The sequence below is a fragment of the Notechis scutatus genome, chromosome 1 (assembly GCF_049901735.1).
Source record: "Notechis scutatus isolate UNSWTSFEM ecotype Mainland chromosome 1, rNotScu1.2, whole genome shotgun sequence".
Taxonomy (NCBI): Eukaryota; Metazoa; Chordata; class Lepidosauria; order Squamata; family Elapidae; genus Notechis; species Notechis scutatus.
Window position 1 is genome coordinate 61,050,052 of NC_142009.1, and position 72,089 is coordinate 61,122,140.

Below are 72,089 nucleotides of genomic sequence, written 5' to 3' on the forward strand. Positions count from 1 at the left end.
TTAAAAAAATTGGGCTTAGCAAAATGTGTGAACAAAACCAGCATTGCACCAGTTCACCTTGAGTCCTATTCTTCTCCTAAAAGAATGCTTATGGAGATTTAAAGAGGAAAATAAATCGCTCAGTAATTCTCAATAGAATCACTCACATTTGTTCTAAAAGCCCTCAACACTGTTATAGAACTAGCTATTTTCAGTTTTGGCTTCTGGAGCATACCTAGAAGGTATTTCCTGTTCAGAAAATTAAGTTCTGGCAAACTGACAGATCACTCTCAAAATAGCTACACTGTTTTAAGATAGTTAGTTTTGCAGAAAGCTTTCTTGCCTAGTGGAAAACATCCTAGATAGCTAATTCTCCTCCAGTAAATGAATTTTCACAACCAGCTGTGGTTCTTGTACCAGCCTTTTTGTAAATTAACAGACATTTTTAAAATTGCTAATAAGTTTGCATCCCCAATTTTACATTGTGGTTTAGTATGTTATAACAACTAAATCATTTTCAAAATAAGTCATAATTTGGAACAATATGCAGACCACAAGAACAAGTTATGATCATAGGAAGACAAGCCTTGGCCAAAAAACCCATTCTGGCTAATTTCATTGTAGAAAAGCATATAACATTGGAACCGCACTAGTACTTAGTTTTTAAGAGGAGAGGAGTTATGGCCTGCTCCCTTTTAAAATTCTTTATTTCCTGTTTTCATTAAATGTATTAAGCAATGGTTAATTGAAACTTTTTTTCCCTAAATTTAATTCATTTGCTTAAATTAAATCAACACATTGAGCTTTAAACCATGGGTGTCCAATCTTTTGACTTGCCTGGGACACATTAAGTGAAGAGGAAATGTTTTGGGCCACATATAAAATATATGATTTTTATAATATAAAATCATATATTAAAAATTCACAATCTTGTAAAGCCACATTATTAGCTGTCTAGGGATGCATGTGGCCCATTGGCCACAAGTTGAATATGCCTGCTCTAAACAAACCATTTTGGCTGAATCTGCATAACCTATTCAACCACAAATCAGCCAAGCATCTTTTAGCCTAGCATGTTATAAAAGCTCAGATATCAGTGGCAATTAGTACACAAATTCATCTGCATACATTTTAGGATCCTCTATTTAAGCCACAAGACTCTGAATAACTTTTGGAAGAGAAAATTATTGCAAGAAATGGTAAGTTTGGTGTCACTTAATGTTGACTAGACTTTAGTAGTCCAGCCATGCTCCACCAGCTTAAGGCTGTGTTAACACAAAACTTTGTGTGTGTGTGCGTGTACAGGCGGTGACCTGTTGATTGCCGAGACAAACTTCTGCAGTTTCTTAGCATGGTTTTCAAAAGTGGTTTGCTGTTGCTTCTTCCCCAGAGCGTTTGACTGGCCTAAGGGGCTACCAAACTAGCTTTGTGCCCAAGGTGGGACTAGAATTCTCAATCTCTTCGTTTCTGGGATAGGGCTGTAACGATTATTCCAAACTGACTGGCATCCACACTTCAATCCAAGGTAAACCTACTATAAACCTACTCCGCTTCCTCCGGACACAGCTGTTGTTGTTCTTATGGGACTGAGCCCTGCCAAAGCCTTGGCTCGGAAGTTCAAAGCCAAATGGCACATTCAACACAGGTAGTTTACTTCAGTTTTACTTACTAAAACGTCCCGGGCCCAAGAACGAGCATTCTCTCCGCGTAAGGCAAGGGTCCTCAACTTGGCAAGTTTAAGACTTGTGGACTTCAACTCCCAGAACTCCTGAGCTAACATGACTGGAGGAGGAATTATGGGAGTTGAAGTCCACAAATCTTAAAGCTGTCAAGTTTGAAGACCCCTGGCGTAAGGTTTCTACACGCCCGAGAGTCAAAGTTAAGCTTAGAGTTAGCCGCTCAAACTGACCCGTTCCCTCCGTTGGAGAAAGCACCGGGGATGCTTCTGCTTTGGCCCCGCCCAGGGAGAGGAATCCGGGCGGAGAAGCGCCGCTGCTGCACGGAGCCTTCGGAAGGAGGTGGCGGGCACAACAACTCCTCGCGGCTGCGCTTCTCCCCGGCGTTTCTGCACCGCCACCGTCTCTTCCACCGCCTCTGACTACATCGACGGCTAGAGTATGGAGCCACCGGAGGCTGCCCCGGCGGAGTGCCGCTGCGGGCTTCCCTGCACGACGCTGCTGCTGTTCCTCTACCTGAGCTACCTGCTGCTGGGCAGCGCCGCGTTCTGGGCGCTGGAGTCGCCCCGGGAACGCAACATGACGGACCAGCTCCTGAAGGAGAAGTGGGAGCTGCTGTTGAACTTTACTTGCCTGGAACGGGAGGCTCTGGAGCGGCTCTCGGAGGTACCGGCGAAACCGAGGTGGCTGGGGCGGGCTGGAAGGGAAAGGAAATGAGGAGTCCGGCCAGTTTAACTTCAAAGGCGCTCCACGTGTAGCCCTGGAGGCAGCCTTTCCTTCACGTGTTATAGAATAGAATAGAATAGAATAGAATAGAATAGAATAGAATAGAATAGAACATTGGCCAAGTGTGATTGGACACACAAGGAATTTGTCTTGGTGTAAATACTCTAAGTATACATAAAAGAAAAGATATATTTGTCAAGAATCGAGAATGTTAAGGTACGACAATTAATGATAGTCATAGGGTACAATCAACAATCAAATCATACTAGGAAACAGTCAATATAAATCTTAAGGATACAAGCTACAAAGTTACAGTCCTACAGTCACAAGTGGGAGGGGATGGGTGATAAGGAGTGATGACAAAATTAACAGTAATAGTAGTGCAGACTTTGTAATAGTTGAACAGGGTTGAGGGAATTATTTGTTTAGCAGAGTGATGGCTTTCGGGAAAAACTGTTCTTGTGTCTAGTTGTTCTGGTTTACCTGTTCTGGCCTTGAAATCGGGCTGGGGATCAGCTCTGGTGGGAAGGGAAGGATCTTAGGAGAAGTGGTTTGTCTAATGTAGAAATGAGGAATTTTCTGACAGAGAGAGCGATCAACTGATGGAACAGCTTGCCTTCAGAAGTTGTGGGAGCTTTATCACTGGAAGCTTTCAAGAAGAGACTGGACTGCCATCTGTCAGAAGTGGTGTAGGGTCTCCTGCTTGGGGGGCGCATTGGGCTAGATGACCTACATTGGACTAGATGACCCTTTCAACTCTGTTATTCTGTTAATGTGATCCTAGAAATGTTCTTTCTTTCCTGTAGATTAGAAACAGGTGTCCAGATCTAGAGCCCAAATGTAGAGTACAGTAGGAGATGAGAGATCCTTTTCAGATCATGATAGATCTTTTTCTGAGAAACTGTCAAATGTTGCCAGCGCACTGACCTACAAAGCATCCAACCAAATTTCAGCCAGGTGCATTGTGCAAACCCAGCCTGTATGTGATTATAATGGAATATGTTAATGTGAACCCAGGCAATTCAGGTATGGGAGCAAACCATAGTTTAGTTAGTAAGCACATCCCCAAAGTGCTACCTTTATACGTATCAGCTTTTCACTGAAGCAATTAAGTGCTTGAAGGAAGTAAGCAGAATTAGATATTTCTTTCACTTCTTTAAAAGTGGAGTTTGTACTTTGACCTACCGTATTTGCCGGCGTATAAGACGACTTTTTTGCCCTGAAAAACATGCCTCCAATTGGGGGGGTCGTCTTATATGCCGGGTCGTCTTATACGCCGGCAAATAGTAATTGGGAAGCACTGCGGCTGCCCGCGGCTGAGGCACTTTTGCGCACCGTGGAAGCGAATCCCGTGAAGCCGAAAGGAGCAGCCAGCCTTCTCCCAGCTCCCAAGGAAGCGAGGCTCGCACCGCCCGAGCTCCGCTGAGGTATCCGGCTGGGGCTGTCAGGAGTTGTTACCGCTGGCGTGGCTCGCGCGGCTCCAGTCCGCGTTGCCTCGGGAAGGGAAAGGCAAAACCAGGAGCCGCTGCTGCCATTGCAAAGCGCCGCCGCGGCTCTTCCTTTTGCCTTTCCCTTCCCGAGGCAGCGGACTGGAGCGCGCGGAGCCGCGCCAGCGGTAACAACTCCTGACAGCCCCAGCTGGATACCTCAGCGGAGCCCGGCGGTGCAGCCTCGTTCCTTGGAAGCTGGGAGAAGGCTGGCTGCTCCTTCGGCTTCACGGGATTCGTTCCACGGTGCACAAAAGTGCCTCAAAAAAAAAAAAGTGCAAAAGTGGAAGGCGTGCGGAAGAGGGGGCAGTATATAACAAACTATATTTTGAGTGGAAATGTTGGGGGGTCGTCTTATACGCCGGGTCGTCTTATACGCCGGCATATACGGTAATACTTGGAATAGAAAAGTTTTGCAGGACTGTTTCCTTTATTTAACAGTTCTTTAATTGTAAGGCTTAATCTGTTTTACAAGTTGGGTATGAGACAGATGGAAATACCACCAAATTCAGTGGAGTTTAAACTGGGGTAACTATGCACAGGATTGAAGTTACACCCCATAAATGTTGCAATGAGATTTTATGAGTGGTTTGTTTGTTTGTTTTTGGATTTCTATGTTTCACTATGATTTAACAAGAGTTAAAAATAATATAGTAAAAAAGGAAATTTATGACGTAGATGAGGTTTCTTGACAAGGAGGTAGAAGAAAATGTAAGACACTCTCCAGAAAGAAAAAGAAAGAAAGAAAAAGAGAAAGAAAGAAACAAGAAAAGAGAAATTAACTCATTGCAAATAGTTTTATTTATTCATTTGTTTTTATTTATCAAATTTCAAGAGCATCCAATTCCTTGACAATTCTTTGCAGCTTATAAATAAGAAGATAATACATTTTTAAGAAGAACACAGCTGACCAGAGGAACAGGATGTCAACTCTAAACCAATTATAATTAAAGGGGGCTCCCTGGAAGAATAATTAAATCTTTAAAAATTTCCTAAACAACAAAAGGGCATACAAATCTCTATACAGCCAACTCCAAGCTAAGGCCAAGTAGGCACTGGCTAAGGACACTAAATTTTAAATTTTTTACCAAAACTGGAAAAAAAAAACTGAATAACAATGAAAGTGAAAAATAGTAGTGGAGTACTTCCTAAGTCAACATGCTCACTCCAGGGGTAAATACAGGTAATCCTTGACATAGGACACAATTCAGGCCAACATTTCTGTTGTCAAGTGCCATTAATAAATAAGTGAATTTTGCCCCATTTTACGACCTTGCCACTGTTAAGTGAATCACTGCAGGTATTGAGTTGTTAACCCAGGTGTTAAATGAATCTGGCCTTGTCAGAAGATTGAAAAAGGCAATCACATGACTTAGGGACACTGCAGCCATCATAAATATGAATCGGTTGCCAAGTATCTGAATTTTGATCACATGGCCATGGGGATGCTGCAGCAGTCATAAGTGTGAAAAACAGTCATAGGTCCCTTTTTTAGGTGCCATAATTTGAATGGTCCCTAAAAAATTTTAGGTAAGTTGAGGACTGCTTGTATAATTTTGCAATGTAAATAGATGAGAGTGTTCAAGCAAAGAAAAAAGAATTGTCTGTGGCTGAAAATCATAAGTGTAAAGCTCAAAAATTAGAAGAATAAAACAAGAGGTGGCCATTTTGAAATTTCTAACAAATCAGAATATGAGTCAAATCATAGGGATGCCAGAATATGACTTTGGCTCGAGGCCAAAATACCTAGACCTACTCCTGAAGGAGAAAGGGCAGTTATTGCAAAAGATTAGGAGTTCTTCCTGGGTCCTGCAAGATGACCTAGTTTAATCAATGGGACCTTGATTGTGCTTTGCTTGGTTGATGATACCAGATGAGTGGACACTACTGAAGATAAGTGGTCCTTCAGAAATCTAAGCCCCTAGGCCATGAAGGACTTTAAAGGTGATTATCGGCATTTTGAATTGCATCCAACCAATACAAAGCAGCAGAGTCTCAGGCACATAACAGTGTTTCTGCCACAGTTCTCTCACTACTGCCTGGTTTGCCACATTCTGGACCAGCTGCAGGGCAGATGACTAGGCATGAGTAACTGTCTCTGAAGGGCCTCCCAGTCCAGGAAGGGTGCAATTGGCTCATTAGATGCCCTTGTGCAATGAGTGACCTCTGCTCTTCAAGTAAGAAACTCCAATAGGACCTTAGCTTGTACAAAGCTATCAAACAAGAGTCTGTGATGGAGTATTCCTAGATCTGAGGAGCCCAAATAGATTTAACCATTTGAATTTATCAGGACTGAATCCAAGAATGTCCTCTTAAGAAAGGAGCATACTACATCCTCCTTCAAGACTGAGGAAACAACTGCATCAAAACCCATTGCATGGACCCAACCATAGGTTGGATCTAGCAAACAGGTATCCAAGCTTATAGATTGGAGAACTGTGGCCTACACATATTTTGGATGACAATTATCCCCTTCCCATGACTGTCTGTACTGCTTGAAGACATCATATTTGCCTTCACTGCCCTTACTGTTACTTCTACTACTATTAACTAACTGGAGTAATGGGCCACTCTCTGTGATTATATAATTAACTAAGCCAGAAGCTCATCTTTAACCTGGCTAATTGAATTGTGTGCGAACACTAACATTTGAGTTTTAAAGCTGAGAAATCTTCCCTGGAAAAGATTATATAGGATTGAGTGATTTTTCTTTCTTTTTTTTAACCATGGAATTATTGGTGAAAGATATAAACCTGAACTTAATAGGGAATAACTTTAAATTGTAGAGGCCAGCATCAGGCTGAAGGTACATTGGTCAATTTTACATTGGATTACTTCATAGCACTGCATAAAAGTTTAGTTTAGCTATTTGATTTGAAGCCATTTTTCCTGAATCATTGAATTGCAGTGTGAAATTGAATGCCTCTGGATTTATTTGATGTCTTTTTTCCCAAATTGATCTGGAAAATGAATCAATATGATTTTCTGAATCATCAAATCAGAAAGGCATAGATCCATATATCTCTTCTCCAGCATTTTTAATCCTTTTTATTGTTGTTGTATAGGCCATAGTGTCTGGGCCTTCAACAAATCATAATAGAACCTGTTACACAATGTACTACTATCAATGGCTACGCCAATACCTAACTCTCACTTTTTCTCAATGGCTCCAGTTCTGTTTGTGTAATGTGGAAACAGCCATTAGAGGGTTTGTCTGTCTGATGTTAATTCCAGTTTATCTGTGTGTAGGCTGCTGAAGAGGGTGGGTTCTGATATTTTTATTTCCTTCTTACTTTTTTATGGTCTCTTTTGAATAGTGTATAAAGGCCATGAATAGACATAGACATAAACTGTTAGATCTGGGAGAGTGGGCGCAAGAATGGAGACGAGGCATCGAATAGTGACTCCAACTCTTTATTAGTGACTTCAGAACAGAGCGAAATACTCAGGCAGCAGCAGCTCCTTTTATAGAGCTGGCTGCTGTCAAAACATCCAATGATTTGAGTTTGCCGTGCTTGGGCCGTCCAATCACGGCGACCCGTTAACTAGCCAATCGGATTAGTCTAAAACGACCAATCACGATCGGCTATTCACGGACCAATCAAAAGTGCAGGATTATGAGCCTGCCGTGGAAGGAAAACAATTAGAGTTTCAGGCTTACGAGCCTGCTAGTTCGGAACACCCCTCCCCTCTAGGTTCCATCTCAAGGGTGGGGTGATGTATTCTTGCTGGTAGGCAGGCCATCGCACCTGTCTACCTGACTTGCATTGCTCCACCAGTCTTTGTCCGGACTCTGGTTCCGGTGGGCTGTTTGCTGTGTCCAGCTGTAAAGGCGACCTGACTTCTACGCTGGGTGACTCGGGGGTGCCACCAATACTCCCTTCAAGGCTGTCATCTGGATCCTCTGGGCTGGCTGATCCCGCCTTGCTGTTTCTCGGAGAGATGACCATCTGCCACGGCTCCTCTTCAATTGGTGAATATTCTGGGTTTTGTTGTACTGACTGCGGGGTTTCGTGTACTGAACCAGGTGTTAGTTCATTTTCAATCCCCTCGATTTCCCTTCCCCCCCTGGTTTGGAGTTCAGGGTGTGTGAAGGGGGTAGGTGTCATCCTTGAGCGTAGTTGGTCGATGTGGCGTTTCCACAGCCTCCCATCTGTGGTTTCTAATCGGTAGGAATGGGGGCCCGTAAGTTGTGTTATTTTAGCAGGGACCCACAATGGGTCACCGGTAAAGTTTTTTGCAAATACCGGGTCGCCTATCTTAAATGTGCGACATTTGCTGCTGGAACCCAGGGGCTTTTCTGGCGTGTAGGCAGGGTGCAGACGGTCGAGATGTGATCTAAGTCTCCTGCCCATCAGGAGTTCGGCTGGGCTTTTGTTTGTGGTGCTGTTTGGAGTAATATGTTGGAGGAGAAGCATCCTTCAGGTTATTGGTTTCCAGGAACATTTGAAACCTGTCCATGTACGAGTCCCAGTCTTCGTTGGCTGGATCAAATGGAGCGGGTGGTATGGCGCCGCTGGTCATCTTGCCGCTATCGGTGCGCCCTCAGCCACATGCTCTGTTAGTGTTCCGCGAGTGCTCAGTCAGCTCTATCGTCTCCGCATCCCATCCTCGTCGCCAGTGTTAGATCTGGGAGAGTGGGCGCAAGAACGGAGACGAGGCATCGAATAGTGACTCCAACTCTTTATTAGTGACTTCAGAACAGAGCGAAATACTCAGGCAGCAGCAGCTCCTTTTATAGAGCTGGCTGCTGTCAAAACATCCAATGATTTGAGTTTGCCGCGCTTGGGGTGTCCAATCGCGGCGACCCATTAACTAGCCAATCGGATTAGTCTAAAACGACCAATCACGATCGGCTATTCACGGACCAATCAAAAGTGCAGGATTACGATTGCATATGTTGGCTGGGCTCCCTAAGTCTTGTATGCACAGCTTCTATTCTCTATTTCATATTCGGCTGAATGTAACTAAAGTTCCATTTTACATATTAGGCAGAGTCAGAGAATAGATGGGGGCTGGGCCAGTTAGAGATGATATTCCGAACTACTCAAAAGTTTTTGCTACTGGTTCTCCAAACTACTCAAAATTTCTGCTACCGGTTCTCCAAACTACTCAAAATTTCTGCTACCGTTTCTCCAGAATTGGTCAGAACCTGCTGAATACAACCTCTGAGCTGGGTGCCTTCACTCTCTCTCAGCCTAACCCATCTCACAGGCCTGTTATGGGGGAAATACGAGAAGAAAGAAGTATTGTGTGTATTTGCCATCTTGAATTGTTTATAAAAATAATGAGGGATATAAATATAAAACATAAAAACAGGACTAAAATACTAACTTGGTAAAAGATAGTCACATACAGGAATGAAACCATTCTAACTGAAGAAATTTTGTGAGTTTTTTTTTTTTTTATATTAGCCAGATATTCCACTACAACATTCATAATTATCACTACAGAGCCTGGAAAGAGATAGAAGCATTCAATTGCAATATATGTAAGGAAAAATGCCATGTAAGGAATAAATGAAAGTGTTCATTTCAGGTTTCCATGTACCTGATTGTTTTAGATATCTTCACATATGTTTATGTTTGAAAGGTGGTGATAAATTGGTAGGTAGTTTAGAGACCATCTATTCTATCCTCTGCTTGCAGCAACTCCTGCCATTGTGAAATGATCTGTATCAAACGAGAACTCACTATCCCATTCGATTCCCAAGTATAACTCCTGGATAGAAACTAATGAGGAATTGAAACTAATCAAGGACAGACGCAACCCAGAACTCAGGAGAAATTTCCTGACAATCGGGTTTCCTGCCTGAGCAGTGGGATGGACTAAAAGATCTCCAAGATCCCTTCCAACTCTGTTATTCCTCTTTCAAGTTTTTTGCAACTTAGTTTTCTCAAATTAGTCTCTTTGTTCGTCTGATCCATTATCTACTGTGCCTTGATATAGAATTATATCAGAAATTCTTATTTGTGTTGTTCCTAAATATTGTTAGTATGATTGTAAAACTACTGAAACTCTTTCGTATCATTCATGTAGTTAGTCTAATGTCTGTGGAATAAGGGTCATATTCTTGGTGGCCATTTTATGTGACTATTTAGATAGAAAGGACTGGAATTCTACAAGCCAGGAATGGAAATTGGGGACAATTGAATGGTCCATATTATCAATAACTATCAGAAATTCTAACAAAATCACAACTGGTCTTACAGATTGTACTGTAGAATATCCACTTGCTCCTTAGCGGTTTATTTATTTTTATTTTTATTTATTTGATTTGCCAATTGTTTACAAGATAAGTATAAGTGTATACATAGTTGTGAATACATGAAATGGGTACATATAGGAAAAATAAAAGAAGAATAAGAGAAACAATAGGACAGGGACGGTAGGCACGTTGGTGCGCTTATGCACGCCCCCTACAGACCTCTTAGGAAAGGGGTGAGGTCAATAGTAGACAGTCTAAGGTTAAAGTTTTTGGGGTTTGGGGAAGAAACTACAGAGTCGGGTAGAGTATTCCAGACATTGACCACTCTACTGCTGAAGTCGTATTTCCTGCAATCAAGTTTGGTGCGGTTAACATTGAGTTTGTATCTATTGTGTGCTCTTGTGTTGTTATGGTTGAAGCTGAAGTATTCACTGACAGGTAGGACATTGCAATGTATGATTTTATATACCATGCTTAAGTCAGACCGAAGGCGGCGTAATTCAAGGTTTTCTAGTTCTAGAATTTCAAGTCTGGTGGCATAAGGTATTCTACAACGAGTAGAGGAGTGGAGAACTCTTCTTGTGAAATATTTCTGGACTTTCTCAATTGTGCTAATATCAGATACGTAATGAGGGTTCCAGACTGATGAACTGTATTCGAGTATTGGTCTAGCAAATGTTTTGTATGCTCTGGTTAGTAGTGTGATATTACCAGAGAAAAAGCTACGTAGAATTAGGTTAACAACTCTTAATGCCTTTTTGGCTATGTAGTTGCAGTGGGCTCTAGCACTTAGATCATTAGAGGTGAGTATTCCAAGGTCCTTTACAGAGCTTGGGTCATCAACAAGATCTTGACTATTCAGCTTGTATTTTATTTTCTGATTGTTTTTGCCAATATGTTATATAATATAATATATAATATATAATACGGTTGCATATCTCTAAAGTCACAGTACGAGTTAACATGTTTGCATTATGCCAGCTCTGTCCCAGCCACCAGGGAGTCCAACAGGAAAATAATTTAGTGGCTAAATTAATTCTAACCTTAATTGAACTGTTTTTTTATTACTATATTTATATTTCAATGTAACTTAAGAGAAACTAAGTGTACTGTTTTCTTACTTTACCTCATTTTTATCCCGATAACAACCCTTGAAGTTAGATGTAGGTGACAGGTCTTTGTCTTTTTGTGTTACCAAAGGATATGTGAATCAAGAAGAAGTCTTATTTTTAAATGTCCTAACACATCTTTGTAAAATAACCTTTATCACGCATGCTTTTATCTTTACAGAGAACATAAATGTTGCATTTAAAACTTAGGTGGCATGAGGGCTGCATTTCTTTGGAAGAAAATATCTGGTTTCTGCCAGCCCTTTCATTAATTAAGATAATAGAAGATATCATTTTCTGAAGATTTTTTGAAGGAGAAGACCATTCTGGTCAGGGACTTCATTTCTTCATCTGCTAATTAAGGGGTTTTTCCTTATCTGCACATTGTAATTGCTTTTTAACTCTGATTTCAGTGGTTCATTCTTTGTTTTTATCTTTTATTTTCTGTAAATGCTGCCTTGAAAACTGTTTCTCTGAGGGATGGGCAATACGGAATGCTTTAAAATAAAGTCTATTCTCTTAAGGGTTAGTTGTCCTTCAAAGTTATACTTTCTTATATTCATTGTTACAAAATTATATAGCAGGGATTCTGCTAAATCTTTAAAGGAGAATTGGGGCAAGATATTAAATTCCTGTCAAGCCAGCTAAACATAGAAGATGAACTAATTTACAAAGGAAACTACATGTCTTGATTCAGAATGAAGTTTGTGTTCAGTGGAACTTATTCGAGGAAAGTGTGAATAAAAATGCAACTTTGGACTATCTTGTGGACAGAAATCCGCATCCATGACTTCTCTTTTTTTAATCTTTTTCACAGAATATCATCTATGCCTACAAGAGTGGACTTTATCTTAAAGAAAATACAAGTCTGGGCAGATGGGACTTTGTCGGCTCCTTCTTTTTCTCTGTTTCTACAGTAACAACTATCGGTAGGAGTCTTGGAATACTAATTTGGAGAAAATAATGTGAAATAATTATAGCACAAAACTAAGCCTTTTTATCCCATTCTGTAGCAAAGAAAGGTACAACTGAAGAAGAAAAGTTGGGATGTATCTTAGATTATTCTTGTAGTCTTTCTGCTGCTGCTTTGTTTTGCATTTGATGAAAAATTTTATAAAAAGCAGATGTGACTCTAAAGATATCTTTGCTTTAAGCTGCACACTTTAGCCATGTTCATAGCATCAGTAGAGTGAGCCACATAGTACCAGCAGGGGGCAGTAAAGATTTCACTCAAAGCAAATGCCAGTTATAGATGACTTTCACAGGACTACACCCCCAGTAATTAGGATCATGCACTGAATCATACCAAAAGCTGTTTGAATCCAGATCTTTTTTGTAATAAATTTTAAAGAAAGTAACATGCTAAAGGATCTTGGCCTTGAGAGTTTATGATCCAAATCCACAGCATGCCAGCAACCGGCTACGCAAACAAGCGAAATCCCATCCACAGGATACAGACATAATGCAAAACCACATCCCCTCCAATCCATGGAATTTTTTTTTTCCCATGGAACTGGTCCCTGGTGCCCAAAAGATTGGGGGAGCCACTGGCCTAGATAGAGCAAAATATGCTGCTCACACTGAGATCCTTGATTGTGGTTGTTTGATCTTTGTTCATAGCCTTGGACTTCTTTAGAAGCAGTGGTGGGATTCAAATTTTTTTACTACCAGTTCTGTGGGTGTGGCTTGGTGGGCGTGGCAGGGGAAGGATACTGTAAAATCTCCATTCCCTCCCCATCCCACTAACCTGCTTTCCAGCTCCATTCTCCTGTGCAGGGCAACAAAAGAAGACCCAGCCAATCAGCTGGGACTTAAGAGGCAGAGAATAGATGGGAGCGGGGCCAGTCAGAGGTAGTATTTGCCAGTTTTCTGAACTACTCAAAATTTCTGCTACCGGTTCTCCAGAACTGGTCAGAACCTGCTGAATACCACATCTCTGTTTAGAACACATGGGATGAAGTGTTCATTTCATAAATTAAAAAGCCAACTCTGTTTATAACCAAAGTGCTTTTGTCTCTGGGTTTTCAAATATTATCTTGGACACTCTGTCTCCTTTGAATACATGAATAACCTGAACGTAGGCTACAGAGGACAAACCATTCACCAAAGGCATGGCTTAGGGTGGTAATCTATTCCTATCTTTGTGTCATATTACTCTGTCCTTTTTTCAGTTTGGATGCAAATACAGGCACACACATACAGTTTCTCTGATTGTGAACAGCATAAGTAGTGTATTTCAGGCTACAGGTATCTGATGGGCTATATATTTTTGTATCACTCCACTGCTTGCTCTTTTTATGCTGTTGGGTCTCTTTCCCATTTGGAATCCAGGCATGTAGATACAATAAAGAGCAAAAGAGTGAAGAAGAATCACCCTGCAGATCTTATGCCTCTTCCCTTCCTATATTGTAAAAGGAAAAACAGGTTGTATCCAGGCTTGCCTGCGTTCTCATGGTAATGTCTGTGTCAACCTACAAAGATCTATTTTAAGGTGTGTGAACTGAGCCTCAAAGGCATATTGTGCAGCAGGTTTTAAATTGGAAAAAAAAAAAATCAGCAAAATGCATAGCATTTTAACTCTTGGCTGTATACTTAATGAGTCACAAGATGGCAGTGTTATCTTACTCTGCAGTTGTATTCCGCTTAAATGGGCACTTGATGATTAATCATCATTTAAGCAGCACATTTGTCTCAAATAAGACTAAATTAGAGACTTGAGGCCTATCATGGGCCATATTCCATGCTTCCCCAAATTAATGCTTTTTTCCATGCACAATTGCTTGGGGATATATGCAGAAAACATTTTTTTCCGACAACCTGTGGAATATATAAACTAAAAGCTGTAATATTACAGCTTTTCCAGTGTTTTAAAAATCTATCAACTCCCAATTAAGCACAGAAATCCTTAAAAAGGTTAGCAGCAATCATTTTTCAAGCATTTGAAGGGAAATTTTAAATAAAGACATTTGGAAAACGAGAACATTTAAATGTAGCCAGTTCACTTCTGAGAGAAGAGGTGTGGCATCTGGAGCCCTTCTGAAAAATTTAGCATCTAATTAAATGCTTTTACTATAAGAGAAAGGAGAAATTATTATATGCATGGAGATTCAACTGGTTAAATTAATGGATTTAATTAACAAATTGCATTTAGCTTTGATTGTGTACCTGACGATTCCATTGTCCTGGTCCCATCCACTTATTGGAGTCACACATCATAATTAAAGCTCTGTACAATGCTTGGTCCTACATAAGAATATAGATTTTATAGATTCCTAACTTGAGGGATGAAGCAATGCCTGATTCCTCGTACTAGTACTGCCTAGCCCCTTCCCTGAAGCACAGTCCAAACCAAAATAGAGGAGAAAGAGATGAGAAAGCTGCTAAGACTTTTCCATATTCCTACTTCCATGGAACAGTCCCAAAGAGGGACTGTTTTCAAGAGGCAACTTGGACTGTGGTTTTTTTTTTTTTAAGACGTTTCGTTTCGCTTCTCATCCAAGAAGCTTCTTCAGCTGAAATGCAAAATGTCTTCAACCCCCTCCAAAGCCCAGTTTCCTCTTGAAAAAACACTAGAATTCAACACAACACAAACACAAGCAACAGAACATAATGACACCAGAGTCTTGGATTTTAAAAGAGCTGATTTCAATAAACTCAGAGAGAACTTGGGAAAGATTCCATGGATGAAAATCCTAAAGGGGAAAACAACTCAAGAATCTTGGGAAACTCTAAAAAGTATGATCATAGAAGCCCAGACTAGCACAATACCACTGAGAAAGAAAAACAAGAAATCCAAGAAGAAACCAGCATGGCTGCACAAAGATCTCTCTGGCAAATTGAAAGAAAAAAAAGGACAAGTACAAAAAATGGAAAGAAGGACACACAACTAAGGCAGAATATCAGCAGATAGCCAGAATCTGCAAAGACGAAGTCAGGATAGCAAAGGCTCAGAAAGAACAAAGACTTGCAACAAAAGTCAAAGATAATAAAAAAAAGTTTCTTCCAAAATATAAATAACAAGAAAAAAATCAAGGAAACAATCTGTCCACTAAAGAGAGAAGATGGCAAGGACGTAACAGGCAACAGAGAGAAAGCAGAACTGCTTAACTTATTCTTTGCATCTGTCTTCACGCAAAAAGAAACTATAGCTCAACCCACCAAAAACAAAACTGTAAAAGACAGACCAGAAATAAAAGTTAAAATAAGCAAAAAAAAAAAAAAATAGTAAGAGAACACCTGTCCAATCTTGATGAAAACAAATCATCAGGGCCTGATGGATTACATCCCAGAGTTTTAAAGGAGCTGGCAGATGTCATCTCAGAACCACTGCACCATATCTTTCAAAAATCCTGGAACACCGGGGAACTACCAGAGGACTGGAAAAGAGCTGATGTGGTTCCCATCTTCAAAAAAGGGGAAAAAAAACAGACCCAGGAAAGTATAGACCAACCAGCCTAACATCAATACCCGGGAAGATACTGGAAAAGATAATAAAAAACAGATCTGCCAACATCTAGAAACAAGTGAAGTGATAACTAGCAGTCAGCACGGGTTTGTTAAGAACAGATCATGCCAAACCAATCTTATTTCATTGTTCAACACAGTGACTAAATTAGTAGACAAGCCAAATACTGTGGACATAATATATTTAGATTTCAGCAAGGCATTCGACAAAGTAGACCACAACCTACTTCTTAGTAAGCTAGAAAAAAGTGGAATAGATAGCACCACCACTAGATGGATTCGCAACTGGCTGACAAACCGTACTCAACGAGTAATCCTTAATGGGTCTAAGTCTACATGGAGGGAAGTAAGCAGTTGGGTGCCACAAGGTTCTGTCTTAGGCCCAGTACTCTTCAATATCTTCATTAACAACTTAGATGAGGGAATCGAAGGGGAACTTACCAAATTTGCAGATGATACTAAGCTGGCAGGAATAGCTAACACCAAAGAAGATAGGCTCAAGATACAGATGGATCTTGACAGACTAGAACACTGGCCCATATCTAATAAAATGAAACTCAATATAGAGAAAAGTAAAGTCCTACACTTAGGCAAGAAAAACCAAAAGTACACATATAGACTGGGTGAAACCAGGCTCAATAGCAGTAACTGTGAGAGAGATCTTGGAGTCTTCGTGGACAACCAGCTAAATATGAGCCAGTAGTGTGCAGCAGAAGCCAAAAAAAGCTAATGCAATCCTAAATTGTATTAACAGAGGGATACAATCAAGATCAAGGGAAGTACTAATACCACTCTATAAAGCCTTAGGAAGACCACACCTAGAGTACTGCATCCAGTTTTGGTCACCACATTATAAAAAAGATGTTGAGACTCTAGAAAAAGTACAGAGAAGAGCAACCAGGATAATTAGGGGACTGGAGGCTAAAACATACAACGAACAGCAACTGGGCTTAGCTAATCTAATAAAGAGAAGGTCCAGGGGAGACATGATAGCAGTCTTCCAATATTTAAGGGGCTGCCACAGGGAGGAAGGGGTCAAGCTATTTTCTAAAGCGCCTGTAGGCCAGACAAGGAATAATGGATGGAAACTGAACAAGGAGAGATTTAACCTGGAAATAAGGAGAAATTTTCTGACAGTGAGAACAATCAACCAATGGAACAGTTTCCCCTTGGAAGTTGTGGGAGCACCATCACTTGAGACTTTCAACAGGAGATTGGACTGCCATTTGTCAGAAATGGTGTAGGGTCTCCTGCTTGAGCGGGGGGTTGGACTAGATGACCTACAAGGTCCCTTCCAATTCTGATTATCTGTTATCTGTTACCTTTGGGACTAGCACGACCTGGATGGCTGAGAATCTCCATAGATTTCCAGGGAACAGCTAAAAATGCACCAACTGTGTCTAATCTTGATTTCAGATTAGTAAAGAGTTGATACAGAACTATTTATGAGTTATGACCATAATTGAGTCTGCAATTACAATAAGTTGTGATGGCTGTAAATCAGCTCATCATGTGACTGACCTGGTTTTCCAAACTTTTTTTTTCTGAGACAGTTAAGTGAGTGTAGCAGTCTTAAAGGGAATGCCGCCATTGTTAAGCAAACCTATTGTTTGCTAGGAGTCATTTTTACCAAAAACAAAAAGTAAACACTGATTTTCAGCAAAAATGTAAATCGTGATCATCTGACTGCAGGACACTGCTGTAAATGTGGGCTGGTGTTTGAATTGAGGTGATATATATGTAAAGTCTGCAGAAAAGCCATACAATTGCCTGATGATAAAAACTGGGGGCACCCTGTCCAGTACATGGAGTATAAAATAAGGGAGGGCAAAGTCCAAAGATATTCACCCCCTCCCCTCCAAACCTGCAAGTGGAACTTACAACTGAGAATTGCAGTTAGCTTTCTTACACTTTTCAGATTTGGCAGTTGGATTAAAATGTTTACTTGTCTAGGTCAGACTTGCTGGCTTCCCTGAAGTTTGAGACTTCAAAAAAACGCATTAAAGTTCCTGGAAACTTAGATTCTCTCAACTATGTGTCTTCTACTCAACAGGATCCCTTAAAACCAGGGGTAGAATGGGATGCTAAGCTGCAGATTAAAAAAAATGAAATCTTTTGCTTGAGCCAGTTCAAAGAGAAGAAAGGTAACAGGAGTATTGGGATCATCCTTTCAGCCAGATTTGTAAAACTAAGATTTTGAAAATGCACAGCAAGGGTGCAGTTGAGGGCAAGTTTCACAAGCCTCATGCACCCAGGAATCTTTGTGAGAAATACTTGCTGAGTGTCTGTTGAAGGTGACTCCAAGGGTTAGATCCACTTCCTGCACTGGAACTGTCTTTGTCCAAGGCTGAGCAAGTCTATTCCTACTTTGCTGAGACATTAACAAAATTGGAGAAAAACATTAAACAGAAGAAAAATGCCTGACTCTTCCCAGGTGTTTCATGAAAGTTTTTTTTAAAAAAATAAACTTGAAAGAAAGATTGGACCATAATATATATAAAATGATGTTTCAGATTTGGGTCTGACACAACTATTATCACTTTGAAGACACTAGATGGCAGCACAGGATCAATGGGAATGCTTATAGTATTCCAGGAATCAGATCGATAATCATACACCCTTTTACCGGTTCTGTGGGCGTGGCTTGGTGAGCATGGCATAGTTTGGTGGGTGTGGCATGGTAGGCATGGCAGGGGAAGGATACTGTTAAATCTCCATTCTGTCAGCTTTGGAAGCCATATTGAGATCAGATGTTCCTACGCTGCCACATCTCAGCCTGGGAACGTGGGAGGGGGGAATATATTGAAGTATATCTAGTTAGACATAATAACATTCTTTTTCTGATTCAAGGTCAAGTAGTGTTGCGCATAACAGAGAAGAAGTCTTAAGTTGGGACGGATGGTGATTGGGGCATTTGATGTGATGATGGGTGCAGGGGATGGATTTTGTAGATTTTACTTATTTTAAGGAAGCCCAGAACTTTCAGATTCTGGATTCCACAGTTGTGCCAGTTTACTATCCAAAATAAAAGGAACCTTCAAGAGATGTCTGTCTCAGAGTCATTGGGTGGAATGGAGTGTTGCTGGAACGCTAACACATTCCCTCCCCACTCCTGGGGGAAGGTTACCACTGGTTCTCCGTACTACTCAAAATTTCCACTACCGGTTCTCCAGAACTGGTCAGAACCTGTTGAATACCACCTCTGCCTCTTTCCTATGTCTGCTGAGTTTGAACAGTTGGAGCTACTGGGGTAAATGAAAGCTTTATACTAAACCTACCAATTGCATCTCTAAATAAGGTTGAAGTTGAGTTGTTTGTGTATGTAGAAAATTGTAAAAACATTTTCCTGATCCCAGCCTACAGGGCTATCCAATCTAGCAATGCCCTTGCTGGTTAGCAGACATTCTGGGAAACTTATACAAATGACATCAGCCATCACTCTCAGTTTTCCACCAGCTGCCTTTGGCCCTGAAGAAAAAAGCAGAAAGCTCTTACAGCTGATTATCATCGATATAATTATTTTCCAATGCAAGCGTTTAGATTCAAGGAGGAAATTCTTTTTAATTTTGGGGTGCAATGTAACATAACTCTTGTTGGGATATGATTTTCAGTAACTTCAGTTATATTCTTTATTCATAATTGAATTAAAGTTTATCATACAATGTGTGACAAAATAATTTAGCCAATTTTAATCTGCCAAATTAATGTAATACATGAGCTGTGTTGAGAACTGAGGTGTTTCCCCCCCCCCCCCAAGAATTCTGCAAATTTCAGAAATAAATGGGTAGATACCTTTAAAGTTATTTTATCTTCCCTACATTTTCACATCCATATCAAGTTGGGGTAGGGGGGAGAGAAAGGAAAGGAAACTAGCTGATAAAAGGAAAGGTACATAGGCTACTACTAAAGTGTTTGTCACCCTCTGTAATGTGCTTGGTGTATCCTGCCAACAGAAATGGTAGGAAGGTTTTTCCTTACATATGCATTTTTTCTAACAAACTAATCAAAGAAATAATCAGCACAGAAACTATTTCAACAGGTATTCTTTTCTGATGTGTGTGTGTGTTAGGGCCACTGCATCTGGGCTGCCAAAAAAAATTGGACGACCACTAGATGGACACAAAGAAATACTGATTATTAGAAGGGTTTTTGTTTTGTTTTATTCTGCTCTACTTGTCACCTTATAGCCCAGATATGATAGCTTTAATGCATACAAACACCATGATTCTCCTGAACATTTTATGGGCCTATAATTAGTCCCACAACAATATATAATCTTTATTCCTTGTTGACTTACAAAAGATTGTTGCATTATTCAATTGCAATCTGTTGTTAAATATTAGAAATATTTGGAGCTGAGTTGAAGAGACATTTTAGAACATTTAGACATTTTAGTCTGCTGAGAGTAGCTGTGCGTGCACCAGCAATAGCAGGAACCAGAATTGGTATTGTGTAAGGATGGGAGAACTGGAGAAAGGATAAGATCATTCTTGTAAGACTGTTTATAGCACTTGGTTTAGTGATAAGTAGGAACAGACCAGTCAGATGAAAAATTCGAGGATACAATAACAGATTAAGCCCAAATAAATTACATTAGATCTTTTTGATTGCTGTGTGAACCATATAAATTTATTAAATAAAATAAAGCTTTGTAAAAATAAGAATCGTGACTTAATGTAGTATTTCTTAAAAATTTCAAGACTAAACAATGCTAATTTTTTACATTTTGTAAAAAAAAATACTAAGGAGCTTATATGACTGTTTTTTTAAAGGAAATACAAGAATTATTGAAATAAAACCTCTTCAAATAATATTTAAAATGTATTTTCCTTTACATTTAATATATTAATTAGAAATCTTAATGGGATGCATGAACTAGAATATGATTATTTCAAAATTTTAGCAGTGCCATTGTTAAATAAACGTAGGCTTCGTGTTACACTCTGTTTCAGTATGGGTCCTTTTGGTTGCAGAAACTTTGTCAACCCTACTTATAATCCATTTTTCACAAAAAGATTCTGAAGAAAATAGTAAAGCCTAAAGTGACTCTGAAGTTGCTTGAATGTTGGTTGTTGTGAATCAATAAAAGTGAATAACCTAAATGCAAATTAGGGGTTGAAAACCTGCACACTTGATTGGTCCTTATACAACAACTTGGGATTGGGCCAGAACCAGTCCCTGATTGGTCACTTTTGGGACTGTCCTTATTGGTCAGTAGTTGGAACCTGTTGCACATTTTCATTGGTTAATAAGGCAGCAGCTAACCCTATAAAAGGGTTACTGCTGCCCATAGCATTGCTCTGTTCCATTCTGATTCCTGTTATTATTAAAGAGTTGAAGTCACTGGTCAGATGTCTGGTCTCCTTATTCTCCAAACTTAACATTGGTGTTCCTTAAAATTTAGTTTAGCTTAAAATTAGTTTAGTGTGTTGTACAGATCCAGTCAATTGTAGCATATCTGATAAGCTTTTGTTAAACAAACCATGGTTTAGCATATATGAATCTAGTTTGTGACCTGGCTTACTTTTCAAAAATGGTTCATTAGTATGCTCTGTTCTCTGCCATATTTTAACATGTTCAAACATTTGCTGCCTTGTTTTGTAGCCCTAATGGATAATCAGACATAGCCTCTTTTTTCATGGTGTGTATTCACTAAAGTAATATATCAGAAACAAAAATGCACTATGTAGTTGGCTTATATTTGTCTTGCAAATCACCACAACCACCTTGTAGATCCAGTCTTACTGGATAAACACTTTATTCTTTCAGAATCATCTGATACCATGTGTTAACGTTATGGAAGAATAGGTTGTAAAAACAACGAGTCCAAAATACCATATTGAATACTTCATTGAGCAAATTGGAAAAGCTTTCAGTTACTCAGTTGCCTAACTAGGATTTATGCAATTGACTAGAAAGTTATTATTTTTTGCATCCCTTTGTAGTGCCTAAAGATCATTTTTCAGTTCTTTTGTTTAGATTTTGTTTTGATCCCTATATATCTGAATTCACAGTTATTTCCAAGTTCATCATGCCACAAGCTTCCCATTCCATGACCATAAGCCAACCAGTCTTGCAGAATGAAAATTGCGTCATTCTTGATAACAGAAGCAAATAATTGATCTCAAAAGGAAAATAATGGAAGTAGGGCAGACTGTGACAATTACATTTGAGCTGGTAGTGGAGAAAATCTAAAGGTAGAATAATTGCTTTTTCTAAATAGTGTACAGTTTCTGGTGGCAGAACAGAAAGGAAGATATAATTCTTCTTGCCTTTCCATTTGTTTGCTTGTTTTGGGCCGTGCAAGCAAATTAATATATGTATTAGAATAAATGTTTCATTTCATTGATACAAACTACAAGTAACACCACTGAACACTTTAATAAAATTGGAATTCAATAATTTAATACTCTTTACCAAGAGGTGAATATCTGCAAAAGTTCCAAAACATCCATTTCAAGTACTGCATTTTCAGTACTATTCCCATCCCAGTGAGATGGGAATAAAACATTGGTAGATATTGTCTAGCCTAATTTTTAAGAGCTTTTTGCTAAAAAAAAAAAAAAAAAAAGATACCAAATTAGATCACTAGTTTTGTGTAAGCGTAGGCCAGTAGTGAGATCCTACGTTAGTTGCTACCAGTTCGGTGGGTGATTGTGTGTGCACGCTCACACCCCTAACAAGCCAATCAGCTGAGAGGATGAAGAAAATCTAGGAGCGACCTTCCCACCCCCCACTTGTGATTTTTGGTCTTTTATCCTCTCAGCTCATTGTCTTTTATTCCCTCAGCTGATCAAGCCTTTTTTTTTAAACTATAGGTTGGGTGAACCAGTCCAAACTGGCAGCATACCACCACTGGTGTAGGCCATTGCTCTATTCTCTGCCTTACTCTTAAAACTGGAGATAAATGGAACAGAAAAGATATTTAGGATTTTTAGTGTCATTCTAATCTCTTGTTTGTAAGAAAATCAAAGTTGTGTCATTGGATTATAACAGAATTGGAAGGGACCTAGAAGCCTGCTGCTGAGGCAGGAGACCCTATGCCATTTCAGACAAATGCCCGTCTAGTCTCTTCTTTAAAATCTCCAGTGTTGGAGCACCCACAACTTTGGGAGGCAAGTTGTTCCACTGACTAATTGTTCTGTCAGGAAATTTCTCCTTAGTTCTAGGTTGATTCACTCCTTGATTAATTTCTATCCATGGCTTCTTGTCCTGCCCTCAGGTGCTTTGGAAAATAGGTTACTGAGTTACCTTCTTTTTGAACCCATAGGCTGCTTTTAAAACTATTTCCTTTCCCCACATAATTCAGTTTTAGAACAGGTTCTATTTGTGCATTGTGGATTGATGTCATAATTGTGCTTTTAGTACAGAGCTTGCTATCTTCACCCCTTGTGCTAACAAAACTGCATGCCAATATAAACGAAACTGATCAAAGAAAATCATACTTGTGGTTGTAGTAGTACTGATCTTCTGAATTTCACCCTTCCACAGAGCTTCATTTAAAATTCTTTCAGGATGTTAAAAATGGAACTAAATGTTATTGGTCCACATGCGGAAATTGGTAGTAAATTTTGTTTAGACTGTTATTGCTTCACGGTACAAGTAAATCTAGCAACTTGGATGAGGCTAAGCTATAACCCGGCACAATTTTTCCCCTTCCACATGGAGTCTGCTTAAAGGAAATCTATTTTAAAAAATGGAAGCCCCTTCAATGATTTTTGAACATCTGGCAAATACTGCCTGACCAATTCATAAGTGCATGTTCCGGTTGTAATAATTTTCAGAACTGATAAGAATAAACAGCATGCCATTAAGTCAAATGGTTTAGATTGTCAGTAATAATTAGGATTATATTGCATATTGTGGTTTCTGGGCCTTTGCTTTACCTTCAGTCTCTGCCCTAAATGCGTTACGTATAACTTGTCATTTACTGGAGACCTTTGGGAAAAAATAGTAGCTGAGGGCAAATTACACAATGATTTTCAGTAGGCTACATCTTTCAAATTTAATATCAATTTATACAGAATCTGTGGAAACCTATTTATTTTATTTATTTATTATTAAACTTCTATGCCATGCATCTCACTGAGGTGAGTCATGGTGGCTCACTGTCATATAATTAAGATACTATATAAAGCATTAAAACAAATAAGAATCATACATTTAAAATCATTTAAAATTTCAATTAACCAAGATGGAGAGGAGGGGAGCAAAGTGCACATGGGGAAGCAGTAGATCTGCAAAGTCTTTCTGCAAAGCTTACAGATAATATTTATCTGTAATTTATCCAAATATCATGGACATAGATTACAGCTACATTATTATGTTAATTCCTGGTATATCAATGATCAAACCTTATCCTTCTCTTTTCAGGCTATGGCAACTTGAGTCCCAATACGGTGGTTTCACAAGTGTTCTGCATCTTCTTTGCCCTCTTTGGGATTCCCTTAAACCTCATTCTTCTGAATAGGATAGGACAGCTGATGCTCTCTGGGGTGCATCTATGTGCCTTCTATATGGGTGTGAAATTCCAGTGGCAGGTAAGAGATCTAGGTATTCTTACTTATTTGTTTATTTAATCTAAGCCACCCATTTCACAAGCAAGTAATTCTGAGCATTGTACAACAAGATTAAAATAATAAATTCTTATGAGTCACTTTGGCTAGCATGGACAATTTACTCATGGCATTTTCTAAAAAAGCAAGAATGTCAACGAAAATGCCATTGACTTAACTGGTGTAGCTTAAATTTGTTGTAGCCAGAGCTATGGCGTAGCAACAAAAGCTATCTAGATAATCTTATCATTCTGTTGTATTGTTCCTCTTGATAAAGCTTTCAAACTTCAGATGTAAATCTTTACTTGTCTTCATGTTTAAGTGGCCTATTTCAATGTGTTTACTTGAAACAAATTTCTATTGAATTAAATTAGGCTGACTTATCTCTCTCTATATATTTATTTAGGTTTATAGACCTAGCAAGCCCCAGGGAGTTGCTGGGTCTGCAATCCTACACAGCAGGAAGACCATAACAAACTTTGTGTAAGAGAGATGAATAAGCACAATAAGCGCACACTTTAAAAAAGCGTTTTAAGCCTTGGGAGTACATTTTTTAAAGGAAGAATAAGAAGAGACTTTGTAGACTGTTTCCACAATAACCAGTTGCATGCCTCTAGGGCGTTCATAACAAGGGCATGAGGGTGAAAGTATCCTTTAACTCCTGTTTCGCTAGCTAGCAGAGTGGAACAGAGATGGAAAAAGATTTTTCTTTCCAGATACTTTGGAACATTTTGGAGCTGCTGTTAAATTGTAGTGGTTAACCATTATGCAAAACTTGTCAGTTTTGTGCAGAAATGTCTCCCATCTTAAAAGTAAAACACATTTGGTGAGGCAAAAAAATATAGTACAAGCATTTGGCTGTAATTTCACTAACAAGTCAATATTAAAAAGCAGGTTTTGCTTTCGGTTTTATGTCTTCTGTCAGCAAAACGTTGGTTCGTCATCACTTGCCTTCCCCCTTCTATGTTTTGTCTGGACAAGCCTTACACTCCTCGGGTTATCTACTGCTATCTCTAGCTTCAAGTATCCAGAAAATATGACGCACATGCACAATCCTGTTCCCTCCCTGAATATAGCAATGGTAAAATAGCATTTTTAGTATTGTTGAAAAATTGTGCAACTCTAGGCCTTGCTTGGGCCTGACTACTGCATTAACATCAGCTTCCACAGAGACATAGCAGATACAGCCCAATTTCAAGCTTTTTCTCTGTACCAATGACTGCCTCTAGGTGTGAATCATAATTCTGAACTTTAACATTTACATATGCTTACTGAAAATGTATTAAGTTAATGGAAAACATGTTTTGGACAAGGATTTTTTCTTTCCAACTTACAAATGTGTAGACATTTGTAAGCTCAGAAAAATTCCAGAAGGAATTTTTATCTTGATGGAAAAGAAATGGACAATCTGTACATATCCATTTTTGATGCTAAATGTGGTTTTGCTAATGCAAGTAGAAGCAAGAGAAGTTTAAACATTTCTGCTCTAAAACTGGTAGTGGTGTTTCATTTGTGAGAATTTTCTTTCAAAGCATTTTTGTGGTCCTATCTTATTAGATCACCTTCTTTTAAACTTAGCTTAAGCAGCTTTCAATTTCCCTGGAAAAACTCTGAGGAGGAGAAGAATATTCAACTTCTTGTCTGTAAAATTGAGGTTGAGTCAAAGACTGATCAAATCCAAACCTAGAGAATTTGAAGGGATCAAAGGGCTTCTTTTAAATCCAGACAATGCATCACGAGCCCTTCTCCATACGTTACACAAATAGTCCCAGCAATCATGGAAATACAGGCAAAAGGTTGCTCTGCTGACACAAGAGAACATGGCTTTATGAAGAAGGCTGAATGTTAACATCTTCACATGACAGGTTTTAGAATGGGCCTTCCCAAATGCTCTGATGTTTTTAGCAGAAAGATGCTCAGACCTAAAAAGTTCAGCCTTTTTGCAACTATTTGTCATTATAGTCATTACAATTTTTGTAGCCCTAGTTAGGCTAAACATTAGATACTCTGAAAATCTGATTGAGTCTTGAGTTCATACCAGATCTAAAGTCAAGATCCAGAGTCCCCCAATAAGTCTAAATATATAAAATAAGCAACGAAAGTTAAGGCAATTGGCCTCTTCCTGCTCTTTCCCATGGATTCATGATCTTTCACAATGTGTGAAATTGAAATCTATGGACTAATATTGGTTTACTCAGCAGATTCAAATTAAAGTCTAGTGTTTGCATGAATAAACCAATATCAACCACTTTCCTGTTTGGGCCAGCATGTAAAACTGATTTTACAAGCCTAGGGAAACTGAACTGCCAGGATAAAAACATATCAGTACTGTACTTAATTCAGATCTCCATTTTAGCTGATCTAAATAATCATCTAGGAAATTGGAATGTTGCATCAAAAAAAGATCAGGTGGTACACATTGAACTTGAAACAAAATGTTCTTTGGCCCATGTTGAATGGGCTAAACACAGTATTATGCAAGGACTTTAATGCAATGAGCCTTTCTCCTCCAAATGTCTCCCAAATCTGTTCAGGAAAATTTTCCCTGGAAGAGGGAATATTTCAGCACTATACTGGGTGATCAAAGAAGAATGAATCTGTCCTGAATAATATTTCTCTGTCATCAGAAGGCAGATTTTTCTCTTGACCTCTTCAGAAATTTAATAGGATTACATACCTGTGCTGCACATTCTCCCAGTATCTTTTTTAATGAAAGTTGTAATCTAGATCCTGCTTCTTGTCTGATCTAACCTATATTTTCTGTTTCTTTATTGCTTGCTAGAGGGGAGCAGTTGTCTTGACCTGGACCTGTGCCCTGGGTGCTGGCCTTTTATTATTTCTTTTGCTACCACCTTTGTTGTTTACTGCCATAGAAGGCTGGACTTATGAAGAAGGATTCTACTATTCCTTCATAACTTTAAGTACAATAGGCTTTGGAGATTATGTCATTGGTAAGTATCATATACCTGTTAAAACTTTATTTGTTTGAGGGGTGGAGTAGGGGGTAGATTTACAAGTTCCCTAGTAGCTCAAAGGAAAACATACTCATGGACAAAACATGCCTTCTCAAGTTTAAGTTCAGTAAATAAAATCACAGTTCATTCTATTTTAAGGCTGAAGTGCAAACATTTGCTGCTTTTCCAATGGAAAGGTATGCTGTTCTTGAATGGGAAATTCTCAAGCAAAGGATCCTTTATGTGCTTGTTTATACAGTTCACTTAGGAGATCATGTTTTTCATTTTTCCAGATAAGTTGCTTGGTGGAGGTACCCCTCCTTTTTGAGTGAAGTTCTTAATTCTCTGGTCAGTTGTGGGAAAACAAGTGCCTTCTTCACGCAACAGGAAATAAATGTGTTTTTTTAAAAAACAAAATTCTGATATTTGAGGTGTTTTACATTGATTCAGTATGGGATGCATTTATGTTGATAGCAAAGCAGCTTGGTTTAATGGATGCTTAAGTTGGAAGGTATGCATAAAATTCTAGAATGAGGACTTGGTTGGTAGCCATTTTAATTCCAATCTAATAGCAACTGTGCAACGAAAACTGATATAGATAGTTGCACCCTCAGGAAACAAGTAAAACATAGTAAGCACTGCATGAAAATCTCATTTATCGGACTCTTCTAAAAAGCACTTTCAACTTTTACTCTCATTTTCACAACTGTGTGGAAGAAAAATAATCTTAAATTGGAATTATGTAGGCTGGAACATGATTGATCTGCAATGATAAGGTCACCAGGAACTTACTTCAGCAGTGTTCCTTACTTTCTCCAAGTTATTTAAATGGTTGTAATCTTGTTTCTGGAGAAGGGATGTGAGAAGAGTCATTCTTTGTACTAAACCATTATATTATTAATGATGACTTGTCATTAAGCTACAAATGGCACTGATTACCTGTTCTGTATTATAAACTATGTTTTGTAAAGCACAGTAGCTAGATTCACTGCATACTAAACCAGAACCAAATAAATCACATGATGACAATGTAAAATGTAAATGTAGTCACTATTGTAGTAAAAAAAAAAAAAAAAAACGTATGCTGCCCAACTCTCAATCACTCTGGATGGTTATTATGATGACAGCAAGAATATATTTTTGCAATAGTGGCAAATATCTGTAGCTTGGGTGCAGGATGAGGATGGAGGTTTGTTCTCCCAAACTTGTGGGTTAGTTTCCAAATACTTCATTATCAGGCTAGTTCAGTGGTGGCTAACCTTTTTGGGCTCCTGTGCCAAAAATTGTGTTTGCGTTTGCATGCTTGCACTCACGTGCCAGCACCCAGAAGGCAATGTGTGCCCTCCCACACCCCCTAAGCATGAGCGCACAATCCCACCCACCCACCGCACCCCCGCCACCCCCTTACCTGCACTACACCTCACAGCTGATTTTCGGCTGGTTTGAGGCCTTGAGGAAGACTTCTGCAGGCTCCTACAAGTTTTGTAGGCTGAAATCTAGCCCCGTTTCATCACTTCCTGTTTTTCCAAAAATACCGTAAGTGACGAAACGGGCCTAGATTTAATCCTACAAAGCTTGTAGAAGCCTGCAGAAGCTTTCCTCAAGCCTTTGGGAGGACAAAAAAGGCCTCAAACCGGATGAAAATCAGCTGTGAGGCGCGCACATGCACAGTGAGGTAAGTTTGCCAGCAGCACACGTGCTGGCACAAATGGCTCTGCATGCCACCTGTGGCACATAGGTTCACCATCACAGGGCTAGGTAACATGTTCAGTGGAGTTTAGGAGATGTCAGGGTCAGTATAAGGGCTTCAGGTGTGGGGTTCAGAGGCTGGTTGTCCCCCCTGTTCAGAATCCAAATGAACCACATAGCCAACCAGAGACAACACCAACTCTCAACCAGCCCACGCAACCCCCACCACCAGCAGTTCACCTCCCAATGATCCTGACCCGATGGAATCTCCTTATCACAAGTCTCACTGATGACTCACAGCTGACCCATCACAAGACCTGTCAAAGCTCTTCACTTGACACACCCACACCTGAAGCCCTTATAAACAGAAGAACACCAACACCTCCTAAACTCTGCTGAAGGTGTTACCTGGCCTGGTAATGAAACATTTGGAAACTAACCCATAAGCTCAGAGAATGAACTCTCAGCAAAAATGTATCCCTAGTCATGGTACTATCTTCCCTTCCCCCCAAAGAGAGAGAGCATTAGGAGAAAAGGAGAGAATGCATCAGTGGTGGGATTCCATTTTTTTTACTACCAGTTCTGTGGGTGTGGCTTGGTGGGCATAGCAGAGGAAGGATACTGTAAAATCTCCAGTCTGAGGTGGTATTTGCCGGTTCTCTGAACTACTCAAAATTTCTGCTACCGGTTCTCCAGAACTGGTCAGAACCTGCTGAATACCACCTCTGGAATGCATGTTTTTTATCTAGAACATATGAGGATGTATTGGATCTCCTGTGGAAGTCAGGAAAGCCTGAAATATAACCATCCATTTAATGTGTGAATGAGCTGCAGAAATAACCTTGAGGAAGAAGAGAAGCAACAGCCAAGACAAAACTGAGTCCAAAGTAGGAATGGAATGTGTGAAAGCATTTTAGATTGGACTTTCCTATATTCTCTTTACAATAAATGCAGGGAGGGGGAGGCATATTCAGAGTTTCAAGATTCTGTTACTGTAAGGCTTTAATAAAATTAGTTTCAAGATTTTGGTGTTCAAGTCTGCTGTACCTTGCAGAGCTAACACAATGGGATGCCTGTTACTTATTTTAATACTAATGTGTACAAAAATTTGAACCAGCAGCAATACTTCTCAGCTGCAGTTGTTTCAGGGTTTATTTTGTATTCACAAGACAACTTATTCTTTGGCTTGGTTGCCTGAGACAACTGCAGCTGAGGTGGTGACCTGTCCACTCTTGAGTTTTCCATAGCTTAAGCACATGCATGCAACTTTCATTTTCTTGTTATCCAAGAATCTTTGAAATTGCACTCTATGCTTCTTTCTGTCTCTGTTAAGACTCTGACATGCTTCTTCCTTGCAGGCATGAACCCTACGCGTACTTACCCAGGCTGGTATAAGAATGTGGTATCTCTATGGATCCTCTTTGGGTTGGCCTGGTTAGCCCTGGTCATTAATCTCTGCATCAGCTTAGTAGAAAATTCTAGAAGACTTTGCCAATGCTGTAAGAGAAAAAGTCACAACATAGGACACGAGTTAATGAATGGCAACTCAAACATTAATTTGGACCCAGGAGATCAGCAGAAATGTGGCATGAAAGACATAAAACCTGTGAGGCTGGACTGAATTTGGAATCTGCATTCTTTTACATATTTTTCTATTGAAGAAGGGAAGCATCCGCAGGCATTGGTAAATGTTTTGCTTTGCCACTAGCAGACGTTTTGCTACCTGGGAGGTCATCTAAATGGAGTTGACTTGATACTTGGATGATATTGGATATATACATGGATTTCCTTGAAATGGTCTAGAACTGCTTTTTCATGTGATACCTTTTCAGTATGGGAATAAATTGCTTTTTAAAAACAGTGAAAGAATACATGTAACAGAATAAACTCTATTGTGAGCATCCGAGTTGAGAATCCGAGACCATCACAGCCCCACTGATGTATGTGTAGTTGCTGTATGCATGCAATAGTCTTCCACTCCTAAGGACCTCCATGTTTACTGGAAATTAGTAAAGACAAATACTTGTGAAAGGCATTAGCTTATAGAAGATGAATTACAATATTCTGTCCATTACCACTTCAGCAGCTCAAAAATCAAGATTATTTCTCTACAGGATAGAAATCAGTACTAACAAAGTAGGGAAAGTATGCAGAAGATAGCTTCTGGAATTCCTCCAGATCTCTTTATAGGATATCTCTGCATTTTCTGTGTAACAAAATTAATACACTGCATCTGTGTCCATTTATATGTATATGTTCTGGAAAGCACAAGGTGAATTATCTGGGTCATGTCTCATGGCTTAGAATGGAGGATACCGCAGGATTCTGAGTTATTGACCAATAAATGTTTAGGGATCACTTTGAGGAATTTCTTCTGCATTTTGTTTTTCATTCTGGATGATTTGGTCCATTTTTAGCCCTGAATTTCTTTTGCCAGTTTTTCCTGCTCCTCTCTGGTCCCATTTTGTTCAGGTTTTGGAGCATTATTCTTCTGATAAACAGAAAACCAGGCAGACGTAGTATTAAGCCCTAGGAGATAATATATTTCCAACATTCCATAAGGTTGAAAAGAACAGAAGAACTACCTGTATTGTCACTTGTTATATATGGGGGGGAGTTAATTGTATAATTGTATTATGTTCTAACTTTGTACAGATGCCACTCTTTTGTTTAATATATCATGCTTATGCTTTCCCATGGAATCCCTATGAGGGACATGATATAAACCATTTTTTAAAAAATAATTGTGATGGTAAATAAGATAGCCTTGTTGTTTATTAGGCATATTGTCCATATTTTCTTTAAAATGAAAACATGGAGGGTATGTGCTCAAGTAGAGATATAGATTAATACCTTTCACAATGAGGAGGCAGAACCCAGCTGGAGTCCCTTCCTGTAGCCCTGATAAAGGGAATTAATAGCGATATGTTCCATGAATGTCCCTGGTGTACTTTAAACCAATTCCAGCTGATTGCCATCCCAGCATTTTGTGAGGTATAAATTAGTTCCACCCAACTTCTTTTCTACACACACACTGGTGAAGGTTCTTCCATGGTGATAATTTTTGAATATCTGGAACATCCACAATCTATGCCATTTAAGTCAGTCTTGTTCAATTTGGCATTCTTCAGTATCGATTCCAGATAGGAACTCTGAAAGTTGCAGTTCCAACATGCTTGAAGGAAACTAGATGGTGGAGGACAAGTTTCTCACCTTATATTTTATACCATTATAACTTGACACTTGATGGTTCTGCGATGCTCTGTCTTTGTAGCTGGATAATGTAGCCATAGGAGAAGTTTATCACTTTGATTAAAAAAAAAGGAACACCATCGCCCACAAAACTGTTATGTGACAGAAATATAGGTCACTCGTTCAAGGGTGATGAGAGAGAGAGAGAGCATGAGGGGGAGAGAGAGATACTCGAATTGTCATTGCTGACCTGAATTCTTTCACAATCTGCACTGGAAAATTATTGGAAATAATTTGTTAAAAGCTTTGTTAAAATTTTTTAAAAGTTGTTAAAGTTGTTAAAACCTTTCCTGTATATTTGTCTGTGCACTTCTTTTAAAATATATGTTTAATAATGTTGTTATTGAAAGTTCAGTAAGTCCATGTAGTAAATTTATACCCTACCAATATGTGTAATGTTCAAAACAATACTTTTTAACAAAATTCAAATACATTTCTCATTCTCTTGAGTCTTTAAAAATGAACTATGTGTGTGTATATGTTTATTTCTGTCTCCAGATGCAATATTGCATTAGGTTGCATTAACCAAAGGATAAAAAATTCAAGACATGCCAACTCCCCACCCCCATGCTTCAGTGGTGGGATTCAAATTTTTTTTACTATTGGTTCTGTGGGCGTGGCAGGGGAAGGATACTGTAAAATCTCCAGTCAGAGGTGGTATTTGCCGGTTCTCTGAACTACTCAAAATTTCCACTACCGGTTCTCCAGAACTGGTCATAACCTGCTGAACACCACCTCTGCCATGCTCTATTATAGTTCCTAGTATCCTTATCACACACCATATTGCTTGGCACATATCTTGACTGTCTAAATCCAAACAGCAAGTTTTAAAATGCAGAGTTTCAGTTAGCCATCAAACTCCTGGAATATACAGTTCCATTCTGCTTTGTCTCTGCTTTTCTGTTGCTGCCCTAGAAAGTTATATTCATGAAAAAAATGACATCCATCCATATTGGGCATTGATGATTCTTTTTTTATGATGTATGGCCCATTCTTAGAAAATGAGCATATCATTAGCTTTAAAATGTTTACTTTATATACAGAAATGGAAGGTCACCTCGATCCCCACAATGGATGAATTGCTGCTAAAACTGATGGAATTAGCAGAGATGGCTCAATTGACTGTTTTGATTAAAGAAAAAAACACAAATACCTTCTACTTTGCTTGAGGTGGAAAGAAAATGAAACTTTGATTTTGGGTTTTACCGATTAGATAGATTTGTTCTTATAAAAATGGCTAGATTATATTATTATGAAAAAGTAAAACGTTGAGGGTAGATGTTAATGTCTTATTTTACTGCACCAAAGGAGTCAAAAGTCAATGCCTTTTTTTTCTTTTCCCCTTGCTTTCCCCCACTATCCACTTCCCTTTTTCCTTCCCTAATTTCCCTAATATGTACTTTTGTATTCTCTTTGTATGTCACATCCCCTTAGCAGAACCATATGATTGTTTACCTTGAGCTTCCCAGATGTGTTCCTCCTGGCCTCAATCCAGCTGTTTGTATCTGAGCCAGAAGTGAGGAACAAGATTCCTTTTGGCCCTCAATTATTAAGCAAGCAACTTTCTCCATAAGTCTAATGCCATTTTTGTTACTTTCATACCCTCAAAATTGTGGCTATTGTTTTCCAAAACATTTATATAGGGATGTGCAATACATGGTTGCGTGTGCCCATCAGAATTATTTTTGTGGGACCCAGGTCACATACATTCCTAAAATGTGAAAGCAAAATTTTGATAGAAGGCTTAGCATACACATTCTGAGTAACTTTCCCTCCAACCTTACACAAAAGATTGACCTTCTCTCTATACCAGAGTTGATTTCCATAGCCAAAATATAACAAATCCAGTCCCAAATAGGAGAAAAATTGGTTGCTTTTTTTTTTCACTTACACCAGTCTCTTAAGACAACTGGGCGTTCTCTCACCCTCTCCCTAGTATGTGTGCATTGGTATGTGTGTGTATCTTCCTTTTTGATGGGACAAATCTTGCTTTGGAGTGTCTGTCCTGGTACTTCTAGACAAGGGGTGTAAAACTGGGGGTCCACGGCCCAGATGCATCATGTGTAAGCCATACCCACTTCAGCTCTGTGAAGGAAAAAAAAGTCACAAGCATCATGTGACGGCAATGTGACACCGTGAGTTTGACACCCATGGTCTGGACCATTTTCTACAGTTTCAGTAACATTATTCAATACTTAGCCTGAGAAAATACAATTAAGAATGTCTCATATGCTCCAGAGACATAAACAGCAGACCTTGCAATGCTTCTATATTTTAATAGCTGCACAAGATGAGGATATTTGATCGTAAAACATGCTTACCCTGCAATTATTAATTGTGTTGGTGCTTGAGGGGAGTGATGAACAATGCTGGTAAAATAGCCCCCTAAATGTTCCAAAAATGTTGCTTACTTCGTTAATTTTTGAGTTTATATATGTTTGAATTGCACTTTTTTTAAACAACTGAGTTGAGAATCCTCATATTCAATTCTGCAATCAAATTTATGGTCTCACTCTTTTTTCTTCCTAATTTTGTTGTTTGGAACATTTTTAAAACTTCAGACAAAGCATGAATGAATAAAATTCTTCACAAACTTTTATTTAAATCTCTTTTTTTCATTTCTTAGATAAAATGTCCAGCTTTCCATAGCTTAGTACTCAAATATTATATAAAACGTATTCAGAAATGGACAGTGGATATTTATTCACTTGTTTAGAAAAGAGAAAGTGAAAGTGTTTAGAAAAGAGAAAGCTCCAGGGCTTTTAAATGCCAAGATAATTGATTAATTTGCTTTTCTTTGGCAAGTGAAAAGTATAACAAATTTTCAATGTTTCTAATGACTGACTGGCATCACCTCCAGAGAATATTAAAGCAAAGGCTGGGTATGACCACATTTTCATGGAATTCTTACATCACAATAATTTAAATTATTGTTTGCAGTTCTAATAAAAAATTAATTGTTCCATTTTCATTTACTGAAGATATTTGAGGAGATTCTCCTGCTTTTCTACTAATGGATGCAGAACACATTCATAGTTCAATATTGGATAAAGAAGAGCAAAGATCAAACACAGGAAAATATGCCCAGCTTTGTATAATCAGGTACTCTGATTAGGTGTATATTGGGAGAGGTGAGATGATGACATGACTACGAGCCAAAATATTTTCCTTACCAAGATATCTGGGATAGAATTGATTCATAACAAATATGTGTACCTCAATCTTAGGATCAATGGGAAATAATGTATCACCTTGTTTGTGCCTTTGAGTCAGTCTTGGTTTTTCGCAACTGTATTCTTGTATTCTGTATTCTCTACAATATTCTTGGAAATATATATTTCACTGGAAAGACATTGGCTTTTATTCCTGCTTGCTTCCGTTACAGAATCCTCTTCAATTATGTGGTTTTCAGAGGCTTATAATAACATTTTCTCATGTTCAGTCCAATCTGGATGCCACTATTGTGGTGTAGAGTCAATTATCAAATTGTCTGATAACATCTCTCACATAATTAGCCTATATCAATTTCAGTCTCTGACATCCAAGAAGCAGAACATTTTATCATTTATCATCTGGATCCTTGCCCAATGTTGTAAGTTTTACCTGGATGGTTTTAGAGATACCTTAGTCAGTATAATAAATGTTTTTTTTCAAAGTGAAGATAAAATTCCATCTTATTTAAAGGAGACAAAAATTAGATCTTTTCTTTCCTTGATGATCCTAATAGATGATGTTTAGGTAACCATGTTGTTCCTTCCTGACCCTCAGGAAGCTTTCAGTAATATTTACCAAGATAGCTTTCTGGATTCTATGAATTGGGAACGGAAGGCTCCATTTTGCAAATATTCATTTCTTGCATGTCTGGTAAGCGGCAGAGGGCATTGCTTAATAATAGTTGCTCTTATATACACTTATAAGGAATCTTCAAAGAACTAATCTGTCTCTAGTCTGTGTGGAGCCACTTGGTAAGATCATCAGGGGGACTGGAGCTGGGGGCTAAAAAGTTTATGTACTGGAGACAAATTCCTAGTGTGTCTAGTCAAGAATATTATAAGGTAAAGGTTCACCTCGCACATACGTGCTAGTTACAAAGCCGAAGAGCCAGCGCTGTCTGAAGACACCTCCATGGTTATGTGACCGGCACGGAATGCTGCTACCTTCCCACCAAAGTGGTCCCTGTTTTTCTACTTGCATTTTGTACATGCTTTTGAACTGCTAGGTTAGCAGAAGCTTGGGCAAGTAACGGGAGCTCACTCCATTACGCGGTGCTAGGGATTCAAACTGCTGACTTTTCTGATTGACAAGCTCAGTGTCTTAGCCACTGAGCCACCACGTCCTTCAAGAATATTATATATTGTATTATTTTGTAAAAGAACTGGTGAAATATAGTTCTTGTTAGGGTTAGTTTTAACTTTAATTTTCTGTAACATTTTCAAGTAAGGTTATGTCTCTCATGAATACCTGCCTGGTATTGGATGAGGAAAAATATAACAATATAATGTGATTATATTCTGCAAGAAAGAGCAGGTACGCAATTTAGAAGTGCTTTGAAGATCTTGATCTCCCTGGTTTCCCACATCAAAAAATAGCCAGGAGAAACATATTACTTACTTTATTTTTTAGAAACAAAAAACTAAACTAAAATAGCCAGGAGAACTTTTTACCACTTTGGTCTGATACTTTGTAGTTGGCTTTCCTTTATGAAGAAACAGTGTTAAAATTAGTGTGTGAATGTGCTAGTGTAGTGCAAGATTGTTTACTGCAGTTGTACCTGAGCAATGTTTGTCTCTAGTTCTGAAAGTTGTCTTAGCTCAGAACTCAATAGCCAGATTAGTCTTTGGAAGAATTGAAAGTAACTACTATAATGCCTGTGCTAAAAGCATTGCATTGGTGGCTTATTTGTTCCTGAGGGGAATACAAAATGGTCCTCTAAGCCCATATAAGACTTGGATCTGAGCTTCTTAAAAATATCTTCCTATATAACTCCCATCCCCACTATTATTCACAGAGATCTTATAAGGAGAGTTCCCTACAGTTGCCATAGGATTATGAGGATGCAGCTTTCTCTTTAGTCCCTGCTATACTGAGCGGTTAACCTCTTTCCCCTCTTTTGATAAGGCTCTAAAACCAATAAAACAAAGTTTTTTAATCAATTTTAATATCTCGGGGTTTATGATAAAGCACAGCGGATTCTTGGCAATCAACAGTACAATAACTTTAATAAAAATTATTTACTTCCAGCTAAAAGTTTGGGGTTTTTTTTTTGCTGCTAAGAAAAGGAGGGAGGGAGGATGGAAGGAGTTAGTATTAGAGGTTAAATCTTTTTGGCCCAACATCTCTCACTATTTTATGGGATCTCCAGTTTGAAATGCATGAATACAGATGGGGATGTCAGCAAAACACCCTCACTGACAATAGAGACTCCAGTTTGCAGGAAAGTTTTGACTGTTCCATCCAATGTATTTTACAAGTATAATTGGGCATTTGTGTATGTATCTGAGTCTACATATGTCTTTGGGATATCTTTGGAAATCTCCTTTGGGGGTGGTTCTAAAAACAGATTTGATGAGCTTCTGTTCTTTAAAAAGAAACTCCCACAACGTTGCAGGTTATTTTCAATGTGTGAGTACAATCAGGACACTGGTTTGTAATTGCTAGTTACCTAGAGCTCAAGTGAAGGAGGGCTTTTCCAAATAAAGCAGCAAGTGTCATCCAGGACTTCAAAGGAATATACCTAATACTTTGCATTCCCAAAACAAACCATTTTGCCTACTATAATTGTATGGATGTAAAATCCAGAATCTGATACAGACTTTTGGTATATGTTCTTTTGCTTTCCTTTTTTAAACAGTCCTCATAGGAAGAGAAATGGCTGCCCTTTGAAGTCCCCAGTCATTTCCATGTTGCTTTTCTGGAAATACAGCAATAATTCATTGTACCTTCTTTTCATGACACACCTTAAGTTCCTGCTTAAGATTGTCTTTGGTAGAGTTGGCAGCAAATAATGATAAAAGTTCATTGTAAATTCGGGACAGTACTACCATTACAGCAGACAGGAAGAGAAAGGACTTAGGAGAAGGGTGGAAAGAGATAAAATGGAAAACAGTGAGAGTGCTAAAAACTGTTAATAATGAGTTCTAAGTTACTGCTTACTCTGGACTCTTTCCTATGAACATCACAGTGAGAAGTACTATCAGTCCCTACAGAATGCTTTGAGTTGTGGTACAGGAAACACCCTTCCTACTAAGAGTCAGGAGTGAAGACAAGGGGACATTTAATTAATGCAGGGAAAGGAAATGATAATAAGGGTAGCCGATTAGTCATACCCCATCCAATAGATTATAGTAAAGCCAAGATTTTTTAAAAAATGTCATCATTCTTAGTCATCCTCTAGCGGCATCTAGTGACTTACTCTGGAGAGAAGGTGGGAAGGAAGAAAGAATGACATACGGTATAATGAACAAAGCATGTAGTTTGACTCTCAGTGCAATTAATACATTATATTTATCAATACATATCAGGGGTAGGAAAATAGGAAAGAAAATATTTTGGGGCTAGTGGCAGATGTGGAATTTGGAAATTTGTGTCTAGTTCAAGGGGAATATATAGAATAAATAATACATTACTAATAGTTCTTGTGGCAAAATGCTGGAGGATGTGTAGGAATGCTTCTATGATCAAAGGTTATTTCCCACCGCCAGTGGAGAAGAATCACCCCCAGATATTATAATAACCTAGTCATTTCCGTACTTTAAAAAACTTCTCAAAAGGTATACCTACATCTTGACAAAATTGAATGTCAAGATTTAATTGAGTTTTAACTGTGTTTTTCTTCCCTCTCCTCCATTTTTATATGTGGACCTATTTAGCTTCAATTTCCAGAAAAATATCTGTTGCAATAAAAATGATCAAGAATATTTGAACATTTTAAGATTAGCAAGTCCATTGGAGGTGAGTGACTTACACATTCATGCAAACAAACAAACAAACAAACAAACGATTTTTGAAACAGATTGTAGTCTAGGAACTCTTATGGTATATTAAATCTGTTAGCCTTTAAGGAAGCAACCTTGTGCTTATTGCTTAATCATAACAAATTGTGATATTCTTCTATGTTTTTTTAAATATGGAACAATATCTCAATATGATTTTAGGTGCTCAAGAAAGAATAAGTGATGTTCATTTGTCTCCACTTTCATGGAAATGTAATAAACAATATATTTTATTCAAAATGATGCCATGCTCTTTGATTATATGTTTTCAATGATGGGTTAGAAAGAAGAAAGGGCATTTTTAATTTTGAGCAAATCATTTACCTGACAGAAGAACAAATCATGTAATCTCCAAAAGATTGTGTGAAACCCACAGAACTTCTCCAAAATGCCTACTCTCTAGATATGCTGCAAATGTATGTTGAACCGCAAAAGAACTTCATGCTCGATTCCTCCTGCCACATAGCCGTATGAATAACAGAAATAACAGAGTTGGAGGTAACAGATAATAGATAATCAGAGTTGGAAGGGACCTTGTAGGTCATCTAGTCCAACCCCCCACCCAAGCAGGAGACCCTACACCATTTCTGACAAATGGCAGTCCAATCTCTTCTTGAAAGTCTCAAGTGATGGTGCTCCCACAACTTCCGATTGGTTGATTGTTCTCACTGTCAGAAAGTTTCTCCTTATTTCCAGATTAAATCTCTCCTTGTTCAGTTTCTATCCATTATTCCTTGTCTGGCCTACAGGCGCTTTAGAAAATAGCTTCACCCCTTCCTCCCTGTGGCAGCCCCATAAATATTGGAAGACTGCTATCATGTCTCCCCTGATCCTTCTCTTCACTAGACTAGCCAAGCCCAGTTCCTGTAACCGTTCTTCATATGCCTCAGTCTCCAATCCCTAATCATCCTGGTTGCTTTTCTCTGTACTTTTTCTAGAGTCTCAACATCTTTTTTATAATGTGGTGACCAAAACTGGATGCAGTACTCTAGGTGTGGTATTACTAAGGCTTTATAGAGTGGTATTAGTACCTCACTTGATCTTGATTGTATCCCTCATGTTAATGCAATTTAGGATTACATTAGCTTTTTTGGCTACTGTTGCACACTGCTGGCTCATATTTAGCTGGTTGTCCACGAAGACTCCAAGATCCCTCTCACAGTTACTGCTATTGAGCCTGGTTTCACCCAGTCTGTATGTGTACTTTTGGTTTTTCTTGCCTAAGTGTAGGACTTTACTTTTCTCTATATTGAATTTCATTTTGTTAGATATGGCTCAGTGTTCTAGTCTGCCAAGATCCATCTGGATCTTGAGCCTATCTTCTTGGGTGTTAGCTATTCCTGCCAGCTTAGTATCATCTGCAAATTTGGTAAGTTCCCCTTCAATTCCCTCATCTAAGTCATTAATGAAGATATTGAAGAGTACTGGGCCTAAGACAGAACCTTGTGGCACCCCACTGCTTACTTCCCTAAGACCCATTAAGGACAACTCGTTGAGTACGGTTTGTCAGCCAGTTGCGAATCCATCTAGTGGTGGTGCTATCTATTCCACTTTTTTTCTAGCTTACTAAGAAGTAGGTTGTGGTCTACTTTGTCGAATGCCTTGCTGAAATCTAAATATATTATGTCCACAGTATTTGGCTTGTCTACTAATTTAGCCACTGTGTTGAAGAATAAAATAACATTGGTTTGGTATGATCTGTTTTTAACAAACCCGTGCTGACTGCTAGTTATTACTTTACTTGTTTCTAGATGTTGGCAGATCTGTTTTTTTAATTATCTTTTCCAGGATCTGATGTTAGGCTGATTGATCTATAGTTTCCTCCATCCCCCTGCTCAGGCAGGAAACCCTATACCATTTCAGACAAATGGTTGTCCAACCTCTTCTTAAACCTCCACTATTGGAGCATTCATAACTTCTGGAGGCAAGTTGTTCCACCGATTAATTGTTCTAACTGTCTGGAAATGTCTCCTTAGTTCTAGGTTGCTTCCCTCCTTCATTAGTTTCCATCCATTGCTTCTTGTCCTGCCTTCAGGTACTTTGGAGAATAGGATAACACTCTTCTTTGTGGCAATCCAGGGTTGGGTTTCTACCGGTTCTGTCCACCTCTGTAGAACCGGTAGCTCTGAAGAGCAGCAGACATAGAACCAGTTCTATGTCTGCTGATGTTTTTGCCCACCCGCCCACCCGGGCTCTTACCTGATCTTTATTTCCTGATTTTTTAACTTCAGCTGCCAGACGAGGCACAGCTGCAATTGAAAAAGCACGCAGTGTGCTGATAACGATTTACAGGTGCGCGGCTCCCAGCATGCAGGGAAGCTCGTAAATCCCAAACCAGTAGTTAACCCTGTTGTATCCCACCCCTGTAGCAACCCCTTAGATGTTAGATATTGGAACACTACTATCACGTCAACCCTAGCTCTTCTTTTCATTAAAATAGACATATCCAATTCTTTGTATTGTTTAGCTGCCAATCCCCTTGTTTCTGTAAGAGTAAACCTCTGCCAATTGATGGCAAGATATTGCAAAATACTGGACTTGAGTTTTCCTTGAATGAGACTTTACCTTAAACTGGTAGGCAATTCAGGTTGAATTGCAAAAATCTTAAAAGACTACTGGAGGGCAGCAAAGAGTTGCAAGTTCTAATCTCCAGTTGAAGTTAATAGCTATGAATCATATCTTTTTGTTCAGCAGCAGGTTTAATTCCACATTCTTCTTCTTCTTCTTCTTTTTCTTCAGCGTTTGTCTCGCGCTCTGGCGAGGTCCGCTAATGTCCTTGAGTACTGCTTCCACGCCTCTCTGTCTGCCACGTATGTCGGGTCTGCCTTCGCGATCTCTAGATCGGCCTTGATCGTGTCCATCCAGCGTGTCCATCCACATTAATGGCTTAAACTCTATAAAGTTTAGTTTTGCAAAACATTTTTTTTCATTTTTTGCCTGAGAATAAAGATATGATTTGCAGACCTTTAACATATTAAATCTTTTAAATTTTAGTGTCATATAAGCTGGCTGTGTCTGGGTTGTTTTTCCTGTGTTTTCTGCCCATATGGAAATATTTCAAACTCCAAGTTTCTACCATCCACAGACAACCTCAATTAATTTGATTAGTGTAATCTCAGTAACCACAACTCCAAGTACTATACTTTGGAGAACACTTAAAAAATAAAGTACTTCTCACATTCTTGAGATGATATCATTGAAGAGGGGGATAAATTACCTGATTGGATATCAATAGCAATTAAATAAAGTAGGGGCAACTTGGAGATGGAGATGTTGTGGAACATCATTACAATCTCCCTGCCTCCAATTAAATTGAATTAATTAGTCTTTCTGTCCAGAATATGTTTGTGTTAGTTTTCTGGCAATAACACAGAAAGACCCTGGGCTTTTCATAGGAATTCATGCCATTTACCCCAGTGGATTCCCAGGCTTTGAGGTATATCTCTAGAGAAATGCTTATAAGGAGAATAGCAGAGGAGATTTAACAAATAAGGAAGATTCCAAATCTGTTTTATTGTTCTTTCTAATACTGATGATTTGTATGCATAGTTCCTTACCTACAAACCAAGTAACATAAACAAAATGATAGGACTGTGTCCCAAGAAATTTATATAATAAAAAATACAGAATTTCGACATAGCATTCCCATTCTGTTTTATGTATTTATGTTTTAGTAACAAATGTGTCATGTTTAAAACATATTCAATATGCCTGTTCAATTACACAAAACATAACATTGATCAAGAACACGGAGCGGTATCTTTGTTTTCACAACCAGCCTCAATGAATCAACAAAATTCTTGAAGTTGAAGCTTCAAATAATGAACTATTTCACTATTTTTTGGGGGTGGAGGGGCTCTAGAAGGTATCACACACAGATTTATGCTAATTTTTACAGATTTTAAGTAACCTAGAAAAACTGTTATTTTCGTGCCACATTCTTAGCTCAGATGACAGCCTATCCTGGTGGCCTCTATTTAGGCAAGAACAACAGCAAACAGAATACAAAGTTCAACGGTTGGTTGAAATTATTTGATACTAGAATTCTAGGCCATTGAAATTGAAGGTAGTCAAAAGTCTATTTTGAGTTTTACAAAATCTGATTTTAATAAACTAAGAGGATTTCATATAGAAGGATAAGCTCATAGTAGGATGGACATTTCTTAAGGAAGATACACTGCAGGCACAATGACAAAAGAGTTGTGGCTAGAAAAGCATGGAAGGTAGCAGAAAAAAAATCAATGAGGCTGTTCAAAAAGCTTAATGAAGATCTGAAAATAAAAATTAATACATATAGGAAACCAAGTGATCAAGAAGTAGTACAAACACGAGGCCCAGAATCTCCAATGATTTGGAAGAATTATTACAGATTTGTGTGAGTATTTGGTTATTCGTTAAAAAAAAAAAAAAAACCTCTTCTTCCAGGATTACAGGCAGGTGTGTCTCAGAAAAGGGTGTTGCTTTAAGAGTTGAAAGAATGTGCTTTATCAGGAAGATCTGAATTAGTCCAGTTAGTGTGACATCAATACTAGGGAGGATTGTAAAACAGATAATAAAGAGACTGGTTTGTAAGCCCTTTAATACATTCAGAATACATTTATCAAGAACAACTATTTTCAAATTAAATCAGATAGCTTTTATTGCTGTAATTGACAGCAATAAAAACTGAGGAACATTTTAAAATATAGCACTAACAAACTCTTACAAGGAGACTCCTAAAAGCCAGATAAATAGTTGGACCTATTCCACCTTAATAATACTTGAATCCTGAAGTATTTTTATGTGTATTTGGCTGTACGAAGTGTTATTCTACAGTTTTTGTCCGACAATAGGTGATGCACATAAACTTTATCTGGCCACCTAGAAAATAGCTTAAGAGGTACTAAAAAGTACCCAAGTTCTGTACAAATCAGAAAAGAGCAGGATGTAAGCCAACTGTTGCTGTACCTCCGGGCTCTTTATGCATTTACCATCAAGAACTGCTGATGGTAAGATATGAAACCATTAGAAGATAATATATGTCAATCAAGGTTGACCTGTGGAGTACCTAAGGCTCTCTGAGCTTGGTTGTTTGTTTGCAGATAGATCATTACTGAACTAAAAACATCATCAGTACAAGTTTAGAGAGCACCAAGAACTTCATATAAAACCACATTAGCATGAAAGCCCTGTGGTAGTATACATGAACCACGTTTCACAAAATATTTAGCAAGTTCATAATGGCTTTTTCATATTCCTTTATAAAAATTATGTTAAATGCAACCTGATTCCAAATCCAGAATTCTTTGCTTCATCTTTGCCATAGACTGTTTGTAATATAAGGCCAGCCACACTCAAAAAAAAAAAAAAAAAAAACAACAACCGTAGTCCATTGGCCAGAATTTAAAGGGCTAGAATCTTTAACTTCAGTCAGTAATTGAAGGTATTCGTCCATATTTTGTTTTTAATTAACTTTCTTAACAGATTGTACAAATGCTTTAGGCTTTTTTGTCTGTGTGCACCTTTGAGTGCTTTGGAAGACTGGGCTTGGCTAGTCTAGTGAAGAGAAGGACCAGGGGAGACATGATAGCAGTCTTCCAATATTTGAGGGGCTGCCACAGAGAGGAAGGGGTCAAGCTATTTTCTAAAGCACCTGTAGGCCAGGCAAGGAATAATGGATGGAAACTGAACAAGGAGAGATTTAACCTGGAAATAAGGAGAAACTTTCTGACAGTGAGAATGTGTCATCAAGTTGGTACCAATGTTTAGTGGATGTATAGGTAGGGTTTTTCCCCACCTCAGGATGATCTGCCTCAGCCTGGTCTTTCAGTTCTTCTGACATTACAACTATTGCCACTACAACTCAGTCCTTCCATTTTGCTGCTGATCTTCCTCCTTTCATTTTTCTTTCCAACTTTATGTATCCAAAGTATGATAATTTAAGCTTGATTATTTGCCCCGTGAGAGAAACCTGGATTGATTTCTTCTATGACCTTTTGTTTCTTTTCTTGGCTGCCTATGGTATTCTGACAAGTATTCTGGAATAGTACCAATTCAAACGTTCCAATATTCTTCTATTCTGCTTCTTCAAAGTCTAAATTCTGCTTCCAGGCAGTGGAAGGGAACACCACTGTCTTCATGATTCTGATCTTACATAATATCCTACAGGATCCCACATTTCTATCCTACAGGATAGAAATAAAATGCAAATCGCTCTTGTTCAGTAACATAAATGGGCTGAACGTAATTGACAAGACAAGTGAAATGTTTTCCATTTCAGATGCTTCAAATGCATCGGTTAAGTAATGGGATACTGATTTGATATTAATATTTGAGGAAAAGATCTTATATAAATAATGGGTTACAGATTAAATATGAGTCAGCAGAGTTATGCAGCTGCAAGAAAGGAGACAAATGTAACTCTAGACTGTATCAACAGAATCATATTTCCCAAAATGAAGGAAATAATAGCACCACTTTATCCCTCCCTCAGGTGTCATCTACCGTTCTGGGTCTTATATTGAAAGAAGGATGGAAAGAAGTTGGATTGGGATCAAACAAAGGCAACAATGATGATAAAAAAGATTAGAAGCAAACTCCTGTGAAGGATATGTTTAGCTTTGAAAAAAATGGACTGAAGGAGTGTGACAGCACTCTTCAAATATCCGAAAAGGGACAAAAAGTTTAAGATCTGCACTCTCATTCCAGAAAACAAAGCATGCAATAATGGATTGAATGTTATAAAACATTTCTTAACCATAGCATTTGACATTGGAACAATTGCTTAGAAAGGTAACTGGCTATCCTGTATTAGATGTATTCAAGGACAGCCATTTATCATGCATGGTGTAATTTAGATTCCTGCAGTGAACAGAGGGTGGACTTAAATGGCCCTTTCAATTCTATGATTCTATGATCTGATTTCAGAAATGAATAGGATTCAGTGCAGTTGAGGAATTGTGTGCAATTAATCATAATGCCAAATCTCTATTTGTTGGATCACTTTCAGTGTTCATCTATTATATCATTTTTGTTATATGTTCTGTCCAGTTAAGTTCTGTTTTGAAATGATTAAGAATATAATTCATGAATAAATTACAAAATAGTGGGCTTTATTGCAGCCCAAACCCTCAAAATATAAAATAACATTGACCTCTATGATTCCATGATTGAAATCAACCTAATTTGATCCTACATGTAAAAATAACATTCTTTATATTCTTTGCTGATGTAATCTAACTATTTAAACTAAATTTATCTCTGCCTTTCTATTTATGTAAATATTTAGCAGTTAAAAATGCAACATGCACAGTAAAATATAATGATTATGGTATATCAATACAATTAACATTAAAATAAGTATAATTAAAAAGTTCCCTTTATATGCTCCAGCAATATAATTGTCCCACCCATTGTAATAAAGGAATGAATATAAATAAACCAACACTGCAAAATCTGGCCAACCTTACCACAACGTTTGATGCTTCTATGCCACAATCAGTGCAATCAATTAAATCACTACTAATAAACTAATATACATACATTAAATAACAGATTCATAAGATCAAAGCAAGCTAAACTTGAAGATGTGACCAAATTCTGTTTTAAATCATATGCAACCTTGCTTTTTTTCATACTTTACTAGCTCATTTATACATCCTTCAATATTTCACAGATGAAAAGTAAGATTGCTGCAGATATTAAGATTGATATTAAGATAAGACTGCTGTCCCTTGTATTAAAAGTATTTCTCCACATTCTCAGATTATCACACACTGCAGGTGGAGGAATATTACCACTCAGTACTTTTATCTGCATTAGGTCTTAAAGTGTTAATAACTCGATAATGCTTTTCATTCCATGACAATTTGTTTATAATGCTTATTGAATGGTTGTGTTAGATTCTATTAGACGCTATCTCTCTGTGTATATGCTACAAAGAATGTTGTGCCTTACATACAATCACACAGAAATGATTATTGAGCATCCTGGGGTTTGATTGTAGCAATAGCTAACATACATCAATTCACTTCCTGTTCTTCTGCAATCTAACAATCTATCCCAAAGGTACTTTATTAAGGAGGCAACTGGATGTTTTTTCTTTGAAGATGTTTCGCTCCTCATTCAAGAAGCTTCTTCAGCTCTGACAGGATAGTGGGAATGGAAGGATTTATATTCCTTGCAGACAGCTGGTCATTTGCAACCTGTTAGAGGGTTGTTGAAGCACTTGGAGCTTTGTCTGTGTCTTCAGGGTCATCTGAGTAGCACACATAGTTCCTGTACTCTGCAATTTTTCCTCTGGATATCTATTTCTACTCCCACACCATTCAAAGGGTGTTCAGCCCAAACTGTATAGCTAAAAGTCTGTAGAGGTTCACAGTCATCCAGCAATCATGACCTGGATGACTGAGAATCTCTACAGACTAACAATCTATCCAACAGATTAGGACTGAAGTGGGCTGTTGTGTCTGATCTGTTTATCTTCAAATCCAGTACTCCTCATAGATTTTGAGCAAGCACCCAAAATTCGAGTCTACATAATATTGATTTTCAGATGTCCTTTCTCCTCCAGGATGGTAGCTAAATTAAAGTTTATTTATTAATTGAAAACATTTATATAGCTACTCATTTTATAAACAACTCTGGGTGGCCCCCAATGTAAAATTAAAACAGCATACCATGCCATGCCATGTTAAAACTATAAAATTAAACACATTAAAACATTAAAAACAAAAGCATCAAAATTTGGTGCTAAATCAAATTTATAATGTGCAATCATCTACTCTTATCCCAGCACTTGAAGGAAAAGGCAGATCTTTGAGGGTTTATGGAAGTCTAGGAAAGTAGAAGCCTGCCAAACTTCAGGGGACAGAGTGTTCCCCAAAGCAGGGGCTGCCACAGAAAAAGCATGCTTCCTAGCTCCCATCGGGTGGCAATACTTAGAAGAAGGGACTAGGAGTTGTGCCTACATTGTCTGACTTGGGAGGCTGGGTATACATCCATAAGGAAAAACAGTCCCACAAATAACCTGATAACCCATATAATATAAAGTTTTATATATTTCATATAAGTTATTTTGTTTCAAACCCTATCACTCTCTCCACTATTTAAGACACCATACTGCTAAATTACCTATCAAGAAAAAAAATCTATCTAAGATTTTGAACTGAAGATAGGACAGGCTAGATAATTTCATTGTACTTCAAGTCATTATTTTTTTTAAAAAGTATCCAGTTTACCACATTATGCATCATTGCTTTGTGAAATAAATAATCCTACCCCTTCTGATGAGATGACTAGGGTTGATAATTTCAACCAACATGGTGCAGAATTGGTACAAGTTCAACGGAGCATAATTGTTCCTGGACTTGTATCTTTATTAATTGGCTTTGCTGGTGAGCAGCTAATTTAGATTTGTCATAGGGCTTATTTGTTAGCAACAGTATCTACCACCTCATGTTCTAAGATGGAAGAATAGACTGGGCTATAGAGATTTCAGCTGAAAATTTCCGGGAGATATTCTGCAGCAAGAGATAAAGAAGCTTTTGCCCTAATAAATTATCGTTGATGCAAGCAAAGATATTAACCGTGACAAACCCTACAAAAAAGTATACAGAGTTGCCATTGGAGAAGCATTTCAAGAAAGCCTTAAGCAAACTCTGCCCCGTTCCTAAAAGTGTCACCTGTACTGAAACCATGCCAATTTAATTCAAGGGAGGACTATTTCTCAGAAATGTTATCAGAGCACATGTCTTATTTTAGTATGACTAGCAGTACGTGCTTAGCACATGATCAGAAAAATAAAACTTCCTTGAAGTTAATAATCATTGACAGCACAAAGTCCACTGTTTTCATGCCCTTGATAGCTTGTTCATTTTTTCTTTCTTTTTTAGGTAACTCCATTTTTTGCTATCGAGTTGGAAGAAAAAGAAGGGCTGAAAACAAGCTAAATGTAGATTTAGAGTAGAAAATGGAATATCCTTTGGGTAGGAATCACATCTGATCTGTGAATGATGTCCTTTGGCTAACATTCCACATACTCATTCTTGCCCAGGGAAATGATGAGGAATGCACCGCTAAGGATCCTTTTTTTTTCTTGTATGTAATATACTGTTTTATTTTAAAACCATGAGTGAATGCTCTTTTATTACGTTTACATAATCTTGCGGTGTGTATTTGTGGACTTGGGCTTTGACCTATTGTCAATTTCATTTATAACACCCAATATCACACAATCATCAAGTTGTTGGTCCATTTGGAAAGACAATAAGAGATCATTTCTTATCTTTAATTCTATTTTTGAAGTAATGTCTGATCCCATTGGCCAACAGCATTGCACAGAATGAGAGCATTGCCCTTTCATATGAGAATTACCACATCTCGTCTGAAGTAAATCCATCACTGAATTAGTACTGAACCCATATTCATAACATGAAGCAGGAACTTGAACAAGAGCCAAAATGTTGAGGGAAAATAACTAAGGTTTCCTCATTCTTTTCAATCCATAGTACTGTTTTCTCCTTCCCTGCTCCCAATACTGGGTTTTTAGTGGTCAATCAATGTTTAATCTCTCAAATTCCTGTGCAAGGAATGCACTCACAGAAAAAGTTAACCTCTCAAGGAGGAAGTGATTAAGGAGGGCTGATGGCAGGAACCAAACTATGTTTCAGAGCTGTGCTCCCAGCATGGCCCTTAAAGGCTAAAATGTGGTCCTTGGCTTGATTTTTTTAAAAAAAGCATTACTCATCAAGGTGCTAAAGTTTCCCAACTCCTAAGCACAGTAAATGTCTATGGAGATTCTCAATCATCCTGTCATGGTTGTCTCAAAGGTGCCTTTATCAAGAGGCAACTGGACTTTCTGGTTTTTCTTTGAAGATGTTTCGCTTCTCATCCAAGAAGCTTCTTCGGCTCTCAGAAAGTCCAGCTGCCTCATGAAAAAAGCACCTTTGGGACTTAAGCACGGCACCTATACCTTCTTAAAAAGATGCAGATCATTGTCGACTTACAACAATTCATTTAGTGACCATTCAAGTTACAAAGGCACTGAAAAAAGTGACTTATGTCCATTTTTCACACTTGTGACCTTTGTAGCATCCCCCTGATCATGTGATCCAATACTTGGCACCTGACTCATACTTACGACCGTTGCTGTGTCGTAAAGTCATGTGATCACCTTTTGCGACCTTTTGACAAGCAGAGTCAAAGGGAATGCCAGATTCACACAACAATCGTGTCACTAACTTATCAATTGCAGTGATTCACTTAACAACCGTGGTAAGAACATTCGTAAAACTCACTGAACAAATGTTTCACTTAACAACAGAAATGTTTGACTCAATAGTGGTCATAAGTCAAGGACCACCTGTACTGCTGAGAACATCTAGGGGCAACAACTCTAGATATCTCACCAGGTTTCTTTCGGAAGCTGATTCCACAATGGGCTCGTTTTCTCCACAGAGAAGCAAGCAGAGAAAAAGAAATCTGTAAAAGATGTCAAGACAATTTCACTGAGGTAAATAAATTCTTGACCTGGGAACATTCTCTTTCTGATTAAGACATGACTAATTTGTTAGAGTTATAACTGCACATGTTACATTTTGGTATGTAATCATTTGCATCACCATTATGTGAATTCTGCTGGGGAATGTTTTTAAATTCTTGGCTGTGGCAGGCTTTACCACTTTGTTCCTTTTCCCAAAACACAATCACTGAACTTCCAAAGCTTAATAACAGATTCGAATCATGGAACCAGAAATTTTTAAGTATCTTTAATAAGAAACATAATAATTTGAAATAATAATTTGAAACATAATAATGTTAATTATATTGAATCTATGCCTGCATTAGATCAACTGAAAGTTTCTGTCAGGCTTCTAAGGATTCAGGTTTTCAAATCTTTTAGGCATGATATTTTAAATGTAATTTATTTATTTATTAGACTTTGTCAAACAAAAATGAAAACAAGAATTAAAAAAAGAAAATATGGATAGCAAATTCTTAGAAATTATCCAGACAAATTGGATCCTATCAGATACAGAGGTGAAGTGAGATTGCACCAGGCACTCCCTCAAAATGTGTTCCCTCCCTGTAAAACAGGGGCATAAAATTGTTTTAAAATTCTACTCCTTACATAATTGCAAGTGACATCATGCTGGAACTATGGAAGAGCAGAGGTAGTATCACGACATCACAAAGCATATTTACTGTAGGTGTCATTATGGCTAGCTCCACATGCTTCTGTCCCCAGCCTTTGCAATTTGTACTAGGTCTGAAAATTGCTATTGTGGGATTGTTTCTCTGTGAGAAACAATGCATGCTCCATTCTTATATCACAGAGTGATATAACAGATATTTGTTGTAACAGCCACTTTTCTGTTATGTTATTCTAGTATATCATACCATTTAAGTGAAGTCATTTGTATGAGGTGCCAAAACAGTCCTGCATAACGCCTAATGCTGTTCTCACTAATACCAGCTTCATAATTTTCAGTGAGAAGCTCTGGAGTGTGCTGTAATTAAAGCTTCCCGCTATGACCAAAATAGCTGGCTTATTATTTTTATTTGTAATTTTTTGACTCTTGAGCTGTAAATGCTAACAGGTTTATCTGACACCAAATACCATTTGGATGACTTTTTATCTAAAGCAGGGATAGGTACATCGGGCTCCTCTATAAGATCTCTGGAACTTGTCTAAATCTCTCTCTCTCTCTCTCTCTCTCTCACACACACACACACACACACACGTGCACTTAAACCTTCTAGAAACTGGGGAAGATGCCATTTTATTTAATTTAGGAAAGAATATAAAACAGAAAGTATGTAGGGTCTAGCTCAGGTGTTTAATTCTGGAACCTGTAGGCTTCTGGGTGCTCTTAAATTGGAAATTTCACCATCCTTTATCACTGTCCATTATAGCTTTGGATATGGAAACTAGGAATTTGGCATCATGCTGGAAAATCTAGCAGGCCTCAGTTTCACCACTTCTGTTTCTGAATACATATCTTTATATAAGATGGAGACTGAATCAGATACCATACAAGTGATGTAATACATTACTATTATTGTGATTTTAACATACATGTAGTCCTGGATGCACAACTTTAAGTGAGATGGGTGATTAAAAAGTGTGATAAACAAACAAAAAAACACATACATACATTACATACACACATACATACATACATATATACATACATACATACATACACGCACGTACATACATACCACAACTGAGCTTGGAATTTTAGTCATAAGTCATTGTCCTCATGAGCTGAATCATGTGACCAGACTCAATTCCATAATCATTTTTACAAGAGTTACTAAGCAAGTGGTCATAATCATGTGGTCATAAGTCAGAATCCTGCTTATCCAATGAGTGTTGTTTTCTAGAAAACAGCAAACAAAGTCTCAACACATGGTCACATGACCAGGGAACACTGAAATTGGTTGTAAACACGTGCTCGTTGTCAAGCTCTAGCAATGCAATCCTAGCATCATGGGGTTAATGCGGCAATTGTAACTTTGAGGACAACTCATAAGTAATTTTTTCCAGTCTGCCATATCTTCAAATGGTTATTAAATGAGCAGTTGTTAAGTTGAGGACTACCTGTATATCCAGTTTGTCAGTTTCTTGTGAATTCCAGTACAGGTAGTCCTGTAACAGACTTACATCAGTCTGTTTAGTGACCATTCCAAGTCACAATGTAACTTTGAAAGTGACTTAGGATCATTTTTCACACTTATGACCATTGCAACATTCCCATGATCACGTGATTTACATTTTGATACTTTATGATGGTTGCAGGGTTCCCTGGTCACGAGACCATCTTTTGCAACCTTCGACAAACAAGTCAATAGGGAAGCCAGATTCACTTAACTACCGTGTTACTAATTTAACAACTGTAGTGATTCACTTATCAAATATGGCAAGAAAAATCATAAAATGGGACAAAATTTAATAAATTAGCAATTTAAATTCTAGATTCAATTGTGTCTGTAAGTTGATAAGCTGCAGCAAAGCAATACAGAAAACTCCTTGATTCCATCTAATGGTTGCTTGAATATTTGCAGGCCAAATCTGATAGAATTACTTACGTAGGCTCAACATTATGCCTATTGATGTACTGAGAATAATACATAAGTTAAACATCACAACTCGCATTACCTATATGTGAAGAATGATGTGTTTTATGTTTTCTTTCCAATCCTCCTTTGACAGAATAAGTAGCTGGCGGAACATCTGTGATTTCATAAGCTAATGAGTAAAGATTATGGAAGCCAATTATTAGCAGTTGTTGGAAATGTTAATTATCAAGCACCTACCAGGAGGGCTAATATCTATTTCCTTCTATAAAACATTTAATTTTAGCTTCAAAATAGCCTAAATAGCCTCAAGTTAGCAAGCCTTAAAATATTCACTTCTTTTTTGTGACACTTGGCTGAATCAATTTTTGAAAATGCAGTCTTTATACAGCCACCCTTAAATGCAATATTACATAATACGTAATAGTCAAAAAAACATACGTAATGATCAAAAATCACAAGATTAAGTTAATTATCCTAAATCCAGTCTGAACATCTGTCTGACTGTGCAACAAACCATATAACTAGAAAGCTGTATGCATCATGGCACGGTCATATAATGTTGGATTATATTAAAACATCACTGTCTGCTAAAATTTAAAGCAGATTTCCATAATGGGGGACCATCACTAAATGAATTCAGATTACAAATCCCAGTATTCATAATGCCTGAAATTGCTGTACTTTCTGGTTAGAAGGATGGGCTCTGTAGTTTTTGGGAAGTCTGACAGTTTTTCCTTAAGGGAAAGTTTATGTTGATGTGTTTAATGTGTGTCCAGGAGGTCTTATCAATAGCACATTTTGCAGCCAAATTTCAAGTGAAAACAACAGAACAAATCATATATTAAACATGGTGATAGAAATGAATAATGGTTGAAAAGGAATATGAAAAAAGGATCCCCATAGCAGCAAGAGGTTAAAACATCCATTTACAACCTCCTTCTTGTTCTCCTCCTCCTCTGCCTTCTTTGATCTTAAAGTCTCTTTGTTATTATTAGTGGCTGGGTTAGTTTGATTCCTTTGATATGAATGGCAGCCCATCAGACCAGACACCACTATAGGCACTATAAACTCCTGAGTTCTGGAACTCAGGAGCAGGCATTTTTAAAGTCTTAATATTGTTAATAGTGATGGGCAGTGGAAAATAACTCCCAGAAAGTGTCTCCGAGAAGCTTAAAGAAGAGATCTATGAGGGAGGCAAGGGAAATCTTTGAAGTTTGGGCCAACTGCCTTTAAATACATGGTGTTTTTTTTTCAAACTCTGCCAGTTTTCTTTAGCACCAAACATGTCACCAAGGAAGAGTTTTTCATACGCACATACTGCATTAATTGCACGAGGTGCTTTATGAATGCTTCTATTCCTCACTGCATCAGACTATTATCCTGAACCTAAGAATATTCAGTATTGACATCTATTGGATGGTCTTGTAATGTAACATAAATTGGAGTGTAGCTCTTAATCCTGTTCCTAAAATTGAGCAAGCTGTGAGCAAGATGCTTTGGGTGACAATGAATAGGCACTCATAATCATTCCACGTGTATCCCTGTCTTTCTGCCCTGGCGCCCACCCTTTTCCCATGTTTTACTTCTTGTTTTTTTCACTCTTTCTCTAGCATGCCCTGCCAGGAAATGGCACTGATAGTCACTCATTCTCTACTTATATTGTAGAAATATTGTAGAAATGCTTTCAAAACTATTACAAGCAACTGCAGGTCCTATGAGAGTAGGCAACATATAGCAATAGAAATAGCACTTATATATCCCCCACCTTAGTGCTTTACAGCATTCTCTGAGTGGTTTATAATGTCAGTATATTGCCTCCAACAATTTGGGTTCTCATTTTACCAACCTCAGGAGGACGGAAGGCTAAGTCAACCTCTAGACTCATCAGAATCAAAGTCCAGACTGTGAGCAGAGTTTGCCTGCAATACTACATTCTAACCATTGCGCTACTAGGGTTGTATATACTGTATAGGTTGCAATAAATAGAGTACACTGCATTAAAAATGTTGCAGTCCTTCACAGAGAGCTGGAAGTATAGGACAGAATACGATCACTGTTTTTTTTCAGAGTTGACAAACATAACTCTAAATTTAGGGCCTTTCAATCTATATTCTCTGTCTGTTCCAAGGCATTCTTCTTTCTGGGGCAATGCTGATTTGTATCAATTTTATGCTAATATAGTTTTGGTAAATTTCCTACTAAGCAAGGAGTGTGAAAAATGGTCATAAGTCACTTTTTTCAGTGCCATTGTACCTTTGAATGGTCACTCCACACAAGCAAAGTACCAACAAAGGAGGGGAAACTCCAGGGATGTTCCTGAGACAGGAAGTCTAGTCCTGCCAAGAATGTAATAAAGGTTAATGGAGAGGCAGTTTCTGTAAGCAACACCAGAATGTTGCCTTCCTTACAGGATTAGGCCAGTAATTTCTTCTAACAACCGGTTCTCCGAACTGCTTAGAATGTTAACAACCGGTTCTAGTGAATTGGTGCGAACTGATAGAATCCTACCCCGGAAACAACCTAGAACTAAGGAGAAATTTCCTAATGGTGAGAGCAATCAATCAATGGAATAGCTTGCTCTCAGATGTTTTGAGTGCTCCATTACTAGAGACTTTTAATAAGAGCCTGGACTACCATTTGTCTGATATGATATAGAGCCTCCTGCTCGAGCAGGGAGTTGGCTAGAAGATTTCCAAGGTCCCTTCCAACTCTGTTATTCTATGTTCTATGTTCAAAATCAATCTGGCACAGTTGCTAAGATGTTGGACAACCACTGGAAGACCCAAATGTTATAGGAAAAATTGGAGGAGGGAGTGCTACATAATTTGCTGATGAAGGAAAGATGGGCTGTCAATCAACCAAACAATATTAGCAAAATAATGCAGAAAGTTCTAATTCCATTCTAAAATCTAGTGCTGGTCCTGAGTTTTAGAGCTTAACTCTGATAGACTTGGGGTTGCCTTAGTTTGGACTATTTACATCTGGATTTTATATCCTTATTTGGAAGGGGCTAAAATTTCTTAGATAAGCACTCTGTTGCTATACTGATATCTCAGTCCAGATATCTTCTGTCAAAGGGATCAGATAGTAACAATGAGAACAATCTTTCAATGTTTTATGCTGCTAGATAGTGCAAAACAATGGCTTTTTCAGCTTCCCAGTCCAGTTAGCTTTGTTTTAAAAAGTATTCCTATCCTACACAAATAGCAGACATTAACATTTTGCCTTGTTTGTAAGCCCCACGACCGGATTAAATAGGGCTACTGCATCTGGGCTGGAAAAATCTGGATAACTATTGAATGACAACAAAGAGATGGATTGTCTGTATTGTTTTCCTATCATGTAATGATTATCCAGATGTTTGCAGTCCAGATAAGATATCCCTAAATTTGGGCTATAGACTGTGAAAAAAACACTGTGCTCTCTAGAACCATCCCATTCTTAAGTAACATTTGTTTGGGTATCCCACTAAAGGGTGCTGGAAACTTCAGACAGATGTCAGATTATATTATAATTTCATGATATTATTTTACATGCTATTGTATCTGAATGTATATAGGCTGTGGTTAACAAGACATATAGCAATGTGGGTGAACTGCAATAGTAGACAGAGTAAAAAGATATAGACAAGACTTTGTGACTTGAGGAAGGCATTTGCTAATGATTACTCATTGCTTTTAAAATGGGGAAATATGTATAACGCTACACTAGCATATTTAAAAAAAGGGAAGTGTTCAGGTGCCTGAGAGGAAGAACATGCAAATTTTGATTAAAAGGTAAGTTTAAGGGAAATATATGTGGGTTGAGTGTGCGTGTTAATGAAAAGAATAGATGAAGTATTACAACAGACCTACAACAGGCAAGTCAAACAAAATTAGCTTAAAGTGGCACTAATTTCACACAGTGCCCTTGTTGTAGATTCAACAATGAGATAAGCAAATGAACAACAACAACAACAACAACAACAACAACAACAACAACAACAGAAGAGTATTAGAAGATGGAGAAAGTAGCTTACTACAAATAGTTGAACTTCATATTTAACTAAACAACCTGTCCAAAATACATTCAGGTCATTTGTTTAGCAGGATTCCTATCAAAAATACTCCCAACATTAAGAGTGAGGGCTTCAAATTCATACTGATCTGAGCAGAGGCATACACCTGATTCCCAGCAAGGTTTTATTCTGCTTCACTAGACATGAAGGTGCCTTGACAATGCTTCTGAATTCACTGTTTTCTATGGAAATAAAAAAATATTGAGACAATATTTTTATGAGCTTTGCAGTTTGCCAGCTGGGGCTTTATTTAGAGTGGAGAAAAATGCTTTTGAAAAACATGTCTTGATTATATGTAGTCTAGATTACTGAAATACTTCATCACCAAGCTGGCCTTACAAGCAATCATGAAATCAATTAGGAGAGACAGCAGTTGTAATAATTGAACAGACCCAAGCAAGATCCTTTGCCTAGAGCAAGGGTCTTCAAACTTGGCAAGTTTAAGACTTGTGGACTTCAACTCCCAGAATTCCTGAGCTAACATGACTGGAGGAGGAATTCTGGAAGTTGAAGTCCACAAGTCTTAAAGCTGTCAAATTTGAAGAGCCCTGGCTGAGAGGGTGCCTTGAAACTCAACTATTATTTTCTTTAACGAGAAGTGACTAATATTGGCAATCCCCTTTGTGTATGCTGATAGAAGGAAATCAGGGATTTCCAGGGATGAATATTTTGGTTAAATACTTTTCTTTATCAAAAAGGTATAGGATTAGCATAATATTATGCAAAAGTAGAATACATAAATTACATTTGTTCTATGGTTTTTTAATCTGCTATTCTTTTGCAACAAATATTGCCTTCTAATAACCTTGGTACAGTTTGGCTGGTTTTCATTTATTTATTCATTTAGTTCATGTGTTTTCTTGTAGCAGTCTTGTGTATCAGGTTGGTATGACAAGTCCATACAGATAGGTTGATGTATTTGATTTGTTGCTAGTTGAAGTAACCTGGGTTGACAAAGGCTCTGACTTCTGGCATTCAATCAGAAAATTAGAATATAGGTCAATAAATTGTGAAAGTAAGACAATCAAGGAAGTATACTTCTTTTTTTTAATGTATCCAAAGTTACCCTTTCCTTCTTTTAAAGGGGAGATTGAAATAATGCAGCCACATTTCATGTCCATTTACAGAACATGCCCGTGTATTCTTACTGCACATTATTAGTCTGTTGATATCTATGCTGATACATTTTCTATTTGTAGGCAAGGGAGAGATAATTGGGAAAGTGACGTTAAGAAAAGAGAAGTCAACATAATAGAAGTCACAGAAAAGTGTGTGCTTCTCTGGTTGCCCTCAACTATCAGTTCTTGTATTACTCCACAGCTTCACAAACCCCTTTACTCTGGAAAAAGGGGATTTACCATTTTGAGAGCCAGAAAGAAGAGAACAGCCCCTGATTAAAATGCTCTTTTCTTTTAACCAGATACTGGATCCATTGGGAGCTCTCCCTCTTCCTTGTCATGGAGATAAGTTGCTGGAACCCAGATTGTGTTCTTTCTTTCCAAATAACCAGTCAATGAAGAATGGGGTTTATCTTTCTTTCTTTATAAATAAATTGCATCAGGCTACAGCTTTTTAAAGACCACCTTACTTTAAAGCAAAGGAAGCAGTCACTTTGGCAGCAGATAGTGATAAGTGGTGGCAAGAACAAATGAGTCCCTGGTCTTCAACTCAGTGCATAATGGTCCCAAAAAGAATTTTAACTGAGAGGGAGGAAAAAAAGAGATGAATTACATTTTTGGCTATGGAGAAGTGCTCTGTAAAATGGATGAAACCGGATGTCCTGAAAAATTACAGCCAACCTAGATTTGATGTGAATTATGGGATGGTGTGATGCAATACGTACCCGGAGAAGGAGTGGAGGGAGAGGAATTCCAGAAAGAGCACTGCAATTTCTCAGGAAGAAGCCCAAATTAAGAGACTGCATAGACCTGAGCTGGATGTGGGAGGGAGGAAGAGGTTCAGGGTACCCATCACTTAGAATCTCTCAGGAAATATCTATTAGGTTAGAAGGTTATAGCTTTAGTTTGACAAGATTATGTCCATTGGGTGTAAGAAAATAAAGGATTGAACTTGATAGAATTTCACAATGTTGTCTTTGGGCTGGGCCCGACAGATGAATCTGGCAATGCTTCGGTTTTGGGCTACAAAGTACCAGCTATAGTAGGCAAAGTAGAGAGCAGACCAGATCAGAACTGTAGCATAGGTTATGGAAAGAGGAAGGAGGCAGAGAATCTGGGGAATATCTCAAAAAGTAGCTCAAGAAGTATGCCAGTAGTTGTGATTGAGAGATGGCAGCCCAAAGAAGGAGATAGAAGAGATGGGAAAAGACCAAATTTTGTTTGTGCTCAGCAAATGGGAAAGGAAGAGGGGTGACAGCAGATAGACGGTACAGCCAATAACAAGAAGACAGAAATCACAAAGTGCTTTCAAACCTTCATATGTGTGTGGGGGCAAGGAAACAGAGAGTCTTGAACCATCTGCTCCCATTGCCTTGAACTGAACAGCTACTCTTGACTGATGTTTGAATTTCAAAAGAAGCTGATATCTACATGTTTATCAATCACACTTTTAGACTGCTTAAATGTTTCTGGCATGCAAGAAAGCTAGTAGCTACACTGCCAAGATTTTATTAGGTTGGTTATTTGATTCCACTTTCATTTTTTAAAAAATTATCTAAGTGGATTAAAACAGCACAAATTTAAAGCTGCCACAATAAACAACACATTAGGACAGCTTGGCCAGATAAATATTTTGTTAAGCTTTCAGCACTCAATTAAGATCCACATGTTCTCCCAGACTTGGGGTTGAACTAAGGCTACATTTTTCAATATGATGCAATTTTGCTTTGATGTGTTAGCGTTTGTGGTTCTATATGGCTTTATTGGACTGCATTATCACATCCTGTTTTGGGACTACTTTTAATCAAAAACAGGCTAAAACAATATAAACAAGTCACATCTGAAAGTGGTAAGTAAGTAGAAAGGATTGGTGCCACAAAGATGGTAAACTTTGTTTAGGAAAAAAAAAGTTTTCTTCAGAAAAGTTCCTTCTTAGTAGTTGCATATCCAGGTGAGTCAGCAGAAGAAACAGGTTCCCTTTTGAAGCATCTACCTGTATGACTAGTTGGCCTGCCCTATCTCCTCTAGAGGCAGAACACATTGGTATTTACATGAATTACTCATAATTCTAGGTTAAACTTTTGTTTCTTTTGTTAATTCTGAATTCACTCTGTGTTTTCCCCAGTGACTTACAATGGCATTTATTGCTTGGCCCTGAATTTTTTGGACCATAATTAAACCACTGTGATTTTGCATTTACTATTTGTTGATTTGTGTGTGTGTGATTTCTCTAATGTTCTTCCTCTTGATGAGTTCAAAATCAAATGGAAAGCAGCCATCCCGTACATAGAATTCCAAATAAAATCAACACAACTAATCTAGTTAAACTATTTAATATATTGTCTTCTTGAATAAACTCTTTGGTTTCAGTGCAGGTTCAAGTGTAAAGAATAGTTTAATAAATCACCTGGGCCTTCTGCTTGGCTGTTTATAGTCTGATTTCCCCCCTTGTTTCTCTTATTTCTCATACCTCTTTCCTCTGAAAGTCTGATTTTTGTTTTGCCCAGTTATTATGTCTGAGATCGGAAAGCATCCAGGCCCTCAATTCATTTTTCTAATGACCCCTGGAGGAATTACATAAACACACTATTTTCACTGGTTGGGCTTTTTTCATCAATGTAGTTATATGGGAGAAGTTTTATTGGAAAAGGAAAATTAATTCTATCTATTCAGGTGTTATAGCACATTATGATAGACTGTCAAGCCTGGAAGGGACTTTGCTCCGCATCTAGATGAGTCTCTTGCCCTGAGTAGAAGTCCACTGCTACGCCATCCCTGACCATCAGCTTCCATTGAATTGAGTCAATTTATCAGCTGCCTTAGCATGCCAAAGCTATGGGCCTGTCATAGCATGGAAATTAAATGATCATAGTAGTGCAATGCTGCATTTAATGGATGTCACTCCCTAATAAGCAGGAAGCAGTTGAAAAGGCCTGGCTTGCTTTGTTGGGACTTGCTCAAGCTTCTACTGTTTGCTAGTTAACAGGAAGGATAAAATTATTGGACGTTGACAAAACTTCAATAGCCAGAGTATATTTTGTTAACTTGTAGAACAAAAGTTAACTCCTCCTAGCATCAGGATTCACTCTCCCCCACCCCACCCCCGATCTAGGTCTGGAGCTACACTCCACAAAGTGAATTTAAACTAGAGTTAAAGATGATAACCCATCAATTTATTTTTATCCATATCAAAGTGGCAATTTTTGAAGGGACTCTAGAAACACTGAATGTCTTGGGGAGTCACACCTGCTTTGTGAATTCTTGATTTTAGTGCAAAGGTACAAAGTATATATGTTCATTATAGTGTTATGTATATTCACATGGCAAATCTAAAGAGGAGAAACAGTTGCATGCATTAATACAGAAAGCCTAATGGGCTTTCTAATTAAAATAGGAAATATGTTCTCGAAAGTTTTTTTTCTCAGTGAATTAGAGGATAACTTGCATTTAACTGTTGCAGCAAAATACATACCACATGCACACCCAACTTTAGAGGCTATAAAACAATCTTTCTCCAATCTGTACCTTCTGAGTGTAATAGAAATGCAGTTGTTTCCAGACATTCCAACATAGCTTAGAAGGATGATAGAACCAGAACTGGTGAGAAGTTTTACAGACCACAGAAGAAGGACGTTGTGCTTACAATAAGCAAGCAGAAAGGTTTTGTTTCTAATTACTGGATTTCGTTATCAATGTATTCAACAATTGCATGCTAACAGTGTGACTCAGGGATTTTTTTTTCACATAGCAAAGCCAACATCCTGATACAATTGATGTATCACATTGTAAAACAACAATAGGTGCTTTTTAAAAAAAGTCTAAAATCTATAGTTAGATTAGATCAGCTTTTCTCAGTCTGATGCTCTCAAGATGTTCCGGAATTATTATCTCCTAGAATTCAAGCAATTGCTGACTGGCAGTTTGAGGAATTTAATCCCCACAGATCTGAAGGCATTAGGTCAGAAAAAGCCCTGTGATGTCTTTCGTTCTTGGGTCAGGGCCAGTTATAGTACATAAAGATTTTAATGCAGCCCCATTTCTTCACCTTTATCAAAATTATTGTTGTTAGTAAACTAATGTTTAATGTTGTTTTTTAAAGCCAGGATAAGTGGGAACAGTTTGAGGAGGAAAATCAATTTATGAAGAAAAGTAGAGAAACTTATGAACAATTGGTACTGTTTTGTTATCTTATTGCTTTAGTCTTAATATTAAAGGCTTGGTGTCAAACTTGTCTTTCTTCCTTGGCTCATCTACATCCAGCTTTTGATTCATTCTCCAAAACTTCCATGTCCAGGTAGATTTTGGTGTACAATCATAATGAATGTTATAGTCGTAAGTCATGACACTTGTAAAATGGGTCACCAGGTGACCAATCCAATTTAAACAATCTGTTTTTGTAGCAGTTGTTAAAGCAAATCACCATGGCTGTGAAATGAATCTCCTGTCATTTAGTAAATTCTGCAGTTGGTAAGTGAACCCATTGTTCATTATCGTTTGCTGAAAACGAAATAAATGCCTATTTTCAGCAAAAACATAAATCACAGCTATGTGAACACAAACTGTTACAAATGTAGACCAGTTACTGAGAGCCTGAAATGTGATTGAAGTGTAATGCGGGGCTGCAGGGAGGGCAGCAGTTGTTGGAACTTCAAAACTGGATTTTAAGTATTTTGGGGGAGTCCATTATAACTTTGAACAGTTGCTAAGTGATTGGTCATAAGTTGAAGACTCTCTGTATACTTCTCTATAGACCTCTCTCTGTAGACCTCTCTGTGCTTGATATGTTGTATAATCATATTTTCATGTATCAACAAAGATATTACAAAACAAGAAGGGCTCCACACTTCTTAATCTTGTTGAGTGTTATGCAAAGCAGTGGGTGGAAGAATAAAAAAAGTGATAGAAGGAAACCAGCTGATGTGACTATTTCCCTGCCAGTGGCTTAGTGTCTCCCTCTGAACTACATTAAAACCAATGACATAAGGGGGGGAAAAAGAAATCCATACAGGGGTGTGTGAAAAGAACACAAACAAAATGCTTCTAGGACCAAAGTCATTTTCTCACTTAAAGTATTATCTAGAGCAGGGATGTTAAACTCAAGGCCCGCAGGACGGATTCAGTGCTTAGATTTGGCCCTTGGAAACAACAAAGGAACGGCCCAAGTTGCCGCTGCTAGTGAAAATGGATCTCTGGAGGCCGCATGTGGTCCTCCCCAACTCCGTTTTTGTTGGCAGAGAGTTGCAGGAGGCTGTCGCAGCTGAAAACAGAGGTCAGGAGCCCATTTCACTGGTAGACAACACGGGCCACCACAGGCACCTGAAGACACCAGTGATGTCAAGCTGGCCATGCCCACCTAGGCCACCCGCCCCCGGCACAGCCCTGATGCGGCCCTCAATGAAATTGAGTTTGATAACCCTGCTCTAGAGTCTTCTATCATTATGCCAAAGTAACAGTAATGAAGATAGGCTTGATATTGCTTTAGTAATGGCTGGGTCACTAATGGGGAAATAGCCATAGCCATCTAGGGTTGCAACTGACTCTCAGCCAAAACATTCAGAAATGTATTAAAATATAATAAACTGGAATGTATCCCCCTAATTGTGCTAATGAGCCGGACATCTTTTATAATGAGACACTACTTGATTTAATTGGGAGTAATTAGCACATCTCTGATGATTTTATAGGTGGTCTTCCATTTAATTAACACTTTGCTTCTTCCTTCCCCTTTTCCATGAATTAACCAGGAGGACAAACCAACCTGCCAATTGTTTAAAAAGAGAAGAAAATTGCCTGACCTGAAGACAGAATTGAGTGGCTGACCTTGAAAAACTAGCTGGTGTATTTGTCTTCATGGTGAAAATATGACTCTGCAGGAGTCATTTGGAAGAAGAATTTCTGTCTTCTAAGGGTATATCTGAACTGTGTTTTACATCAAATGGAACATTATCCTCTCAAAGGCACTTTGAACCTAACTCAGGTTGCCTGTAAACTATGTCACTGTTTGACCTCAAAGTAAGGAGCCACAGATAACCTATCTTGAGAAAAACAAAACAAAACAGCTTTGGGGACAAATCTTTGGGATGTCAAAGTTACATTCATTTAACCCACCTAAGAAATACTGGAAGCTGCAGAACAAACTGTCCTTTGTTAATTACAGATCCACATTTGCATTTCAGGTGAACGGCAGCTGCTTGAAATGTTATAATTGGATACCAGAATCAGGTTATATCAAGTTTGATGTATGAAGTTAGTAATCAGGGCAGAACGGCTTAAAGTCACTGTGAGTTGCTGAAAGATACGCAGCATCCAATGGCTCCAGTGTTCTAGAAACAGACTTTGGGCTTTACGTGTGAGCATTTAAAGGAGGCTCTGTTATAAATGAATGCTTAAAAGAATAATACAAGTGGAAAAAAATGTTTTAATTGTCCCACACTAGCCCAGGTGTCCTAGGTTTGGTCACCTACCCTGTTACCCATCCTATTTGAGTCACAATGAAATCATTTTTTTAAATCAGGGGTTTAAATGGCATTGTGCATACCAGAGAAAGAATATGGTGAAATCGCTGAGTCTCTTTCCTAGTGTCATCCTGCAATTAGAATCATCAGCACTAAATGAAACATTAGATATGTCAGACTGCCAACAATGGTAATAGAAGATTATATAGGTATACAAGATAGGAGAGCCATCCCTTTCACATTAATACCCAGTTAATTATTTCACTTTCATGTTTCTTTGAAATACATTTTATGGAAATGTTCATATGCCTGCACAAAATATGATCACTGAAAAGTGAGGCAGTGAAAGTGCCTTTTAAAAGCAAGCTATACTTGGTGATGCCAACTGCAATATGAATATTGTGGTATGTAAACCGCAATGGGTATAATTTATTTCTCAGCAATTGTAGTTTGGTAACATGATTTATTTTAATGAGATGAAGTCTATTAAAAGAAGACTTTATAAAGCAATTGTCAAGAGATGTAATTTTCCTCCATTATAGTTCAATGCTATGTATACTTGGAATTATTCCTAAGGCATTTGGGATGCCCACTAGTTAAATTGAATGTGGGATATGGAATCATTGCCCAGAGTCCACTGGAATTGGATGGCCATAAAATTTATATTTAAATAAATAGATAATGTTATGAAATTGTTCAGTTCTTCCTCCACTTGGTATGTGGCTTGAAATTTTGTTTTAATTATTTTGCTTTTTTAATTCTTGTAACGATCCAGAGATTTGTAGAAATGTGTGGTTGCCAACATTGAAGAACATATAAATCAATATATAACTGTTAAAATTGTATCTTGTAACTTTCACTGAGGTTTATTCCTATTTATAATTATTATATTATATTATTAGATGGTAATATTAGACTGTATCCCCCATACAGTTTCTAATCAGTTTAATCCTCTTGAGTGTACCTTTTGAGTAATCATAAGTGGTATAAATTTGGAGATTTGGTAACAACTCCTATCCATTTTTATGTCTGTGATTATTCCTGATTATATGGTCCTAAAATTCATACATATTCTTACAACAAGGCATTTTCCTATTCATGTCAGGAATTTTATACAAAAGCTATAAAGGTTCCTCCTATAATAAACCTGTTCAGCTTTATGTATATAAAATATACCAGTTATAATGCTAATCTTAGGGGAAATACTGTTTATTTAAGTAAAAAAATACCATAGTTTTCTTGTTATCATATTATCATATTATTTCTTGTTACTGGGCTGGGTTCCAAGAGGGGATATAAGCAAGGAGGTCATCTTTATTCTTTTCAGTTCTACCAAATAAACAACATTCCTTATTCTTTCTTGCTACTTTTTGAAAAGAAGTGATCTGTTTTTCTTCCTGATTGTGATGACTTCCCAAATATTTATTTATTTATTTATTTTATTTATTTATTTATTTAAAAATTTAAAAAAAAAAAAAAAAAAAAAAAAAAAAAAAAAAAAAAAAAAAAAAAAAAAAAAAAAAAAAAAAAAAAAAAAAAAACAAAAAAAAAAACTCCAAAAAACCCCCCCCCCCCCCCCCACCAAAAAAAAAAAAAAAAAAATGATAACTAATCAACAAGGGAAGGCTAGTAGATTGGTAGAAAGCTGGTGAAGTAAATAAAAAATTCAGGTTAGATTACTACACTTCAGTGATACAACTTTTCATGCTTCCTGCTTAAAAACATGGTTACATTAAAAAAAACAAAAAACCTCTGAGCCAATTTTCTCCCTATTTTTCCGAGATGGAGAAGCATTTTTAAATACCACACAAAAAGTGATTACTTATGTACAGCAAGATTCATTCTTCCATTAAGAGAACAAAGAAGTATTTCTTTAACAGTGCCCACATAAGATGGTATCTCGTCCCCAAATATTGGGATCAACACTAATTTTGGCAGGTGATAAATTTAGACAAATTTATAGAAAAGAAACAGACTTCGGGGCATAGTTTTAGTTGCTGAATATCATTAGTTGGAAAAGGTTGCTGCGCTCATTTTGCTTGTGAGATTTCCCTAGGGAATCATTTGACCAATGTTAGAAACAGATGTTCTAGCTAGTCTGGTATCATCCATCAAAATTATCTCTAGATTTTTTAATAGTGTGACTCACATATTTGGAAGCAATTTCTGGTTTAGTTAATAAAATTAGTTAGACTACATCTGTACTAACTGAGAGCACATCAACTCCTTGTTGAGGTAATTGAAAGAAATGCTAGTTTTCTCTTTGTTTAATTCAACTACATTATTCTTACAGTGAGACAAGCAAAGAGCAAAATATGTGGGTGCTGAAAGTATTATGAATGATAATCTAATTAGTTCCACTTTAATATAGTTGCAACACAGAGGTATTTTTACTTTATTTAAAAGTTGTTCAACATATGAAGGGTATATTAAAATATCTTGGCTTTGAAAACAGAAGAAAATATTTGGATCTGGGATGGAAAATACTTTAGGTAAAAAGCAATGATACAGAACAAGGCTAATTTTTATCTGCAGAAATTGCTTTATTGGCACCAACTTCAGATTCTTAAGAGGCTTGGGCAGATTTCACACGTTTCTAATACACTACATCTTTGTGGTATGAAATTTGTTATTTTATCACTTTAAGACATGACCCAAAAAATTAAGCAAAGCTGCAGTAGTTGTATAAATGTATAAAATGTGGGTGATATCTGTACATAGTAAACTATAATCAAAGTTATGCATGCATACTATTCAGGGTGAATAATACCGTGTTTCTCACATAATAAGGCCGGGCCTTATTTTTTGACCCCGAAAAAATGGCTAGGACGTCTTTTGGGGTGACTTAATTCCCCCCTTGCATCCTCGGGTGGGTGGGCGGGCGGCGACAGCTTGGATATTCGGAGACCTTCGGGTTCGGGCCACCGTTGCTTTCCCTTCTCCCTTGCTGCCGCGGCGTTTAGGCGCAGCCACGTGCGGCCAGTCAGGGCTCCTCCCTGCAACCGGAGCCCTGAGGAGACACTTGGCTTCAGGCGCTCCCGTCTTCCCTTTGCTTTCGAAGGTAAAGCGAATTATTTTACAAAGCCTCCCCTGCCCGAGAGGGCAGCCCTACCCCACGTGGGAGGCTAATTTCCCGGGCCTCTTCCGTTCCTCCCGACCTCCCTACACTGCGTGCCTCTGGCGCGCCGGTCCCTTCAGCCCAGCGAGCTCTTCCACCTCAAAGAAAGGCCAGGCGGGCGGCTGCAGGCAGCAGCAGCGGGTCTGAGCCGCTCGCAGCGGAAACAGCCACCACCCTTAGCCCGCGCGGGAGAACGAGCGAGGTTAGCGCCCGCCAGCCCGTCCTTCCTGCCTTTGGAGGCACCTGCACCAGCGCCTCCGCGGCTCGGTTTCCCCTACTGGCGGGTCCTCCTTTCGTGCGGAGGGCTGCGGGGGAATGCACTCGCCGAGAGGATCTCTCCCTCTCTCCCCGCAAGGTCAACGTCTGCGCTGCGGAGGAGAGGGCTGCAGCCGGTTCCTCCTGCTTGCTGAGAAGTGAGGAAGCCGCGGCTCGCCCGGGTGAGATTTGGGAACGAGGGGCAGGAAGAGGCACACACACACCCGCATCTCGCTTTCCCAGCTCTGCCCAGCATTTACGGCTCTGGCGCGGCCCTGGCAGGATGAGCGGAGGGTCCGGCGGGAAGGCGCTCGCTGCCCGCCACGGCTGCGCCAGAGCCGTAAATGCTGGGCAGAGCTGGGAAGCGAGCCGCGGGTGTGTGTGTGCCTCTTCCTGCCCCTCGTTCCCAAATCTCACCTGGGCGAGCCGGCTTCCTCGCCGTGGTGAGATTTGGGAACGAGGGGCAGGAAGAGGCACACACAAACCCGCATCTCGCTTTCCCAGCTCTGCCCAGCATTTACGGCTCTGGCGCGGCCCTGGCAGGATGAGCGGAGGGTCCGGCGGGAGGCGCTCGCTGCCCGCCACAGCTGCGCCAGAGCCGTAAATGCTGGGCAGAGCTGGGAAAGCGAGCCGGGTGTGTGTGTGCCTCTTCCTGCCCCTCGTTCCCAAATCTCACCCGGGCGAGCCGCGGCTTCCTCACTTCTCAGCAAGCAGGAGGAACCGCTGCAGCCCTCTCCTCCGCAGCGCAGGCGTTGACCTTGCGGGAGAGAGAGGGAGAGATCCTCTCGGGCGAGTGCATTCCCCCGCAGCCCTCCGCACGAAAGGAGGACCCGCCAGTAGGGAAACCGAGCCGCGGAGGCGCGGTGCAGGTGCCTCCAAAGGCAGGAAGGACGGGCTGGCGGGCGCTAACCTCGCTCGTTCTCCCGCGTCGGGCTAAGGGTGGTGGCTGTTTCCGCTGCGGCGGCTCAGACCCGCTGCTGCTGCCCTGCAGCCGCCCGCCTGGCCTTTCTTTGAGGTGGAAGAGCTCGCTGGGCTGAAGGGACCGGCGCGTCAGAGGCGCGCGCAGTGTAGGGAGGTCGGGAGGAACGGAAGAGGCCCGGGAAATTAGCCTCCCCACGTGGTTGGGTTGCCCTCTCGGGCAGGGGAGGCTTTGTAAAATAATTCGCTTTACCTTGAAAGCAAAGGGAAGACGGAGCGCCTGAAGCCAAGTGTCTCCTCAGGGCCCGGTTGCAGGGAGGAGCCCTGACTGGCCGCACGTGGCTGCGCCAAACGCCGCGCAGCAAGGGAGAAGGGAAAGCAAGGGAGAAGGGAGAAGCAACGGTGGGAGATCTCCCGATATGAAGTGCCCCACCAACGCAGGTAGCACCATATCCGGGCATGCAACAAAAGTACTTCCTAACGGCAAGCCCCCCCGCTTCCCCCATTTCGCATGTTTAATATGGGGCTTAATTTGGGGGGAGGGGCTTAATTTGATTTTATGCCAATAAAACATGGTGGGGCTTCCTATTGGTGGAGGCCGTATTGTTGGAGAAACACGGTATTTACATTTTTCCTGAACTGTTATATTGTCCTAATGATATCTTAATCCACTAATCTGTCTCAATCATTGTTGCTGCCTTTAATAGGGAAATAAATGAAGATCAAAAGAACATGAGACATAATAGCGCATGCAACCTCCAGAAATTAGTTTAATCCTATTTTAAAACTCGCCGAAATTAATAACTATCACTGCATCCTGTTGTAATAAGATCCACAAATTCAACTTTATTTTATTTTATTTTAAATTTATTTATTTATTTATTTATCAAGATAATAAACAGAAGTATAAACACAGGAAATGGGTATGAATAATTAGGGACAATAGGCACGGTTGTGCACTTATGCACGCCCCTTACAGGCCTTTTAGGAAAGGGGTGAGGTCAATAGTAGTTAGTTTGAGGAAAAAGGAGTCTGGGTTTGGGGATGTGACAACAGAGTCAGGTAGTATGTTCCAGGCATTGACCACTCTGTTGCTGAAGTCGTAGTTGCTGAAGTTGTACTTTGGAGTGGTGTACATTAAGTTTATATCTGTTGTGTGCTCTTGTATTGTTGCAGTTGAAGGTGAAAAAGTCATTGATTGGTAGTACATTAAAGCAGATTATTTTATAAACTATACTTAAGTCAAACTGCAGATGGCGTAGTTCTAGCTTGTCCAAATTCAAAATCTCAAGCCTGGTGGTGTAGGGTATTCTGTTGCGAACAGAGGAGTGTAGTACTCTTCTTGTGAAATGCTTCTGGACACGCTCAATTGTATTAATGTCCAATATACAGTGCAGATTCAAGTATTGGTCTAGCAAAAGTTTTGTATGCCCTAGTTAGTAATTCAGTATTACCAGAAGAGAAACTTTTTAAGATTAGATTTACAACATTTGAAGCTTTTTTGGCAATGCTGTTGCAGTGAGCTCTTACACTCAGGTTGTTACATATGAGTACTCCAAGATTCTTAACAGAGTGAGGGTTGTCAACGACATCGTATCCACGTAGATTGTATTTGGTGTACTGATTTTTCCCCCCAATGTGTACCATTTGTTGATTGAGATTTGGAGTTGCCAACTGTTTGACCATTCAGACACATAATCGAGGTCGCTTTGAAAGATGGTAGCATTGTCAGTGGTATTGAATAGTTTTACATCATCAGTAAAGAGGACACCGTTGCTTATAAGTTGATTGCAAAGGTCATTTATATAGAGTATAAAGAGTGTGGGTCCTAGAATGCTGTCTTGGGGGGACATCACTGTTAACTGGTGCAGGGTTTGATATAGCGCTCCCTATTTTTACTATTTGTTGCCTGTTTGACAGAAATGCAGTAATCCACTTATGAAGGGATCCGGAAATGCTGTAAGAGTTTAGTTTTAACAGTAGTTTGTCGTGTACCACTGAGTCAAAGGCTTTGCAGAAGTCTATGTAAATTACATATATTGCTTTACCCTGGTCAAGTAATGTAGTCCATATGTTTTTGCAATGTAGGAGTTGCATATTGCAGGACAATTTTTTTCTGAAACTAAATTGTTTTTTGGGAGAGTAGGTTGTTTGACTCTAGGTGGAAGGTAATGCATTAGTGGATGATTGATTCCATGTTGTACAAACTATTTTCTTTTTGACACTTTTATTGCCCACCAATATCTTTCTGCCAAAGTGATGTGTTCAGAGTATGAAAATAGCTTCATTTATCTTGATCCTATTCTGTTCTCAACTGTGACTTAGCAAGAAGAAAATTTAAAATTTGAGTGTTCTTGTTCAGTGATTTAGCTAGACAGCTTGTTACTCTCCTACTCATTCCCAACATTGTGAAAGGGCTTTAAATCTCTTGGTTGCTAAAAATAATTCAGTTGAAAATCTTATGGGAATCTTTTATCCAGAAGCTGACCAGTTTCACCTGCATCTTATGACTTCAGAGAACACAATGTCTATTCATAAGCTACATTTTTGTTTTCTTTTGCCCAGTGCCCTCAGGATAGTTCACAATTTAAAAGAATGAAATGGATATTACTAAAAAGCAATTGGAAAAACAAAGAGCAATCAGTAGTTTCAGGAATCTAATCATGGGATGGAATTCTTAAAAAGAGCCAGGAAGAATCATTTGATATGATAATGACGGAACTACTGATACTCTAATTTTCCACATGGACATAACCCTTTTTTTCTCCAGGTTCTATAAAACAACTAAGCGAGACTTTCTTTTTCTGCCCTAAGTGTTAGCACCTGTTGATACGTATGTGTCAGCAGACCTTCCCTAAAGCACAATGCATTTAATCTTGTGTGGGTTGTGAGCCAATTTATTTTACTCCATGTGAGCAATTCCTCATATCTCCTATTTACTTCACTTAGGAGATAATATATGATTCATGCTTAAATTCAATTACTAACACCATTGTATTGGTCTATACCAGGC

The 72,089-nt window shown here is 38.6% G+C and overlaps 1 protein-coding gene across 1 annotated transcript; it reads left to right on the plus strand.

Moving 5' to 3' along the window:
• The first annotated feature begins 2,096 nt into the window (after positions 1–2,096).
• KCNK17 (potassium two pore domain channel subfamily K member 17) lies at positions 2,097–31,260 on the plus strand. Its single transcript, XM_026679867.2, has 5 exons — positions 2,097–2,321; positions 12,003–12,114; positions 24,023–24,189; positions 26,987–27,155; positions 30,206–31,260. Exons 1-5 carry the CDS (start codon positions 2,097–2,099, stop codon positions 30,466–30,468), a joined length of 936 nt encoding a protein of 311 aa, XP_026535652.2. The 3' UTR covers positions 30,469–31,260.
• The last annotated feature ends 40,829 nt before the right edge of the window (positions 31,261–72,089 follow it).

Coding starts and splice junctions, on each gene's coding strand:
- KCNK17 (XM_026679867.2), top strand. CDS start 2,097: ATGGAGCCACCGGAGGCTGCCCCGGCGGAGTGCCGCTGCGGGCTTCCC. Junction 2,322..12,002: donor CTCTGGAGCGGCTCTCGGAG/GTACCGGCGAAA, acceptor TCTTTTTCACAG/AATATCATCTATGCCTACAA. Junction 24,190..26,986: donor GTGTGAAATTCCAGTGGCAG/GTAAGAGATCTA, acceptor ATTGCTTGCTAG/AGGGGAGCAGTTGTCTTGAC.